The sequence below is a fragment of the Trachurus trachurus genome (genome assembly GCF_905171665.1).
Source record: "Trachurus trachurus genome assembly, chromosome: 8".
Classification (NCBI taxonomy): domain Eukaryota; kingdom Metazoa; phylum Chordata; class Actinopteri; order Carangiformes; family Carangidae; genus Trachurus; species Trachurus trachurus.
In genome coordinates, this window is record NC_139905.1 from 24,790,330 (window position 1) to 24,859,451 (window position 69,122).

Consider the following 69,122-nt stretch of genomic DNA (forward strand, 5'->3'; position numbering starts at 1 on the left):
TGCTTGTGTCATGTCATATGGGCTTTCTGCAGGACTACTTTGGCACTCTGTAGTTTTTAAATTATGGTATTAATTTTTTAACATACTTTGGTAGAAGTTATAAGAAGTAGTAAATAGTAAATTGTTTCTCACTCATTTCTGTCTTCTGATGGACGGGCTGTGTTTCCTGAGCTGACCGGCAGGGGGCGCTGTTCACGGTGCTGCCCCCGGGACGAGGCGATAAAAAGCCGCTCGGTCCCTTTTTAATCTGCGGCACCAAACCGGAAGTACTTCACTAGTCGGGGGAGGTCAAGATCAACGCTAGCGCAACAGCAAGGTAAACACGGAAAGTAGTCGGCATCAGTTTATTTTATCTGTGTTGTTCGCGGTGGACGTGTTGGTGACACAGTCCGGTGTGTGTTTGTGTGTTTGTGTGTTTCAAACCGAGGAGAAGCGGCGGAGGGTGAGACAGGGAGGAGGAGGAGGAGGAGGAAGGGAGGAAGAGGAGGAGGAGGAGGACGAGGAGGGCAAAGTCATACGTAACGGAGATTAATGGAGTAAAGGAGCAGCCGGTAGATCAGCAGCAGACTCAGGAGACAGAGAAAACCGTCCGCACAAGTCGGGGAAAGTGATTATTAGTCGCTGAGAAAAATGACATGTTGGTTAAGTTAGGAAAGTGTCGGGTTGTGTCAGCTCGGTTGTCTCCGCATCAGTGGGGTGTGCGTGTGTTGTAACAGCAGGACAACATGGCTGTAACGTTGCATGTGTTCACAGACCAGAGACACTCATCTGTTAATGGAGATAACATCTCTCCCTGTGACTTATTAGAGAAACACTAGGGGTTTAACGATAGTTGCTGTGTTAGCAAAGTGATTGATAGATTAAATTACCACAACAGGCCACACAGGTTTCTAAAAATCAATTGCGCAACTAATGTTTAAGTGTAAGGAAAAAATTACTGGATGGCAGATCTGATGAAATTATGTTTTAGTATTGGGTTTTTGTGTCAGACAGCTCTGGGAGGAGAGTTGCTGCTGATCCCATTAATGACTGGTTAATGGTTTTAACCACCAGGCAGGCAGTTGTATTGTTATCTGCAGGGACTGTGTTAAAGTTGTTTTTCCTTCTATTTTTTAATCATTGGACTCAGTTTGTCAGTTGCTAATATTTCTACTTTGCTTTTATTTATCATAGTCTATATTTATTGAGGTTTTGTATGGCAGGTTTAGACCATACAAGCTTTTTTAATAGTACAAGATAGTCTCTGACATTTTGTTGGTCAAACAGTTCATCAATTGAGAAAATAATAGAGATTTGATAATGACATGACTGTTCGTTGCTGCCCTAACTGTGATTAATTCATTTATCTGCATATATCTGATTCGTATTATTGTATCAATTTATTAATTTAACTGTAAAGAAACAAAAATGATGAAAACTGCTGCTTATAAGTCTGTAAATCTCTACGATATTAAACCATATGATAAAATACCTCAGTGATATGTCAACGTGAAGCAGGAAATGGTAACACCCAAACGGAAAACAGTACTTTGCTTATATTTCTGTTTGATGAATGGTCTATTGATTGATTGTTGAATAGGTGTTCAGCTCTAATGTTAGTCCTGGCAAGTAACTTGTGTCAGTTTTTTACACGTGCAGGGTTTAAAGTGTCTAATGTCCGGCCTTTAATATTAAATCAGATAAGTCTTGTAGCAGCTGTTGATGGATCTGTCAGTGCTATGTAAACTTGCATAATGTTGGCAAACATAAGAATCTTGTTTAAAATTTGTTTGTGCTTCAGATAAACAAATATAAATCATACAGGAAATCACACACACCCATTTTACAGTAAATGTCTGTAAACACACCTTACATAAGTGTCCTCTTAAGTGGTGCAGTAAAAGCATTGTGCAGTCTTGCTTTCACCTCAACCAGTGTTCAATGATCCTGAAATCACTATAAATTAACTTAACTCCTGTTTTGTCTCCTGTGTGTTACAGATGGCTCACAGACTGCTAGTACGTAGAATTTGGACGCTGTCAGTGAAAGAGGTTCGGTGTCACCCAGCATCCACCGCCACCATCGCTTCCTCCTCCTTTTCCACCTCCCTGCAGTCTGCCACAACCCGGGTCTCCTTCCTCTCTCCCTCACGCACTCTTCCTCGCTCCCTCCCTCACACCTCCAGCCGGGCCGTCTCCTTCAACGTCCAGGACCACGAGGACTTCACAGAGAGGGTCATCAACAGCGAACTCCCCGTGCTAATTGACTTCCACGCACAGTGAGTAGCTACTCCTGGGGGGGTTTCGATTGTTTTTTCCTCTAAAGTGTATATATAATACATAAAACAAAACATAAACATAAAAGCTCTTAAGTTTTTGCATTAGGAACATAGAACAATTAGCACTGGTCACTTAAATCTAAATTATCAAAGCACTTACTGCGATCAGACTACAGACAACCTGTTGATTGAATCATTTTTTGACTGACCGACTGACTACAACACTACAAAACACCCCTAGATAGGATAAAATAATGCCAACTAATTATGTCAAAATAAAAGCCTAAGTAGAGGTAGCCTTTTTGTTGAAATGGTTAAATAGTTGAGGCATTTGTCTTCCACCCTGTTCGCTTTAATCCCAAACTCTTTTAGTTTTCACAGTGGTCATCTTGGTGTTGAAGCTGCCGTGTGGGAGCAGTTTGGCTCTCAAACAAGTAATTATGTTCAAGCTAATCAGCATTAGTCCAAGACATGATTAAAATGTCGGCGTGGACGCTGCAGTGTGACTGTAGTTCAGCTTTTCACACCCTGCCCTTGGAAAAGACCTTGTTTTTCCAACTGTCCTGTCTCTTTAAATGACTACATCTCATATACACACTGTGTGTGTATTTTTGCACACATGTACACATCCTGCTATGGAGACTCCACTCTATAGGCATGTGAGGTTACACAACACATACTTTAGGTTAGCCAGTGGATATACTGAGTCCTGTATAGAGGTCTGCATCTCTGTAGTATCCTGATTATTTAATGGTAATTCTGTTCCAGATTCATTCTGATGTTAGTTGTCAACCTCAATGTATGTTATTCAGATGTACACAAAGTTTGACTGTAAATATTTTTTGGCATAAAGGACCAGGGAGGTTACATCTTATGCACTGTGTTTGCACGAGGAGACGTTATGTGAATAATTTGAATTACACTAAAATGAGCATAGCCAGATGTTATTTTAGATGTCAGATTGAAGGCACACGGTGGGTAAATTGGTGGTATTCAGGGTATTTTTACCCAGGTGAAGGAACTGGAAGATGAAGCTCATCACAATAAAAGTACTGACTATAAAGGACGTTGATCTCATGTGAACTAGATTGGAACAAAGTGTCCATTGAGAGGGAATAGCCATTAAAGGTAAAAACCTCCAGGGCCACGGGTCAAAACCATTTCTTTTACACAACCTGTTGTTCCTCACTTTCAAGAGAATGTATCACCTGAAGTTCATTATTCAGTATTCCAAAATAAAACTAGAAAGTGCATTTCCTGAAGCAATGCTGGAAAAGCATGAACAAGGACACGAAGAAGCTCAAAATCCTGAAATCTTCATGTGAACAAATCGAAATGTATTGAACAAAAAGACATTGTTGCAGATGTTTAAAAATTCCCCTCAAACATCTGAAAGAAGGGCAGATTAATATTCACAAGAACAGATCATGTAATAGAAAGCAAAAAAATCAAGGCTCCATTCTGTGGCTCCATCAAAGCTACAGGGTCTCTGGCAACATGTGAGACAAACCCACAGCCTTAACATCAAGAGTCACTCTCTGTAAAGACAGAGCCCTGAGCACTGACATTAAGGAGCTGTCAATCTGTGTGTGTGTGTGTTGGTGTCGGAGCTGCATGATGCTGTCAGGTGTGTGAGAAACAGAGTTGGCGAATGTGCAAGAAAACATTTTAGTTAAAATAACAAATACGGTAAGAAATCTGTTCCCCTGACACCGTCTGGTACCCAGAGTAGTAGCCATAATGTCAGGTGGTTCCTGCTGGAAGTAGTGAGGTGCGACTCTGGGACACAGAGACGCATTTATATTTCAACATCCAGAGGCAGAAATGCATAAATGAATGAATAAATAGATATTAAAGGGATAATTCAACATTTTTGGCAAATTGGCCCATTGCCATAATCCCTATAGTTTTAGGAGTACCAGTAGGTTCATTACCTTTAATTGTTGTTGCAAGCTATTTTTAGAACAGCGGAGCTGAGTCTAAAAATAGCTTGCACCGATTTGGAAAGGAAGTGTTTTCATACTACATTTACCATGAGCCTCCGCGCGCATGGTGAAATTCTTGGACCGGCGCAAGACAGACGTCTTGCCAAGAATGTTTTCATTCATCAAGAATTAAAGTCAGAGGTTCGAAGACGATCAGATACCGTCGTAGTTCCGACCATAAACGGCGATTCTGCGGCGTTATTATCGTTCAGCAAACCGAAAGTAAGGAAACGCTGGTCGGCTCGCCCAGCATTTCCACTATTAATTAAAATAACAAAATAACGATAGAGACGAAACGATATATTTATCGAAAATGGAGCCATTAACAAGTGTGGGTAGCGTAGATTCATCCACATTAATGTGAGACTTTTTTATAACCAAATACAAACTCCTCGTTGTCCCTTTAAATGATAATGATATGAAATGATAATCAGCAACATTTCCTACACCAGTGCCTCCCTTCATGCTGCAGCAGTGGTGGGACTGCTTATAGGACGTTCCAGTGAATTATAACAATAAATAATTATATAGCACTTCTCTAAACAGAGTTACAAAGTTTTTCAGCAAAACCAAAATGTCGAATGAAGTCTGTAGATGAAAGCAGTGAGCGTAGTTCAGGTGAAGTAGGCTGAGGTTTTGAAGGATTTGAAGATCATTCCCATTCATTTCAATGGGGACAAAATGTAGAAAAAAGCTAAATACTTGAAAGAGAATAGAAACCTAATAGAGTAGAGACCCTCCAGGAATAAAAACCCTCTTCATCATCTGAACCTTTGTTATTTTTGCTACTGGCCTTTTCACAGGAGGCAGTTGACCTGTCACAGCAGCACAGGGAAGCTGTGTTTACCAAATATGTGGTTCAAACAAATGATGGTAAAATTTACTGCAACATCATGGCAGAGCAATGAAATGAGCAAAACTACATCACAGTCAAATACAGACATGAAATCAATATCCGTGGTGTAGGTACACCAAGTCTGTAACCACACAGCTGCACACCAGATATATTTGGAGTTTTGGACATCCATTTTTCTGAATGAGTCAAGATGTGTTTCGAAGTTTAAATAAAAGAAAAATTACAAGTTAAACTTCTTGAGTGCCGAAGAAAGGTTTGGTCGTCTTCATGATAAATTCATGAATCAGATTGTAATCAAATTTAATACATTTTATTTATTATATTATTTTATTTTATGAATAAAAATGAATCGCATTGCTCCTCGCTTCCTCCAATACACATCCAGGGGTGGAAACATCCTTGATTAATTTCTGGGTCACAGGCTGGAGGACCAAGGAGCAGAATTAGAAAGAAGCCTCTGCGCTGTGCTGGATCACGGTCGCTGTCCCCGGCTTACTGGGACACTCGAATGTTGTGAAAGAGGCCTTCTGCTTTATATTGTTCAGCTTCCCTTTGTTTTTACACCTGTTGTTTGTAACTGTTAGAAAAAAAGTCCCAAACAAAAACATACATCATAATCATATGTTGAATAATGTTTTAAAGATGAATGAATGTAACCAGCACTTTAACCCATTTGCTCCATGTTGAAAACCCTCCCACAGCTTGTAGTCACATGCTGCTCATATGTCATGTTGTACAGAAACAGACCCTTTGACACTGGTTCTGTTTGTGTTGTTTTTTTAGGTGGTGTGGTCCCTGTAAGATCCTCGGGCCAAGGCTGGAGAAGGCTGTTGCGAAACAGAAAGGCCGCGTTGCCATGGCAAAAGTTGACATAGACGACCACACAGACCTGGCAATTGAATATGGGGTGAGATGAGCTATTTTTGTGGCATTACTGAGATTTTTTTTTTTTTTGTAGTTTACCATCATAACTTGCAGTGTGAATAGAGTGTCCATTGTTAGTTGTCATGAATTAAATTTAAAACAAATTTAGCTGCAGGAACATATGCAGCCAGAGGAGGACAATACATTTCATTGTGCTTAATTGTGTTCCTGTTGCGTAACAATCGCCAGGTCTTGATATGATCAGTCACATAATACATATGTTTGTTTGCCCTCCAGGTGTCTGCCGTTCCGACGGTAATCGCCATGCGCGGAGGCGACGTCGTCGACCAGTTTGTGGGGATCAAAGATGATGATGAGCTGGACTCATTTGTCAGCAAAGTCATTGGACAATAGACCAACTGTACCCGCCCTGCCATTCATCACCGTACCGGTGCAGTTTTGTATGATCCCGGCATTGTCGGCAGCCCTCAGCCACCATCTCGAGCCTGTTTAGCAACCGCCAACAAATAAGTCGAATCTTGCCACCAGTCCCGGCTGGCAAACTCTCAAAGTGCTCACACCCATCCCTAGACACACAACCGCTTCAGCTGTGCATTACCGCGTCTGTCTCTCTGTCTCCCTCTTTGTTTCTTTTGTCTAGTGCTGGGTGTGCGCCTCCGTTTAACCTTTTTAGTTCACGCTGTGCTCCATTTTGCAGCAGTTTCATTTCTCTCAAGTAATGTGACAGCTGCGCAGCTCTGCTCCTACCACAAAGAGCCACAGAGCTGGTGTGTAACAGTTTGCTGTAAAAGTCTGTAGAGAGGAAAACTACGCCGCTGTAATGCACTTATACTGTATGACATGAGGGATGAACATTTATAGTTTTAATGGTAAAGAGGATTTAATTTAAAATCAGATGAATGAGGTTTGACAGTGTTACCCGTAGTTCCTGCTTTAGTCCACAAGAGGGTGGCATTTCTCTGACATCGCTAAGCCACACATGGTCATTTTACACCAGTATGCCTAATAATAATGTGAGAGAGGAAGACATGTTAGCGTGTATGTGTGTATGTATGTGAGTGTGAGTGTATGTGTCTGTCTGTCTGTCTGTCTTTGGGTCCTGACTGTGAAACTGAAGTCGAGCAGGAATTGCAAATATAATGAGTTTGATTTAGTTCATTACTGAAATGAACTCAATGTACCACAAACACGATCAAGTGACGTAATAAAGGAGTGATGTGATGTTCTGTGGTTGATTTGTGTTTTGAGCTGTGGTTGTGAAAAAAAAAAAAAAAAGGGCTGGAGTTTTACTGTCCCTAATGACCCTGGTGCAGTGTTTCTGTGGAATCCATGGACTTTCCCGGCCCCGTCTGGTTAGACAGCAGGGTGAGTTTACAGAAATGAGCCGCTGGTGTGATTTCCTCCGCGTCTGTAGGAAGCACAGGAGAAGAAGTGAGCTCTCAGTCATTCCCCGTTTTATTACGTCTCTGTTTAGCACAGTCGGTGTCTTACGTTCTCCTCCTCCTGTGTAGCCGTTACTCATGTTGTCACAACCCTATCATCAGAACAGAAACAACCTCCACGCCACCTTCCACTTATTGCCTCCCTGTAAATGACCTCCCTGCCGCCACCCCCTGTAAATCAGCTGTGTTTGCTCTCTCGTCTGTCTCTCTAATCTCCATAAAGTCGAGCCTCGCACACCTGAGTTAAGATCCTCCTCCGAAACCACTTGCCCTGAGTGATGGCGTGCTGTGACCTTCCAGCACACGCTTAACTGCCCCCAGTTGACCTTTCAATTTCACTCTCACCTGCCCGCGTCTCCACCAAACACCACGCAACAACAACATAATAATAGACTTTTTGGGGCCGTCTGCTTGTTGGGAAGTTTCCATGGTTCCAACTTATTAAACCAAGAGTAATAAAGAGCTGTTATCACTGGACGTTGTAAATGTTTAACAGTGGAATAGTAGGGCAAGGCAAGTTTGCAAAGCACACCAATACAAGGAAATTAGGTGTTTTACATAAGAGAGGTAAAATACTTTTCAAGTGTTTTACCTGTGTCTTAGCAGCTGAAGCTGTGTGTGTGTGTGGACTGTAGGATTAAGGCATTTCTGTGTCATCGCCCGCAAGAGACACTCACTTGAGTAAATGAGGTCAAATGGGGCTGAGGAAGACAGGAGAGCACCTGCAGTCAGAGACTCCCTCCAGTCATCTTGTCATCATCCCCTCTTCTCTCACGACTCGCTAACCAAAAAGACATTAAGGTCCCAGTATTGCCTTCCCATCCTGGCATGCCATAACAGAGACCAGAGCTGACGGAGTCATGACACGGGCCTTCAGACTGCTTATTAAGTGCACATCATCATTTGACATGTTCCATCTGCACTATTAGTGGTCCCTGGCTCGGATTACATCATCGCAGATGAAGCCGGGGGGGGATATATAATATAATCAGGCAGAGTTGCTCAGTAGCAACCAGAGGCAGAGACCCTGGAGGGGCTTTTTTTTTTCTTCTTCTTCTTTCAATAGAGGGAATTCCACAGGCATTACATAAGCAGGTGTGAATGAGGCAAGTGATCCAGATGCACAAACAGAGTTGTTGTGTGCTGGATGAAAGACATTCCTGCATAGTTTAGGAACGTCTAGGTCTGTTGCCACAGCATCTTCATTAATAATCAGCCATTTTAACCAGCCAGGCTCTGTCTCGGTAACCACTGACTGGTCTTGAGGCCTCAGCATTCACACCCATGAATAAATCTGTGCTCCAACCCCCCTCCTTCTCCAACCCCCCTCCCTCCACCCCCCCCATGTTGTCTACTCATCCTCTTTGTCTGCCTCTCAGACGAAGAGGAAAGAGGTGACTGAAGAAATGACGACAAGCTCCAAAGGTTCAAGAGCAGCACACGTAACCCTACACCTCTTCCGCCAAAAACAATAGACCACACCTCCACCCTCGCTCCCGCTGTCTCTCTCTCTTACTCAACCACTCTTGTGACCATATAAGGCAAAAAAAGACAGGGGCAGCCAGCAGCTGCTGCTGCTGAACAAACGCTCCGAGAGGCAGAATTGCAGAATTCTTCCAGTGACTCTGAGCCGACTCCACCGCCGCCTTTCTCAGAGCCTCACAAACTGTTCATGTTTGCCCTGTGCTTGTTTGAAACTAAAGTGCCTGTCGCCAGGCCAGATGCTTTGCTCTTTTTTTTTTGCTCTGTGAGTGTGTGTTTGTACAAGATGCAAGATTGTGTTGAAACTTCTGAGTGTGTGTGGGTGAGAGAGAAAGAGAGAGAGAGAGAGAGAGAGAGAGAGAGAGAGAGAGAGAGAGGGAGCAACTCTATAACAACACCCAGATCTGGCACGGCCTGAGAGCCTTCAGTGTTTATAGTAAATACATAGCTGTATTTGTATTTGAAACACATGCTGCCCTCCACCTTGTTAGGTCTTCATGCTGTTCCAGGCAAATACCATCCCAAGACAGACAAAGCAGCCTGTGCTGTTTATACCCCTCTGTCTTCTCTCTCATGCAACACGCACATGGCTTACGACAGTATGTCGGCTTAGCGTGCAATAAGAGCTGCTGTCACATCAGCACCGGTGATGAACGAGCAAAGAGACATCTTAACAAAAGAGGGGGAAGCTTTCCGTGTTTTTTCCCCGTCTACTCCACATTCCAACGTTTTTGTGAGTCAACATGTGTCTTATCACTCCTTCCTGTGTACTGATTACTACGGAAAAGGAGGAGGATGGAGGCACAGGGAGCATGAGCATAGCGAGACCAAAGAGCAAGACGACAGAATAAACAGCCACTCACTCTCATTATTGCATTATCTTAAAAGCTGGGGCTGCTATTAATTATTCTTGGTGGTTCCGGCTTTTTACATACACACAAACAAACACTTTGCTTTATCGGGGGGGCATGCAGGAGACTGTGTGAACTGGTGTTGTACGTGGCTGGGGAAGGATGTCGAACTAAAACGCAAAGTGTGTTTGCCCAGGGATCACTTTAAAGCGTGTGTGCGTGTGTGTATGTCAGGTAAGAGGAGGTATACACGGCCAGATCTGGGTCAGACAGCAGCATAAGATACCCTTTTTCTTTCTTTTTTAGCAAATTGGACACAGGTCTGAGCCACGGTCTCCTGTATGTCCATATTGTGTTCATGCATGAGGGCACAGACGCACACATTCTCACCGTGACACTCAAGCGTGAATGCCCACACACATGAATTCACACAAGTAATTACACAGCCGGCATGGTCAGTGAGTTAACATGCCACTCTTTTAACATGCTGTCACTGAATGGCTCTCTTTCTTTCTCACTGGATGATATAATGGCTTTGCACACCCTGAATTACAGACACACCCTGTTGCTATTACAACCAACTGAAGGGAAGGAGAAAGAGAGAGAGAGTAGGTCACAGGGAAAGGGAGAGCGGGAGGTAGAGAGAGACAGAGAGGGAGGGAGATAGTGAGGTCAGAAGTGTCCATATTTGGACATTTATGCCTGCATTTTATTCCTACATGTCTTTCTTTGCCCAGTTCTCTTTGTTTTGAGTCTTATGCCATTTACCATGTGACTACTGTTCACTTTTTAGGCAGAATGTTATTTGGAGATGTGATTTTTTTTCTACTTTGCTAAATTTGCTTTGAATTCAGATTTGTTTATTTGTATTACTTTCTAAGCAAGTAGTTTCTCTCCCTCTCTTGCCCTCCCTTATTCTCCTCCTCTTGGCCCTCTCTTCTTTCTCGGCATCTGGTCCTGCTCAACTAATGGGTGACAAGGTGACCTTTGACCTCGTAGCTGAAATTTGGGATATTTCCCATCCATCCAGGACAGAGAGAGAGTGTGTGAGATTTATTGATTTTTCCAGGCAGCCCCTTGCTTGAACGTTCAATGTTTTGCTCTACATACATGTGATGTCCAGCTGCTAAACGTATAGGAAAACACACAGACACATTCCTCTCATAATGACACACAGCGAACATAAATCACACGTTCTACAGAAAATGTGATTTTCCTGTGTGTACGAACGGACGGCAGCCCTGCCCGAGGCCCCTTTATAATGTGACTGCTTGGGTTAAATTGGCGTTAAAAGCGGTATGCTGAGTGTACAGTTGTTGTCACCTACAGAGGTAGAGATGGAGAGAAAGTCATCCCACGGTAGAGCAGCATCATCTGGTTCGTATTCCTGCCTTTTATCAGACTTCACGTCCTGAGTGAAGAATGGAAGATAAAACAGTGAGAGGTCAAGATATAGCTTGTCTGAGAAGAATGATGTTTGCACTTCCTTCCTCTAAACCATTCTGTTCACAGATTTTCACAGCCCTATCAGAGGATCACCACATCAACAACATCCATCTGAAGTCAAATGTCGTCATCTGACCTGGTTTTGAAGCGAGCATTATGTAATGTCTTTGAAAAGATGAAATTATTTTTGCTGTATAATTGAACTGTCATTTTGGTGAGGTTTGCATTTGCTACATTAAGGGCAGAGACTCCACTTTTCAAACATTCATTCATTTCTTTTAGCTCTTTCAAATGGTTGTGTGTTACTTCTTAACTATTTCAACTGTTTCTGTTTCTTTTAATGAACTATTTCAGCTGTTTTATCCACTACTTCTAAAAACTTTTCAACTGTTTACTGATACAAGTCACCCCAACTGTTTCATCCACTACTTTAAGCCATATCAACACTTTGTCTATTACTTCATGCTGACTACTTAACAGGTTCTGTTACATTAAGCTAATTATATTACAGAACTTTAAGCCAACTATTTTAGCTGTAGGGTCGATTACTTTTAGCTATTTCATCAGTTTCAACAAGCTATTTCAACACCTTATCCAAAACCATTTATCTACTTTGATAAAACTTTCTTCTCACTTGCTTGTTACAGCAGACTCAATGTGTGTTTATTTATTTTCAATCAAATCATACCCAATATTTTTTCCCAAATTAGTAACTCTGGACCACAATCTCTCCCCCCTGGCAACTGCGGTTACCCCATGAAGCACAAGTACCCCTCGCTGGGAATCGCTGCTTTAAATTATATTTCAGGCTCAGCTCTTGCTGATCAAAGCTGCTGATTTTTTTTAAATCATTGTTTCCCACTGAAAAAAATGAAATATATCTAGTTTCCATTGCTAATGTTTCCCTGCTGGTTGTGGCATGCATTGGCCCTGTGCCTCCAGTTCCACTCTACAAACTGTGCTCAAATCACCCAATTTGAATCCCAGAGGAGTGTTTGAAGTAAACAGGTTCACATTGTACCGTTCCACTCCTGCGTGTATAGACTTTGGCAGTGGCACCGCACTGTAGAGCTTTTTTATCTCCATAGCCTTCACTTCACACATCTCTTTTTATTCAGTTTTCTTACACTGGCGCACCACCCATTCATCTGTTGCTTTGTATTTAACTTCACCCACGTGCGCTCTGCAGAGATCTCTCTATCTTCTTCACTGCCGACTTTTATGACTGACTGGTTAAAGAGACATGTCAACATTAATCATAGTTTCACTGATCATTTATCTACCTCTCATTAATTACGTGGTTGCCCGAAGCGGTTCCCAGGTAGTGTTAACGTGCCTGGTCATGAACCTGGTCTTACCAGACTGAATGATGGGAATCTGTGAGATTAAATCAAACAAATGATCTGTACTTTATCGCACATTGTGTTAGTTTCCTTGATTTGATCTTATGTCTGACAGGTGTACTGGTTCTGGTTTATTTACAACAACAAAACAACCACAGAGCATTGATGGGACATGCTGGAAATCCTATATATAGATTTTAAACTAAAAACGTAGACATGCGATAAACCACACAATGCTGTGTGGAGTATGGAAAATCTGTGATGATCAAATTGGCATTCACATGAATGTTTAATTCTTCATCATTGTTATACATGTATTATAAAGGGACCGTTGAATATTTAAATCCAATGGTTTGAAACAGGCCAATAGGCTGAAGCTTTGTTTTTCTTTTCTTTTCTTTTTTTAACAGTGACATGATGTTCTAAATCAGTACAGTTCAAGACCCTATAGGTCAGTGTCCACCCTGCCAAGGTGTCCTACAAAATCTTTAACAGCTGCATTGGTCCAATTTTGCTGTTGACCTCTGACCTCTTTTTGGAGGAGGAGGGAGCATATGGTGCTATAATATCATTATAAAATATATATTATAAAATAAGTTATTATAAAATCTATGAATAATATAACTTCCACTGTTGGCCAGAGGCAGGTGTAGAGGTTGTTTTTTTTTTGTCTGTGTAGTGAAAGTATTTCATGTGATACAATCAGAGGCAGCAGTACCTGTATAAAGAGCCCAGACAGACCTGCATGTGTGGGATTTCTCAGATATTTGGCAGCCTCACAGCAGGAATAGTATCAAACAGTTGGAGCCATCACTGCTACTTGTTTGCAGTGTGTGGACAGCGGTCAGACTGGACACTGTTGACACACCGGGGAGACCCTGGATGATCCAGTCCATCCCGAGAGTGACTGGTAGGCTACATATATGGTCATAAAAATCCTTAGTATGCACATACCTCTCTCATTAAACACAGCTTTATCTGTCCTCCCTCCGTGCTCTTAACTCTTTCAACTTCAGCTATGCCCCTCAGCACTCAATTTATGCACGCCTTCAGGCTAACGCGATTGGTCCAAAGTGTGCGGACTGTAAAAGCGCGGCACGCATTGGCCACAGGGGCGGATACATGAGGGCCCGGCCCCGCCTCGTCCTGGACCGCACCCCGGCGCCTGCTGTCTACGTACCGAGTGAAATTACGCGACCCAGTGAGCAGCCAGTGGAAGAGGGAGGGCAGAAGGAAGAGGGTAAAAGAAAAAAAGATAGAAAGAGTGACTGAAGTAGAGAAAGAAAGAGGGAGGAAACAAGCGCTGTAGTTTAGCCTGAACTCTGCGGAGCTGCTGTCGACTGGAAAACAAGTTTGACTCTAGGCGACGCTGACTGATCCTCTCGGTTGTTGTTAGCCACCCCTCTGAAAGGCGCCCTGCACCCCAAAAGCAGGTAATACCCTCACTTTGACCACTTTTTGTCTGCCATGCTCTCTCTCTCGCGGTGAACTCTTTCATTCAGTCTGCCCGTCACTCCAGCAAGTGCAGTGAACCAGGAAGCACGGCGGCTGGTTCACGGCTGCAACTTCAGGGTGGAGTGGGACCTCCCTAACAGATTTAACCCCGGGTCTCCGTCACTGCACAGCGTTTGGATAGATTTAGCCTATTATAATTAAAAAAAATAAAAATAAAAAAAAAACCCAGGCTTGTAAACAGTATGCGAGCAGGAGACCGTCAAATCCAGCAGCATTATTGTGGCAGCTGGCGAGGAGCTAAAAGCCATAACTGTGGAGGCAGGAAGTGAGTCGCCTGCATGAGTTGCAGAAAAAGGCCGGTGAGGAGTTTGAGCTCACGCGGGGTGGAGAGGAGGAAACGGCGGGTTCACGCGATACCAGCACCGGTTCGGTCGGGCTGGGGCTGGGGCTGGGGGTGGGGTAGCGGGTGAGGGGTTTTACCGGCGGAGAGAGTATATCATTAGTTTGTGGTTGAACTTTTCGGTTTGTGGCGGTCAAAGCCAGGACGACGTGTGTGGCCAGCCAGCAGTGTGTCTGGCTCGCGGCATGACGTCACCAGTTCACCGGTAAACCGACAAAAAATATATAAAAAAATAAAACGTAACGACGCCGAGCAGCTCGCCCTCGCTGAACCATGTCATAAGTAGCCTGTGTGTGTGTGTGTGTGTGTGTGTGTGTGTGTGTGTGTGTGTGTGTGTGTGTGTACTTTGTGCTGTTTCATGTCCCTGTTCTCCTGCTGGTGCGCCGAGGCCCCTGAGGAGGTTTCAGCTGGCCCCCGGTTAAAGATGGAGAACATTTGACTGTGATTTAGGTCACTGTAGGAACTGGTAGTATGCATCCTGATCTCAATGGGTTACTCTCCTTTCTGTGGCTGCCATTAAAACATTAACTTATTACATTATTTATCTTTGATCAAACCATGGCCTATCAATAGAGATACATTTTCTTTTTAGAATGGAGCCATGGCTACATTATGTATGAGTCAGACACAACATTTTCATTTACATTTTCAGTTTAAGCCAGCTGCATTCCTCCTAAAGCATGTTTTTGTGTTGCATTCAAATGTCTGATATGAAGGCAAATAAAGTTTTACTCCCAAGTCCAGGGTGCATAGTATGGAAATGCAGTTTTAACAATCTCAGAGCAGACTGTCAGGCCTCCAGAGATTATTCACATAGTGGATCTGGTCTTATAACTAGCCTATAATTTGCCAAGGTAGATAAGCATTGCTTGTGTGAGTTAGGCTGATTTGATCCAGAATGGTTATTGCAATACACTGGGCTGACAGCTGAAAATGACCGGGTTTTACTTCTAGGAGCTGGGCAACGTGATTTTTCCATGGCTTAAGAGATTTTATGGGGTATATCAGTATCCAAGTGAAGTACATTTTTATTTCTTCAGGCCAATGCCACAAATCTTTCTCAGAGATTTTCATAAACTCTAAATCGTAAGGCTCCCTCTAATCTTGGAGCCATGAAAATTAAGGACACATTGCGGCTAAGTTAAGATTTTCAATGTGTAAAAGCGGAGTGGAAAAATGTGGATCAGAGAGAGCTTTACACAGATGTGTGTCTTCTGATTTCTGTAAAAATCTTTTCCCATCTTATGAAATTTTGTTCACTCTGCACTCGGCCCATGAATCATCACATTCATTCTGACTAATACAAATGCAATTACAGCGACACACTTGAAGTAATCATTCCTGCTGGCTAATCTCAGACACTGTTTTATTACAATCTGACTTTAGTCACATTCTTGTGGGGCCCTAGCCAATGTATGTCATGTTGCATTTACACAAATGCTGTGCTTTTGTCAATACAGTTTATATGTTCGCTGTTTTGGCACATCATTGTGTTTGTACGTTAGGAAGCAAACAGGCTCTGTAATGTTCACACGCCCTTCCCAGTTTAGGAATGGCAGGTTGTGTGATTTCAATATTTACGAAAAAGATGTGTTAACTTTAGTCAGACTGGGCAGTAGCGCTCGCAACTTTGGCGTTTCTCCAGCCAAACCTGCTTCTCATTGTACACAGTGTTAGTGGTCTCGGAGAGAGCAGCACCTTCCTCGCACTAACTTTTAATAATCAGAACCGCACACTTACAGTGCGCTGATGCTTTCAGCCAAGAAGCCATTAAACCACAGTGTGAGCTTTACCGCATTAATTCCTTTTTTTCATACTCAGGCATACAAATGATTGCGCAAATGATAGTTCATGCTGAAATGCACTTAACACTCGCTGACGTGTGTATGTGTGTGTGCATTTCTAGTCTCATAAAGCAGGTGTGCATCTCCTTCATCGAACTGTCATTTGGTGTGGTGTTTCTGCGGATGATGCACCTACTACACCCTCTTCCTAAAGCAAACACGTGACAAACCAACATCTGTAAATATCTCAACCTGAACGGGACACACTGGGTGACATGTGGTATGTCATATCCTGTTATTTGCACATGAGTCATTTGGTTGAATAAAGTCCTGGTGATACATTGTGCAACAGCTTCTGGAGGCCAGTTCCTCTCATTTATTGCCAGTTTCAGTGCAGTTATGAAGCCCCCCCTCCGCCCCCCGCCGAGATCATTACATTCCAGCATTCGTGTGTCAGCAAATGTCCATACTCCAGGCCCCCGGAGAGAGCTATGTACTGTAGGCCAGACAAGATTAAATGCAGACATTTTAAAAGTGAGGAGGGAGCTGGTGCGCGAGGCCGTTCGTTCTTCACAACATGCCTGTGGATGTTTAGATTTCATTGAACAGACAGTTGTCCTGGACCCAGCCAGATTACTTGCAGCCCCCTTTTTTTTTTTTTTTGCCTTTTGTTACAAACGAGAGTGGAGCATAGAGAGGGCAGTGTGACACGGTTTGGCACACTACAATCCACAGCTGTCTTCTGTTATGAAAGTCCCAAGGTTCTTTTTAACAAATGTGAGGTGTTTCTAATCTTTTATCTGCGTGTATGTGTGTGTGTGTGTGGCCCTCTAACTGCATTCTTAAGCCTAATCATCCCTTTTACCTCACATTGTCAGGCTATGTTAAGAAAAATGCTCAGGCTGGAAAAGAACAATAAGAGCTGCAATGACTAGTTGGTTAATCAATCAAAAGAAAATGGATTGAAATTGATTACTGATTGTTATTGTGCTTATAAAGATGGAAATAAATCACTGCTTCCAAATCAAGAGAGGAATTGAGAGTGATTAATAAAACAAACAGTTGTGTGGTCTGAGCTGTAAAGTCATATGTTAACAAGAGCTGAAGAGGAGGCCGCCAGTTTTGTTTTCCTAATACGTTCCACTCATTTGTTTTCTAGTAATACTTGGTGCTGTGGCCCGTCGATGATTGATGGGGCAGCAAAGTCAAGTGTCATGCATATCCCAGTTTCCTCCATAGTCAGCTGAGGTTCATTCATGCAGGGAAAACATTCCAGCCGGAGCGGACTCGGAGACTGTCAAGATTCTCCATTAACCGTGGCCCGGCCGACAACGCCGTCTCTCAGCCTGTATAGTCACAGCGTCGCTCACAGAGTCACAACACTTGGCTGAATTACCGTGTCCAGAAAAAGACATAATGTCTGTTTATCTCAGACAGGCGGTATCAAACGCATGCACACATGTCGAATGTGCTGACTTTATGTTGTGGCGTGTGTCATTAATCCTGGCCTTTAATTCAGGTCACTCAAAACGGCTGTTTTCTTGAGTATCTCATCTATTTTGGTTGTGCCCAAACACATTTCTTCTGGCCGAATGCGCAGCATAATTAAGTTGCCTGAGTCTGTCTGACTGGTTGAAATGTCTGGGCTCGGGATGAATCTGCACTCGTGTCTGTTGTGGGTTTCCTATTTCCTCTCGCTGCACTTTTTATTTCTTACATTTCCTTGGTGCCTCCGTCTCCTCGTCAGACCTTTCTCATCGATCTCTTTTTCCCATCTGCCTCCTACCTCATTTCCTCCTCCTCTGCTTTTCCTCTGCTTGTGTTTTCTTTGCCATCTCCCTATCCTTCCCCCCCCCCCGCCCTCCTCCTCGCAGCATGCACCTGTAAGTTTCTCAATACAACTGAACAATACAAGGAAGTGGCTGAGCTGTGGCTTGGGCTACACATAGAAAAGGAACTTGTTCAAAATTCCTGATCTGGAAGGACGGACCTTGACCAAGCCGTTTGTGATGATTGTGGTGTAGTAGATAAAACTAGTAGATAAAACTGCTTTCTGTTTTGTCGAATAAATGATGAGGTAATGATCACAGGTTGCTGACCTATAGTCCAGGCTTCGTACGAGCACTTTTTTTTATTGATCCAACTTCCTGTTGGGTGAAGTTTAAGGATCAGTGAACACCTGGCTGTAACTCCCTTATGGAGGGGTGTGTCTGTGTCTGTGAGGTTATTCTAGTTGGCAAATCCTGTCAGAAAAATATCCAGAGGTTTGCTACTGTTATGTATTTGGCTTGTATGGAAGTAATTCGAGATAAGTAACTCAAGGTGAAACAAGTGAATTGAGGCCATGTTTTTTTTGGTTTGTTTTTTAACAGAGGCTGAGAGATGCCACGTGATGACCCTAAAACAGAAAATGGATCTAATCAGTGGTGACTGTGCTCTGTTACTGTACATGACAGAAAGTAGACTTTGTCCGCAGATGGGTGGGTGTGTGTGTGTGTGTGTGTGCGTGTGAGCTGCACATCTGACGTGGACCTGTGCAAAGAAGTGCATATACGATTGAAATTGCGCAACAACTCCAGTGTGGACTCTTTGACCATGTGCTCTGTGATGGTTCTGTCTCCTATTGGACATGTTTTACCAGCGTCAGTCCAAACAGTCCTGCACAACCATCATTCTCTCTCTCTCTCTCTTTTTGGGTCTGTGAACACATTGTTTGAGCAGATGATTGATAAAACGAGATAGCTTTGTATGGTCTGAGTTACTGACAGGGAGTGCCCCAGGTCGCGATAACAGCAGGTGATACGGCTAAAAAGAACCACATAATAATCCAGGAGGGTGAGGTGGTTGGCGGGAGCTGTCAGTGGTGATAGGAAGAATAGTGTGAGGGGGGAAAAAGGATGAATATTTTAAGGGTGCCAGAGTAAGAGGTGAGACAGTAGCGTCAGATTTTCTTAGGCGGTCTCTGCCAGAAATGAAAAGCCCACTTTGTGCCAGTGCAGCATTCCTCCGAAGAAAAACGACTGCTGACAAACAGAAATGTGTATCTTAACTCCCCTCTGCATTCTTTCACTGTCTGTTAGCGGCTTACGTAACCATCCATCTATTTATCTAGCGGTCAATACTGCTGGAGTGTTTTAGTAAAAGAGCAAACTGCTGCTGCTCAGTATCTACCCCCATTTTAACACCAGTCAATTGTGCATTCAATGGTGTAACTAATCGCTGTCTGAAAGATAGACGTGGAATTTGTTCTGTGTCCCTGAAAATTACGAGCTTATCAGAACCAACGCCCCGTTTCCAATTTATCTATAATCGTCCTTGTGATTTGACTCAGGTTTCTATAAGGTTTACGTCCTGACTCCCACTGGATGAAATGGTTGAAATGGGGCAGAAATGGTTGGATAGGTCAGTGATCCCCAGCCAGGAGGCACTTGTACCTAAAATTCAAAGATGAATAGTTGAAATAGCTTCATAAAAATAAAGGATAACGGATTTAAACATGTTTTGATTAGAGAAAACTGTGAAAACTGGTTGGCAAGTGAGCAGAGAAGGGTAAATGGGAAATGGCAAATGGTTCTGATAGCATAAAGGGATCGTTCAACATTTTGGCAAATTGGTCCATTGCCATAATCCCTATAGTTTTAGCAGTAGGTTCATTACCTTTAATTGTCGGTGCAAGCTATTTTTAGAACGGCGGAGCAGAGCCGCGAGCTGCACAGAGCTACGCTACGGAGGCTAATGGGATTTCTTGGTTTCCCTCATCAAATACACAATCCAACAACTCCAAAACGCTCTGCTGGACAAGTTGTGACCTGCACGTTCACCACGCTATGAAATAATAACGGGACGTTACGAGATGGAGTTGTTTTCGAGGCAAATGCAGAGACTGCTTGCCGAAAAACTGCACTCGACGGGAACACGCATCAATTAATGTTGAACTATCCCTTTTAAAGTAATGAATGAACCGTTTGAGTCCAGTCCAGCTTCTGCCTCTCGCAGTGGTTATGATAGTTTGAAATGCAGAGTAAACCAAACCTTCCTCCCTCAGTCACACAGAAGATCATTGTAGCATCCCTGTTATATAACGGTGTTAAATAACGTTCAGTTTAAAATCAATTCAGTTGGAAGATGAGCGGCGGTGTTGACGAGGGGATCCTGGTCGATCCGACAGAGCTGTGTGGGACTAGTAGCCTACATCAGACAAAAAGGTCGGGAGCCGCTGGTGTAGGTGATGTGCCGAGGGCTATAAGACCTAGCAAAGGCCCCTTTAGTTGTAAACGGTAGATGGCACTGGGCAGCTCGCAGTTCAAAGTGAAATTGGATCCCGGTTGCAGCAGGAATGTGAAAAGTAATGTGGAAAGTGATGTAGATCTGTCATGCAGTGCGGTTATTTTCCAGCAAGGGCTTAATTTACTTCTCACTCCTCGGAGCCGCTCTGCATGTGCTCAAGAAAAGAACGCCACCATACCTCCTCCTCCTTCTCCTTCTCCTCGAAAAAAAAAAAGCCTCACACACAACAAGTTCCACAAATGGCAAAATAGTTTTCTCAGTTTGTCATTTCCTCTTTCCTCCCTTCTCCTCTCCTTGCCCCACCCTTCCCACTTTCAGAGAAGGAGGGCGAGAGAGGGGGGCGAGAGTCGACGTGTGAGCCTATAATGAATTTTGACTGACTCAGTACCTTTCCCTGTCTGGCACCCAGTCCGTCTTTCTTGAGAGTGAAACTCTCAGAGAAGTGGGGGGATGAAGCGGTGAGGCCACGACTCGGGCGGGAACCGTCGTCCCGGAAATGCAGATGTGATCATTTGTTATAAGGGGAAATGTAAACAGACAAACAAATTAGGGCGACTAACAGCAGTGTAAAACAACATCCTCAGTGTGAGGAGGACAGCTGAGGGCGAGCGTATGGCTGGGATGTTGAGATGAGATGCAGTTGGTAGAAATGCAGCGTTATTGACTTTGCTGCTGGTCTATTATTATTCCTGTCAATGGGCAGTCAACACGGCACAGCTGCTTTATGGGTTCCCTTCAGCCGGAGCATTAAGGGTTTGACTGTACATGGTAGTGCTGTGGTAGCGGCTGTCACGACTCCTGGCTTTTTACAGTAACTCAGGGAGAGCCAGTGAGGTGGAAAGGAATGAGAGGGAGTCTGACTGATGGATGGAGGGATGGACTGGAAGTTTTTTTGTTTTTTTTTAATATAAAGACTAAGGTTGACCTGCTTTCTAAATGGCACAAATGGGATCGAAAAAGGCTCTTCCCTTTTCCATTTCGCTCCTCGTTCCCCCCTCCACATCTTTCTCAAAGTCCTGGCTCCGGCGCTGCTTCCTCTGTTTGTAACCACATTCTGGTCTCTATGAAGAAGCCGCTTTCTAAAACTGGCCCCTGTTCCCTTCCTAGTGTTATTTCTTCTATGCTGCCTCTTCCTCTCTCAAGCTGCTGCTGCTGCTGCTGCTTTGACAGGATACTGCTACCTCTGTTGTCATTTGGGAATTTTTAGAAGATAATCCTTTAATGGTATCTCAGTCAGGTTCCATAAAGTGAAGTGATTTTTGCCAAAGGTTGTTGCGGGTTGTCCCATGTATTCAGTTAATGAGTAATCCTTGTTATGAATAGCTAATGTCATCATAAATGTGCCTCAAGAGAATAGATAGTGGATGCTTTCACTTCCGAGCAGTAACAAGGAATCAAGGAAACCTTGATTGTTACAGGATTAGAGAGGACTTGGCAGGAAGGCTGCAAGAACCTGAGCCATGAGCCTCAGGTTGGGTGGGGGCGATTAGTGTTAATGCACATTGTTTCATCTCAAAGTCAAGTCAATATCCCCAATCTTACCTTAACTGTGATGGAAGGCCTCGGTCTAAAACCGTCTGGTGGGAGTTCTTTATCCCTCCTCTTCTTTCTACTTTCAATATGGATCAGCGCTCGTCAAACTAGAATAGCTGTCAGAGTCATTTTTAGTCCCGGTGCTACTCTCTGAGGACGCAGTTTGAAGTGTGTCACTGAGTTATCTGTGTCAAGCATGTGTGTCAGCATATCAGCGGACTTGAGGCTCTCTGGTGTCTTTGCGTCTGTGCCAACAATGTCTACATTAGAGCTGAAACAATAGTTGATACAATCATTAATATGTTATTACAGCCATTTTACATGCAATGGTAACACTTTTATAATAAGTAAGCATTAATAAATACTGAATTCTTCATTTATAATGCATGAATACTATTAGTATGTAGTTTATAAATACAGTTTAGTGCGTTAAACACTGTTAACTGTTTATAAACTACATACTAATGAGTATCATGTGTTTATAAATGATGAATTCGGTATTTAATGCCTAACTAATGCTTAATAGTGTGTACTTATTATAAAGTGTTACCCAAGCTATAATACCAAACATTCACTTCAGCCTGATTTCCCTTTGCCTCATGCAATGGTGAATTGAAATGTTTGTTTTGGGCAGTTAGTAGGTCAGAATAAGACATTTGATGATCACTGCTATTTTCACTACTTTTTGGAATTTGAAAGTTGTATTTATGGTCAAAATAACTGACAGATTAACTAAAAATAAAAAATAATTGCTAGTATCAGACTTACGATTGACCAGTGAAGAAATGTTCATGTGAATACTAGCCTTATTCCCCTCCAAGTAACACATCGTATAAACATGTCTATGGATATTCTCATTCATCCAGGTCATTGTTCTTTTCTGGGCAAATTGAATCGTAGGCAACTGAGTTCGTATGCAACAAGTCTCACTAGTCCGCACTAGCTAGAAATGATGAAGCAGCAACAGGGTCTGTTTTTAGGTGTGTCTGTCTGAGATGCTCTTTTCATTTTGACCTCATGTCTCCCCCACACCTCCCTGAAACATGGTAAGCAAGGGCTGAACCACTGATCATGACACTGTCGAGCTGCTAATGTGGCCAAAATGCATAATCCAAATCACAGGAGCAGCATCTCTTTCTTGATAAAGCGTAAAATGTGTTGCAACATGTCATAAATGAAGCATTGTGGTTGTACAGCGATGGCCTGACGTTTCAAATCAAATTCTGTAGGTGTGAGGGAACTTGCCTGTTTGGCAGAACTCGCACAACTTCTTCCAGCCTTATCGTGATCTTAATCAGCAGCAGCAAGGCTCTGGGTGTGTTCAGCTTGTTTTATTTCACCTCTTGTTTTTGCCAAAACAACAATGCTACAGGGATTATAATCAGCCATGGCTTGTATTCAACCCTGCATGGGGCCAACTGATCCAAAAGTACTGGAGCGAGTAATGGTCAAGCGAATTTTAAAGGAGCATGGGAACATGGTCGAGACACATGCACGGTGAGCAGGAGCGTGCACTTCTGTTGTGCATGTGTGCAGCCGTGGTAGTGCAGCCAGATCGAGGTGATGCTGATCTCCCTTGAGTGATGAAACACCTCGGGGCACACATGACCCGCTGGTGTGATGGGAATAAGGGTAAGAGGGGGGGAAACACAGGAAGGAAAGCCAGAGAATAGGTCTGAGAAAGATGTAAGGGCACGGAGGATAGAGGACAGAAATTTGTGGAATGCCTCTCGCTCGCTGTCTCTCCCTGATAAAGGGTGAGTATGGGAGGAATGCGACCCTGAAAAGGCTGGATAAACAGAAGGAGGGGGGTGGGTGGGGGGAGGTAGGACTCTGGAGAGAGAGAGGGAGAGGGAGAGAGCAGGGCGACTGAAGGCAGAGGAGGGAGTGAGGAGCCAGCTGAGAGGTGTAGCAGGACTAATTTGCTCCACGTTCTGCTGCAGGATGGGGTCGGTACACCAGAGGTGGGAGGCGGGAGGCGAGAGGGGGGGGTGAGCAGCTCTGGGGGCGGCTGACAGCGTTGATGGAGGGATGGAGGTAGGGTTGGGCGGTATGAGCAAAATCTTATATCACGGTATGAGTAATTTCATATCACGGTAACGGTATATATCACGGTATGTTTTTTTCCCCCCTGTAAATTCAATTAATGGCTTAAAATAACCATACTGTCGCATTTGATCATTTTCCTCTTTTATTTTTTAACTTGGATTTCTACAGGAAAAATGCCAGAGCAGTCTGGCTCCAGTTAGTGCAATTATATAGGCTATATATATATATATATATATAAAAAAAAAAAAGAAATCACAGAATCACAAATTAGCATTTTACAAAAATGGCTACGGTCTGTGCTGTATGGCTGTTCAAACAGGTCAAACCGGGAAAATCAAAGAAGTTACTTTAGAGTTCCTAAGTAACCTTTACAGTCTATGGTAGTACACAAAGGGCTCAAATTTCAACAACTGACGGAAAAACGGTGTGTGGGAGGGACGGAAGTGACCATAATAAACAAACAGTGTCCTAGCCTGTCCTACAGTAAAAATGGCACATGGAAAGAGGAGTAAAGCAATATGTTAAGCGGCAATATATATTTAAGCATCAAAGATGTTAACCCACATAGTTTGAAACAACGTTTAAAACACACACAGCCAGTGTCACAACTAAGCATAAAAAGCCCGCTAGCTTAATGCTAACGTATAATGTAAAACACCATAGACGGGCTAACAGAAATTAGCATCGCTTATAACTTGACTTACTCCTCTTCTGAAAAACTCTGACAAGTCAAACTTTAGGATGTGTTAGAGGTCTAATTCATCTGTCTAAACATCAGAACTATGACACATGAAACGGTAAACACAGCTGATCGATTGAAAAAAATTACGGCTGGAGTGAATTTCTTTCACTTTTCACTTTTTCGTCTTGTTGGGCGGGTCGGGCTGCCTCCGTTTCCTCGTGACTCCCACTCATGTAGTGTGTCCCAATTCAGGGGCTGCATCCTTCGGAGGGTGGATTTGAAGGCCGATTACGTCACAGCACTGCGCGAAGGCTGTCCCAATTCGTCCAAATTCGAAGGGTCCTCCAAATGCAGCCTCCAAATGCGTCCTCCTTTGCCCTGCATTCGGAGGATGCATCGCTACTATCCTTCGCGGCCTCCCGTATCCCAAGATGCTTTGCTGCACCGTTGTTGTTATTAGCAACCTAGCCGTTAGCTATCGAACGTAGCAGCTCTGTGCTGTAGCCACGGTAACCGGCTCTGCGGCCGGCTCGGAGGTGTGGCTGCCCGCTGCTGAGCTGAGCTCTGCTCAGGCTGCACAGGTGAGGAGCGGAGGTGTGTGTGACAACTTTTAATAAGAAAGCTATGAAAACACATTACTTGTGCTCTTTATTCTCTATTCACTTAATAGCCTGAAGCCCCCCCCCCCCCTGGCTGCTGTTCAATGGTTTGTTTATTAGTATATTAATGATAACTGCCCTTGTATTGATTCTACTTCTTGAAAAAAAAAAAAAAAAAGGAGGAGGAGGAGGAGGAGGAGCGGTAGAGCCGTTACAAGCGGCACTTTTAAAGGATCATAGGGCAGGATTAATGAGAACGGCCAGTGACGCGACGGCCGCTGCGCGTAACTACAGCAACCAGCGAAGCCACCGGCACGGGAGCGCGCACAGACTTTTCACTGTTTACTTTACTCTTTACAGTCTTTCCTATCTGGGGAGGGAGGGGGGTATTTTACTGTAGGTTCTCGCTCAGACAGACAGACACACACACACACACACACACACACACACACACACACACACACACACACACACACACACACACACACACACACACCTCTTCACTGTGCTGCAGCAGGGGGCTGCTTGTCTGTTCCTCTGAGCTCCTGCATGGATCTGCATATGGGCTCCTACTCCTACAGGCCGGTACCGAGAATTAACGCGCCGGGTCCGGGTGTCGGACCGCATCTGTCAGGGTCCGCGGTCCCATGAAAACCAATAAACACCGGACATATTCATGATTTCATAAAAAAGAAAAAAACGGACGCGTCGCGGACACGCCGGCCAGGACATGAAAAGTGGACGTGTCCGGGCAAAAGAGGACGTTTGTCCACCTGCCTGATAACGTTATTAAAGTTATAACGTCGGCTTTTAACCGCTAGCTGCGGCTAACGGCTAATAATAAGACAGTAGTGATGAGGGAGAGGGTGTGTAAGTTAGTGACCTGCCTGCTGCTGTGTGCGTGTGTGAAGGGAGGGGGAGAGAGAGTGGCGGCGGGGGGGGGGGGGTTAACAGGGCTTTCAGTTGTGCTGGGTCGTTTGCTGGCAGTAATGGATCCACCCTGGTTCAGAGCGATTGATATAACGGGGAGTGTCGCCACTCTGTTACTATATCAATGGCTCTGCCGCGGTTGCCCTCTTCATGTCTCCATTCCATTGATCCATTCGAAGGCAGTCGTGGACGCGCTGACGTCAGGTCCGCCGGCCAGCGCGCGAAATTCACCCCCTGAATTGCAGCGCATTTTGCAGCACAGACCCCGTTCAGGGCAATCGAGAGATACGCGGGTGGGCTCGTTCTTTTTGGTTTTGAACGCTTCCTCACCCATTATTATTTAAAAAACGTAAAACGCATGGGTATTTTCCGATATTTTCTCACAAATCCTGCCCTATGATCCTTTAAATGTTTAACGTCCGGCCGTTGTTTACGTTCGGCCGTTGTTTACGTTCGGATCAGGAAATGCTCTGAAGGCTAGACCGTCCCATTTACCGACCGTTGATGCAGCCGACGGAGGAGCCTCCGAAGCCGTTGCCTCCGGAGACCGCGTAGGCTGGGTCCTCCGAAGGCTGCAGCCCCTGAATTGAGACACAGCTATGGATGTATTATATTATGCTCCCACTTCTGCTTTCACTCTCCGCCTCCGCCATGGTTGTTATCACTCGGGTAACCGGTAAAGCTGTTTCTTCTTCGTCGTGCTGATGCAAACACGCCAAGCAGTCTGCTGCAGTGCCGGCTCCCCCGTGTGTCGAGGCGGTGTAACTACAGTGACTTCAGAGAGATGCCGCAGACATCTGCTCTTTCTCCGGTATAAACGGTATTGCAAAATCTCTACCGGTAGACATTTTATACCGTCACACGGTATAATACCGTCATACCGCCCAACCCTAGATGGAGGGGTCATGAGAAGAATGGCTCTCCCCCCACGTTCTTTCTCACAGATCAGGGTTAATGTGCTGGAACAGACACAAGCCTGTTAAATGCAACAACTTCCACTTTTCCCAAGAGGCTGTCACCTTTTCTTACTACGGTTTAGGAATGCTTCAGTGTTTACATTGTGTCTGGAGCACAGTCATAGTTGTAGTTTATTAGATGTAAGAAGAACCCATTAGGAAAGAGGTTGTAAAATTCAAAATTGCACATTTTTTAAAGGTCCAGTCAGTGTGTAATATTTGTCAAGGTTTATTGGCAAAATCTGAATATACTACCAATGAATATATTTGTATAAGTGTAAAAATCTGTTTGGTTTCCATAGCCTTATAGTTCTTCTTTTATATATAGCCTACATATAGCAAGGGTCTTGTTTGTACGGAATGGAAAATCCAGCCAACCAGAGAGCATGTTTCGACAGTTTCACGTTCATAAATAAACTATAGAATTATAAATAAATAAGTATAATAAATAAGTATAGATAAATAATAGAACCTGAATGCTACACCTCATTTTACACACTGCACTTTAAATAAATGTTGGGATGTGTGACTTCTTTGGTTGCATCAAAAGTTGATGTACTGTTTCTTAGGGAATGTAAAGTCAGTTCGAAGTTAATAAAGTCATAAAGCCAGGGAAATGTGTTGCTCATAGGATCAGTGTATTTCTGTTCTGTTAAGTACAAACGGTGTCTTATGTTGAGCATGAGAATTTGGCTCCAGGATCTCCCACTGGGCCACGGTGCAATGTGAAATTACTCACATGGACATAGAAAACAATTTAGCTAATAGTCTTCCAGACATGATGATGAAGTGTATGAGCTGAACGTGACCTTTACAGTGATTTTTATATTTTTGCTCTCTCTCTCTCTGGATGTTTGCATATGGGGCCACACAGCATACGCTTATGTGTGTATTATAAAGTATTGCGGGAACACTGCGGAGGGCTAACGACCCTGGGCTCTGCCGGGGAAAAAGGTTGTCATGCCCCTGCTGCGTCGGAATGGTAATTGAGATGGTAAAGTCTGGAGCACCAGTGTCAGCGAGGGCACACCGCGTTCAGATAACTGCCCCGGGTCACTCTGCACTCCTTGAAGTGAGGGCGCCTCGGTTCAAGCGCGCTCCTAATTTTCCTGCGTACCGGCTAAACCCGTCCAGTCACTTTCTATACGAGTTAAACTACAACACTCCCTGTCAGCACAGCAGCGTGTTATTTATGAGCTTTCAGGGGTGGAGCAGCTTGTGCAGGGTTATAGGCCCAGACAAGAGGTTGTTGTTGACTCTCATCAATGTGGTCATATTTCATAAGAAACCTCACCATGCAAATATCAAGAGTTTGTGTTGATTCATTACAAATTACGGTGGGAAATTTTTATCTTGTCAGACAGTTATCTTCTGACTCCAATCAGATACAATCAAATTGTGTATTTAACGCGGCAGATGCTTCTTTTCATTCGACTGCCCGAGGTTTCACCGACGCCCCATTTTCTCTGCCAGACTTTCTAGGACATGAGGGTCTTTATCTGCAAAGGTTCAGCAAGAATCTGACTCCAAATTTTTTTTTTCTCCTGTCATCGTCTAAACATAGTTTCTAATGCAGGAATATATATATTATTTGAGAGCAGAGAACGACCTGACTGGTCCGCTGGGACTGGAGAAGAGAATTAGCTCTAATGTCATTGACACCAAAAATAAACATGCTCAGCCAATACCACGACTAGAAAAAAAGAAGGGAACATTTAAAAAATGATGGGCCACGAAAGGAACGAATGACCCAGCCAAGCAAAACCTGAATTTATTTACAGATTGTTTTTAATGTGGTTATGTACTAAATTAGAAAAATAACCAAGAGATGGATCATCTCTCCATTAAAAACCAGAGTCATGTACTTTGTAATTCTCCGTCTCTGACTTGAATACAAAACTAGAGCTTGCTTTACTTTTTAATTTTACTCTAAGGTCAACAGTCTTTCATCAAAACCACCCACAGTCGCCTCAACCGCCCCCTCCCCCCCCGCCTGAACCTGAACAGGCGCTCCCACCGAGCAGAAGGCACATCGATAAAGACATGCTCACGGTTGTGTTTGTTGGAGCGGTCGCGCCGCAGCGGAGGCGCCTCTGCTGGGAGACTAAAAGTTGGATCTCCGTGATCCCGGACAAATGTTTCTCCTGTCACCCCCGATGGCCCAGCAGCTGGAAATCTGATCAAGTACTCGCAGCAGTCGGCTAGAGAGCAACATGGGGCCTCGTTTGACACGGTCGTGTGTTTTTTGTCGAGGCGACCCGACTTCAGCAGACTTTTCCTGTTGTACATCACTACGGTGGTGACCTTTGCATTCCTCAGAGATCGCATGCGAAGATGGAAAGAAGATAGCAAAGGTCTGCTCCTATAAACCAGGCTGTTTTTACATAACCACCATGGTTCTTGTGTGACGGATTATAGACTCAGTCTGCAATGGATTGATCCACGTTGTAATGACAATCAAAATGAATCTGTTTATATTTGGGGTTTCTGACTTCTGTCAATCATTTCTTTTAATTTCCCTGCACTAATCACAAACATGCTTTCTTCTCTGAAACAGCCACCATGTCAGACGCGGACAAGTTCCTGTACGTGGACCGCAACCTGGTCAACAACCCCCTGGCGCAGGCTGACTGGGCCACCAAGAAGCTGGTATGGGTCCCGTCAGAGCGCCTGGGCTTCGAGGCCGGCTCCGTGAAGGAAGAGCGCGGCGACGAGTGCGTGGTGGAGCTGGCAGACTCCGGCAAGAAGGTCAGGGTGAACAAGGACGACATCCAGAAGATGAACCCGCCCAAGTTCAGCAAGGTGGAGGACATGGCCGAGCTCACCTGCCTGAACGAGGCGTCCGTGCTGCACAACCTGAAGGAGAGATACTACTCTGGTCTCATTTACGTAAGTATGGAGCAGCCGTGTTTGCTGAAATGTGATGCAGCGGCGACTCCTGAGACAAACACTTCTCTTTGTTCCACTTTTGTTTAGGTGCACGTGTAGTCTCTCGCTTAATTTGATTTAAATTTTAAGTGTTAGGCCGCTGTTGCGTGTTTTAGACAAGAATGCAGCTTAATATAACTTTTCACATTTCACCTTCAGCTTTGTGTTGCTACTGTTTTCATAATATCTACTCAACAAGACGATGATCAGGGTAACTTGGTCCCATTGATGTGCTTTTAAAGCATCTTCCCCTTCAATGTTTTAAAGGACCAGTGTGTAAGATTTAGTAGCATCTAGTAGTAAAGATGCAGATTGCAACTCCTCTCCCTCCTCTCGCCTATAGGTCATGTAAAAATGTGAAAGGCCCTCTCTAGAGCCAGTGTTTGGTTTGTCCATTCTGGGCTACTGTAGAATCACACCGGTGCAGGCTAGCATGGTGGGCCCTGACAGAAGACCAGCTCCTTATGCAGGGCTCGTTTTAAGCTAATTATCAATATTGGCTTCCCCTTTAAATCTCCATTGTCTTGCCGAAAAGAATTTTCCATGGCCAGTCTCCAAACCAATTTATCTCCCTGTCAAACCTCCTAATTCTCATTAAGCACCATTGTTTAGGACAATCTATTGTGTTTAAGTCACCACCGCAAAGAAACTTAGTCCTCGCTCTGCGAGTGTTTTCCCTTCGCCCTCTTAATCTGTCTCTCTCTTGTTTGCTTTCCTTTTTTTCTCTCTCTCTGTTTGGAGATATCTCGTAAACAGGAAGTTGAAGGGAACAATGCAGCCCAGAGCATTAGAGATGTGAAGAACGGCGTTGGGGAGGAGGGAGGGGGCATTTGTTGCACAGATGGACGTGGAATGCAAAATGTGTTGTAACTGCTATTACTGCCCCTATAATTAATGCTATTTATCCCCCATGCCCTGGTCTGGGAGTGATTTGGCCCCTTTGACGCTGCGATGTGACCCGGTCATATCAACACAGCCTTTTGTCCCCTCCCTGTTTCCCTCCAGAGATCCACAGCTACAGTCGGCTTGACAGGCTCCAGGCTCCTCTGTAGTTTTTAGACTGACCCTCTCCCAGGGGGAAGCGGGTGTACAATAGAGGCAGAGATGCCTGGTACGGAGATGTTGGAGGGGCAGTACAGGAATGCAACACAGAGAGAGAGAGAGAGGGAGAGGGAGAAATCTGAAGTTGTAACAGGAGGAGAAATGTAGAGAGATTTACAGGAGTTTACAGAAAGGAAGGGTTTTAAAATTGGCCTCCGAGCAGATCTGAGATATGACTCGCCTACAGTCGCTACAGTTTGACAGAGCCAAGGTCACTCATCAGTTTAGACTTGCAGCAGGGTGGGGTTGTGATTGCATAACATAGGAGGGTAACAAATCAGTACATGGGAAACGTTCAGCTGGGTTTTGATGGGGGCAGGGAGGCCCTGTTATTGAATCAAGTACTACTTCTCCTTTTTATGGGGAGGCTATGGGGAAGCACTTATACCTCAGCATACATTAGTGTATGACATAACCACTTCATGATGCTTATCTGCTCACTAAACAGGACTCTCATTTGTGGTATTTACATGTCCGGTCTGTTGGTCTAACAACATTTAAACGTTGCCATTTCACTAGGACCTTATTACTTTGTTATTCTACATTAAAGTGAACATTTTCTAAAGTGCCACCTCTCTCTGTTCTGCAGACATACTCTGGTCTCTTCTGTGTCGTCATAAACCCCTACAAGAACCTGCCCATCTACTCAGAGGAGATTGTCGATATGTACAAGGGCAAGAAGAGGCATGAAATGCCACCTCACATTTACGCCATCACTGACACAGCTTACAGAAGCATGATGCAGGGTAAGTCACCGCCCTAAGACAGTAGCATTGTAAGACGGCATTAAGAGGGATAAGCTGGCTTACATAATGTACTTTTTATTCTTTACACAAAGTTTTCCCAAATTTATCTTAACATCCCAGGGCTTGTAATTTTTGGTCCCTTTACGACTACATTGTCAGTGGAGCCACTGTGTTCAGAGCAGCGCCACACTGAGCTATAAACCGTGAGGCTCCCAAGAGAACACGTTTTTACGCATGCATGCAGGTCATTTGCACCAGTGCCCGCTCTTAAAAATCAGATGCAGTGCATGAGAGTAGTTTGTTTATTGAGTTTGGGCCTTAAAATAGAGTCGAGATCACTGGGGACCAAAAGCTGTAGAAAACTGGAGTTGTTTCTTGTTACTTGTTTTTGCGTTTGACATGTTTTACTCACCCCGCTGGCCTCGGAAAATGTCAGACTCTCTTAACTCTAACATAAGTGGCTAAGCTCTAAATGGGATATAAATTTCAAATCTACAAAAAAGTACTCATTTATCTTATTTATTGATTCAGACTTGTGACGCTCTATTTGAATTTCTTAGGATACACTTCACATTGATTATCCTCCTAAGTGCTTGTATTACTTTTCCTAATGGAAGTTTCCCGTCTTTGGCATTTGCATGTTTTTTTTAAGACACTAACTCTTCCCTCATTATGTAATTACACTGTCTTGTGTAACCTCAATCTACAGTTGCAGCCAAAATGTAACATTACAAGCATCTAATTGGTATTTCCTGTGGGACTACTGCATTGTGCAGTGTGTGTGCAGGAATCCACCTCCTGTATGTGTTTTCTGAGCTTGACAACAGCTCCTTTTTTTGAGTCTTTTTTTTTTTTTTAGCTCTGTCATCTGACATACACGACACCTAAACTACTCCCACTCTGTCCCGTTTCTTCTTCTGTTCCCATATTTGGCTCCAAAAGTGCTCAGACCACATTGTTAGAGATGATGGGCAATTAACTGGTTGGTTAGAAACCCGGCAGCACTTCTTTCCAGTCACAGGAAGCCGGATACCGATTTCCTGTCTGTGGTGATGTACATCCTGTTGTACAGACGAAGAAGCTGTATGTGAGGTGGCGATAACAAAGGTTCACTTAGAATATACAGTAATGTTGCTCTGATTAATCGCCTTTTTGTACATTTATTTTTTTTGCAGATCGTGAAGACCAGTCCATTCTTTGCACGTGAGTTTCAGATGCATCACCATTCCTTCTGGATGAGAAACAGTCTTCTAAACCATCCCTCCCTTAAAACCCTCTGACTCTTTGTTTGTCTCGTACAGAGGAGAGTCTGGTGCTGGAAAGACGGAGAACACCAAGAAGGTCATCCAGTATCTGGCTCATGTAGCCTCCTCTCACAAGACCAAAAAAGATCAGGTCAGTCCTTCCTCTCATCGACACAGTTTACTCTTCAAACTTTCCTCCTGTTACTCTTTTACATCCTCTGCTGATACTCTTTTATCCTTTCATCTATTTTACTCTCCTCATCTCTTATTTCTCTCCATTCTCTTTAACTTTCTTATTCAAATCATCATTCTGAGATGAGACACTCTCCCTAACCCCTCCAGTGCTTTTATTTTATTTTACAGGATCAACATTTTCCTGTTCCTCTCTGCACAATTGATCAGCCACTTTTTTTTTTCTATTGTCTGTGTGCACATGATTGTGTACATGATTGTTAATCCATCGTCACATTGCTGTGTTCAGCACTGGACACATTCTGATGTGGCACAGCTGCCATCACAGGAAAAGGGGTGGCAGTTAAGATAACAGGCCTGCAGGCACAGGAAAGCAGTAGTGCATATTTAAAGGCCCCTGGCAGCCACTTGACATTTTAGACAGACCAGAGGCCTTTACATCATCCGTAATGTTTCCTGTGTGCTGCTATTACTGCACCTTCTCATCTGAAATAAAAGTGTCCTGCTCTCCTGTTATCTGAGCTGCCAGCCTTTTAGACAGATGCTGCTGAAAGCGACATGGTTGGGGGTTTGATGAAAAAAACCACATCTATCATCCCTTTTTTTGAGGTTGTTGTATTTCTCTCTTCCCATCAACAGAACAGCTTGGTCCTGTCACATGTGAGTTAACCCTCTCCCTCCATTCACCCTTCCTCCCCACCTGCTTCTGTCATCACCTTCCTCCTCCTCCTCCTCCTCCTCCTCCCCCCACCCTCACCCCTCATCCTCCCTCCTCCTCCTCCTCCTCTTTTCTCTTCGCTGGAGTGCACCGTTGTGGGAGTCACTTTGTACTAAGGGCAGAGGTGACACGTCATGCCAGCCAATAGGAAGCAGGGAGGAAGTTTGTTTGCAGATCAGTGGCAGCCGTATGTGTTCCTGTGAAAAATTCAGCCTGACAATAGTAGGATAAAGGGGGGAGGGGTGTTTGCTGAAAACCCAAAAGACAAAAAAACAGCATATTTTGCTCATTAATGCGATCATATATTTGTCTGGTTGAATTTTTCACAACTTGTATTTGCTACTTTGTGCGTGCACCCGAGTCCAAAGTTGCTTTTCTCTTTTTGCATAATTTTTTTTTTGCTTGGTCGGTGTATGTGTGTTCAAACAATGTCTGGCCCCAACAGACATCCTCATATTCTATGAACAATACATATCGTATGTTGGTCCATTGTTGTGTCCTTAGCATAAACCTGAGTTTTTTAAAGTTTTTTTAAATTATTTTTTTATTTATATCAAGATCCTCAGTGAAGGAACAGTAGATTAGATTTGCTGTGTATTTTGAAATGACTTTGATAGTCAGTCATTGATCCTGCACTACAAAAGTCCTGATACAGACCTTTGACAAACATTTCTACAGTCGAGTGTCATTGCTTTGAATTGTTAAGCCTTTAATCATTCTTAACATGTAATGACAGCCTCACTTATAAATGCCTGCAGTGGCAGCTTTTGGATTTTAAATAACATCGGCCCATTTCACTGCTGCACGATTGTGACTGATCATCGGTCAAACAGGTGAAACCGGCCCCTGGTAACCGGGCAATGCAAATTCATTTGTATAGTGCACACTGAATGCACTGAATGTGCTCAACAGGAATAAGGAGCATCATCAGAAAACAGAATATAAACTGTGCAGCACAAAGTAAAAATCACAAATGCTCAGAAAACTTGTCTCTTTATGCTAAATCCTCATGTGTAGTTTTTAATACTTAGAAATAACTTCCCAATGATATGACGCTGTATTGCACACAATGGTGCACTGTGTATGAGTAGAGACTTCACAGAAAGCCAGTACAGCTCGAGGGAAGAGGTTAAATGTTATATTTTATACTGCTGCTGAAAGGACTCTGTTTTGTGTGTGTGGGGTTCACTGGATCATTCTGCTCTGGGTAACGGGTGACGGGTCACAGGGTCTCTGGGTGTTTGCAGATTTGGGCACTAACCTGACGTTACGTGTGTGGGGTGACATGCTTGGGTGCAATGTGTGTGTTTTGTGTGCGTTGCTGTGGTGTGTATATGGTATCCCCCTTATTGTCACTTTTGTAAATGTTTTTTTTACACTCCATGATCTCTACGTAAGTACATCATGGATACATTACCAAATATCTCTGTCAGCATATTTATGTAAAAAAAAAAGAAGCAACCTAATCAGTTTCTAACGATGACAAAGCATTCTGGTAAATGAATAGCAGATCTCAGTTTGAGTTTCTTATTATGATACATCACAGTGATTTATCTGTTGTCTTGTTCGATCTGAATCCATGGCTGAGTGTGATATCCAGGTTCAATGATAGTGCAAAGAGAATGTGTACTTTATATTGTGCTTTGCTTTTCTCTTAATTTCCACCAGGGGGAGCTGGAGAAGCAGCTGCTGCAAGCTAATCCCATCCTAGAGGCCTTTGGAAACGCCAAAACAGTCAAAAACGACAACTCGTCCAGATTTGTAAGACCTGAAGCTGCGTCTTCTTCACATAAAGTGTCTGTTTAGAGTCATTTCCTGAGTGCTTTTGTTTCCTCCTCCAGGGAAAATTCATCAGGATCAACTTCGATGTCAATGGGTACATCGTTGGTGCCAATATTGAAACTTGTATCCTTGAAACTGTCTGGTTCTTTCCCTTTAGAACTAAAAAGGGGCTTGTTTTAGCTTTTTTAGTCCATTGTAGGAATTTGAACTGTCTCACTGCTACAAACCAAACAGGTCTGAGAGATCATCATAGCACTGTAGTATCAGAAAACCTTTCCTTAACCGATTGATCACTAGACCTGTTGGAGAAATCCCGTGCCATCCGCCAGGCCAAAGACGAGAGGACCTTTCATATCTTCTACTACCTGCTCACCGGAGCTGGAGACAAACTGCGCAGTAAGCAACGTGTTACATAACTGCTGTGTACTGTAAAGACAGGGTGAAGATTTCAAAAGGATTTGTGGTGTTGATTATTTGCTCTCTTCTTAAAGCTTGCAGTGATCCTTGTTGTGAAAGGATTTTAAATTAATTTTAACATCTTCTCTCAGATGAACTCCTCCTTGAAAATTACAACAACTACCGTTTCCTCTCCAACGGGAACGTCACGATTCCTGGGCAGCAGGACAAGGATCTGTTCACAGAGACCCTGGAGGCCATGAAGATCATGAGTATCCCAGAGGACGAGCAAGTCGGTAAGGCAGGCCAAGGATCACTTTTAAAACATCTTCTTTTACTTCGGTGGATCTTTGCTGTCTGTGCAGAAGTGCAACATGAAACCGTGTTTGTTTGGCTCCCGTGCAGGCATGCTGAAGGTGGTGGCCTCTGTGCTGCAGCTGGGGAACATGAGCTTCAAGAAGGAGCGGCACACGGACCAGGCCTCCATGCCCGACAACACAGGCAAGTTCAAGCCTCTTCACCTTCACATATATGATGATCCTGTTGTTGTATGTTTTAAAACTCACCATCTTCCCTCTTCTTCTCCTTTTCATTTCTCTGCTGTTCCTCTTCGCCCCATGCTACAGCTGCCCAGAAGGTGTCCCACCTCATGGGCATGAACGTCACAGACTTCACCAGAGCCATCCTGTCTCCCAGGATCAAGGTGGGCAGAGACTACGTCCAGAAGGCCCAGACCCAGGAGCAGGCAGAGTTCGCCGTGGAGGCCTTGGCTAAGGCCACATATGAGAGGATGTTCCGCTGGCTGGTCATGAGGCTCAACAAAGCCCTGGACAAGACCAAGAGACAGGGAGCCTCCTTCATCGGCATCTTGGACATCGCTGGCTTTGAGATCTTTGAGGTAAACAAACTCTATATGAGGTGCCTGCAGTACGATGTAGTAGGTAGCACACTTAGTCTGTTTGTACAAACATGTATGTGAAATCATTCCTGACATCTTTTGTTATTGTCCCTGCAGCTGAATTCATTCGAGCAGCTTTGCATCAACTACACCAACGAGAAGCTGCAGCAGCTCTTCAACCACACCATGTTCATCCTGGAGCAGGAGGAGTATCAGAGAGAGGGCATCGAGTGGAGCTTCATCGACTTTGGCCTCGACCTGCAGCCCTGCATCGACCTCATTGAGAAACCTGTGAGTTTCATTTCACTCACCTGTCGAGCCTTTATTTCTTTATTTGACAGAACATTAGGTCCAGTATATTTCTAATCAGGGCCTGCCGTTTTTGTTTTTAAACGGTTGTTTTTCAAGTTTCATGCATTAAGCTCTGTTCTGTTGCTTTGTTCCCAGGCCAGCCCCCCTGGTATTCTGGCTCTGCTGGATGAGGAGTGCTGGTTCCCCAAAGCCACAGACAAGAGCTTCGTGGAGAAGGTGCTGCAGGAGCAGGGCACACACCCCAAGTTCCATAAACCCAAGAAACTGAAGGATGAGGCCGACTTCTGCATCATCCATTATGCCGGCAAGGTAAACGTGCAGAGTCCTTTATGATGCATTGTCACTAGGCCTAATTTGTAATAACACTAATCTCACTTCTAAAGTCATGTCCAGTTACCAAACAAAAAATATACAAATCTAAAAGAAGGCATCTTGACTCCTGTCTGACTCTCAGGTGGACTACAAGGCAGACGAGTGGCTGATGAAGAACATGGACCCCTTGAACGACAACGTGGCTTCACTGCTCAACCAGTCCACTGACAAGTTTGTCTCTGAGCTCTGGAAGGACGGTGAGTTCAGACCGATGATGGCTCGATGCACTAATCCAGGGACCACAGCTTTTCTAAAGGCGGCGCTCAATGCCGGAATATATTTTCATGTTGGCTTCATGTTCCTGTTTTTTGCGTTTCATCGTGCTTTCTTTTCTCTTTTACTGTCCGGTGTGTGCACCTTTGTTTTTTACCTTCTCAAATCCCACTTGTTGTTTCCGTCCATTTCTTCCTCTGTGCGGCCCCGTTTTGTCTGTCATCTTTTTCTTTTACCGGGTCTCAGAGGTACAGAATTGTCAGAGAGCCTATTTTTATCAGCGTTTTCCTATTCTCCACTCAGACTCAGGTGATGAGGTTTCTCTTTTCATTTACGTAGCCTCTCTCCTCTTTCTCCTGCTGTCTGTTTGAACGTGCTTATTTCCACTGTGAACCGTCCTCTTCTTCTAAAATGATCTTTTCCAAAGATGCCAGTAAATTTTGTCAGTCCGCTTCATTGTCTTTAATCAGCTCTGTGTTCAGAAACAAAATCTTCTGGTCATCTGAGGACTTGTTGCTCTGTCATTGAACTCTCCTTCTCTCCCTCTTGTGTAATAGTGTTGTTTGGGGACTCCTGGTGTTGGTCATGGGTACAGCAGCAATGGGTATATACTGCATGGGTTTGGTTTGGTTGTTTTTTTTTTGTCACCGCAAAGATACATGCCCACTGCAAGCACATAAGTTTGTCACCACCCTGACACGTACATAATATTGAAGCGAACCATCACACTTAGTTTTCACTCAGAGAACCACAAACAGGCGACAAAAAACCTCGGTCACTCATTGCACTGAATAAATTTTGGTAATGGTGTGAAATCTTTCCACACTTCACTGGCTTTTTGTGACTCCTCCTCCTCCCCCCGATTTCTGCTTCCCTCCACATTCACTGTTTGTGTGGTGTATCACTGGTCCCATCTCTCCTCTCCCCTGGTGCGTGTTTACCATGAGGAAGTGGGGAGACAATGGTCATATTCATTCTTCCTTGTGACATGCATTTGGTTTGAGTTTGCCTGGTTGAATATTTAAATTATTGAATTAAACCCCACTGACCTTTTTTTTTATATAATGTCATTTCCCCCTGTTTCTCTCCCTTTTCCCCCCTTTTTCAGTGGATCGCATTGTGGGTCTGGATAAGGTCTCTGGCATGTCCGAGATGCCCGGTGCCTTTAAGACCCGTAAGGGCATGTTCCGCACAGTGGGCCAGCTCTACAAGGAGCAGCTGTCCAAGCTCATGGCCACTCTGAGAAACACAAACCCCAACTTTGTCCGCTGCATCATCCCCAACCACGAGAAGAAGGTGTGTGTTCAGGCATTTCCAACACAAGAACTGTTTTTTTGTAGCAACTCAGGAACGAAAACTTGCTTTCCAAACAAACCAACACAATAGGCCCTGCTGTGGGTGACACCGTGAGAACTGCATCATTCACAAATTCACAAAAACAAGAAACTAGGTTACTATCAAACACCCACAGTTCTCACTTTCTCTTTCTACTTCTGCATTTCTCCCTTCCATTCATTACTTACATCAAACTCAAATATCAGTCACACAGCAGTAAAATCCATCATTTTCACAATATTTTCCTGATCTTCACATATCCAAAGAGGTGGTGGGAACACAAACAGAAAAGTGGAAAAGAGACTTCATGTCCCTGAGTTTAGTTCCTCTGGTTTTTCGTAGTTCCTTACACGCTCACACCGCACGCCTCTGTGGTGAGTACAACTCTTTGTTTCTCTGTTTGACAAATTCCTGACCAGAAATGTTCCTCTTCCTCCTCTCACAGGCTGGTAAACTGGACCCCCACCTGGTTCTGGATCAGCTGAGGTGTAATGGTGTGCTGGAGGGGATCCGTATCTGCAGACAGGGTTTCCCCAACCGCATCGTCTTCCAGGAGTTCAGACAGAGGTAACGGAATTAGAGTAACACTGTTCCCGTTGAATCATCTTCTTCTTATGTAGTATTGTGTAAGAAAACACTAAATCCTATCATCTGCCCCTCCCCCAGATATGAAATCCTCACTCCCAACGCCATCCCCAAGGGCTTCATGGATGGAAAGCAGGCCTGTGTGCTCATGGTAATGAGTCCTAAAAATGTTACTTAACCTCCACAAATCTAGTCCTGTAAACTATAAACACATCGCTCTACAGTGTGATTGATTAGTATCGTTTCTTTGTGACAGATCAAGAGCCTGGAGCTGGATCCCAACCTGTACCGCATCGGCCAGAGTAAAGTTTTCTTCAGAGCAGGTGTCCTCGCTCACCTGGAGGAGGAGAGGGACATGAAGATCACAGACATCATCATCAGCTTCCAGGCCTGGTGCAGAGGCTACGTGGCCCGCAAGTAAGAAAAGAGGCAACCAATATGTTCTTTGACCGCACTGGTGTCAAGATCCTTTATTCAGAAGCTGCTGACAAAAACCATGACCTTTAATGCCGAGTCATTTCCAAAAGATCTACTCTCCTGAACTTGTTAATGTGTAGCTGAATCAAGTAAAAGGATTGATTGATTTGATCAATCAATCTGAACATGTTAGTATGAAATGTGATTGTCTGACTGTTTAAATCTTTTCTCTGCAGGGCGTTTGCCAAGAGACAGCAGCAGCTGACTGCAATGAAGGTGATCCAGAGGAACTGTGCCGCTTATCTGAAACTCAGGAACTGGCAGTGGTGGAGACTCTTCACCAAGGTGAACCTCGGTCTCCTACGACAAGTTGCTTGATGTATTTTTCGCAACATTTTCTAACGCCACTATTCCCACCACTTTGTCCTCAGGTGAAGCCTCTGCTGCAGGTCAGCAGGCAGGAGGAAGAGATGCTGGCCAAGGATGAAGAGCTGGTTAAAGTGAAGGAGAAGCATCTGTATGCCGAGCAGCAGCTCCAAGAGATGGAGGAGAAACAACAGCAGGTAACGTGAAATGTCGAATAATCTAATCGTCACTTCATCTGATATTCAGCTAATCCAATAACGATATTCCCAGATGAAGACGGCTGCTCTGAGTGTTGTTTAACCACTGCGCAATATCACAAAGTCATCTGTTTACTCTGTGTGCAGCTGAGCGCAGAGAAGATGGCCCTGCAGGAGCAGCTTCAAGCGGAGACGGAGCTCTGCGCCGAGGCCGAGGAGATGAGAGCCCGCCTGGCCGCCAGGAAGCAGGAGCTGGAGGAGATCCTCCACGACCTGGAGGCCCGCGTGGAGGAGGAGGAGGAGCGTGCGTCTCATTTGACCGGCGAGAAAAAGAAGATGCAGCAGAATATATCAGTAAGTAGAGAAAACTCACCCACTCTCCACAGCTGATTTACTGTGACATGCTGTGTAAATATTTACAGGGTACTTAACTTTTTTAACTTTTCATCTGCGCTCAGGACCTGGAGCAGCAGCTGGATGAGGAGGAGGCGGCCAGACAGAAGCTCCAGTTGGAGAAGGTCACCTTGGAGGCCAAGATGAAGAAGATCGAAGATGATGTCATGGTTCTGGACGACCAGAACAACAAACTCAACAAGGTGAGGATTGAAGGACGTACGGTCTGATCAGCTGACCACTACAGCGCTTAATTTGATTCTTTCTGCTGATTTGTTGCTAAAAACAACTCTCGAAAGTGATCACTAAACCAATTGTTGACAATGTTTGTGAAAACAGGAGAAGAAGCTGATGGAGGAGAGGATCTCTGAGTTCACCACCAATCTGGCAGAGGAGGAGGAGAAGTCCAAGAGCCTGCAGAAACTCAAGACCAAACATGAGGCCATGATCACTGACCTGGAGGGTAAGAGGAGAAAGACCACGGAGACAGAAGCATTCATGAATGAAACTTCAATCAATCAGTTTCCATCTTTTCTTTTCCTGCCTATAATTTGACATTTGCTCATTCTCTCTGTCAGACCGCCTGCGCAGGGAGGAGAAGGGGCGTCAGGAGCTGGAAAAGAACCGACGCAAACTTGAGGGCGACTTCACCGAGATACACGACCAGATTGCTGAGCTGCAGGCCCAGATCGCCGAGCTCCGCGCCCAGCTGGCCAAGAAGGAGGAGGAGCTCCAGGCAGCTCTGGCCAGGTCTGTATGGACTTCACAGCACATTGTTTAGTGTTGTCGTTTGGCTTTGTTGCACTATACTGTGTTTATTCTACGGTAGTTTTTGTTATCTTATTCAAACGGATGATAATTTTAACAATTGTAAAGACACCTCTGCTCCTGCTCCACTTACCCATTTTTCATTAACCCGTTTGTCCCTGAAGGATCGAGGAGGAGGCGGCGCAGAAGAACTTGGCCCAGAAAAAGATCCGTGAGATGGAGGCTCAGCTCTCTGAACTGCAGGAGGATTTGGAGCTGGAGAAGCAGGCCCGCACCAAGGCCGAGAAACACCGCAGGGACCTGGGAGAAGAGCTGGAGGCCCTCAAGACCGAGCTGGAGGACACTCTGGACTCCACCGCCGCCCAGCAAGAACTCAGGTAGAGATGATGGTCTTGGGATAGCACAGTCAGACGGCGGTGGTACTTTGTGTTTGGGTTCATTGTACTTCCTGACAGAAGTAGGTTAACATCTGCTCCTCCTCCTCAGGTCCAAGCGTGAGACCGAGGTGACGCATCTCAAAAAGACTCTGGACGACGAGGCCAAAGTCCACGAGCAGCAGCTGGTTGAGATGAGACAGAAACATGGTCAGGCCTTTGACGAGCTCAATGAGCAGCTGGAGCAGGCAAAGAGGGTAATTAAAATCTCTTCTCTTCTTTTTTTTTTTTTTTTCTTTTTTTTTTTTTTTTAGAGACCTGAATTATTTTTAGTTTTGTCTCCTTTTAAACGCACAGCTGCAGAAACCATTAAAGTTTGTGTCCTTCCCTGCAGAACAAAGTGTCGATGGAGAAGGCCAAGCAGGCCCTGGAGTCGGAGAGGAACGAGCTGGCCATCGAGATGCAGACGCTGATGCAGGGCAAAGGAGACTCTGAGCATCGCCGGAAGAAGGCCGAGGGCCAGGTCCAGGAGCTGCAGCTCAAACACTCGGAGAGCGAGCGGCAGAGGATCGAGCTGGCGGAGAAACTCCAGAAAGTCCAGGTACAGCTGCTGGAGAGGGTTTGTCTGATGTGACTTTGCAGGACTCTTCCTCTTAAAGTACTTCTTTATTACATCTGTTAAATGCTAAATCAAAGCCGTTTTAACTGATTATTTTATAAATCTGTGGTTTATTTGTTGTCCTCTGTCCACAGGCTGAGCTGGACAATGTAAACTGCGTGCTGAGCGACGTGGAGGGCAAATCCATCAAGGCATCCAAAGACTGCTCTGCTGTGGAGTCCCAGCTGCAGGATGTTCAGGTACGCCGATGCAGTTTCCATTTCTGTTCCTCCACCGTCGACCATCACCAAACTCCATTGCAAACATCATCCAGTGGGTCTTCCTCAAATAATTCTTCTTTACATGTCCATTGTTCATAACAGGAGCTACTCCAGGAGGAGACACGCCAGAAACTGTCTCTGGGCACTCGTCTGCGCCAGCTGGAGGACGACCAGAACAACCTGAGGGAGCAGCTGGAGGAGGAAGAATCGGCAAAGAAGAACGTGGAGAAGCAGCTGCAGACTGTGCAGGCTCAGGTAAAACACCTGATCATGTCCCTCAGACATGCTGCGAAAAACACTTTGAGAACTTGCACTGGCTTCTGTTAAAAAAACAAAAAAAACAACCTTTGACTATTTAAATAAATGTCATGGTTATTTTATGAAGCAAACGTCTACCTCAGAGTGACACCACCTGTTTCCGTACAGCTGGCTGACATGAGGAAGAGGGTGGAGCAGGACGCCGGCTGCCTGGAGAGCGCCGAGGAGGGGAAGAAGAGGCTTCAGAGGGACCTGGAGGGAGTCAACCAGCGTCTGGAGGAGAAATGTTCCGCCTTCGACAAGTTGGACAAAACCAAGACGCGTCTCCAGCAGGAGCTGGACGACCTGCTGGTGGACCAGGACCACCTCCGACAGATCGTCTCCAACCTGGAGAAGAAACAGAAGAAGTTTGACCAGGTCAGACATGCTAGCTTTTGGAATAAATTGTTGATGCTCAACGCATTTAATGAGGATTTGAGCTTAAACACTTTTTGTCCTGACTTTCTCCAGATGCTGGCAGAGGAGAAGAACATCTCCTCCCGCTTTGCAGAGGAGCGCGACCGCGCTGAAGCCGAGGCCCGCGAGAAGGAGACCCGAGCTCTGTCTCTGACCCGCGAGCTGGAGTCTCTGATGGACCTCAAGGAGGAACTGGACCGCAACAACAAACTGCTGCGGGCCGAAATGGAGGACCTGGTATCCTCTAAGGATGATGTCGGCAAGAGCGTAAGTCTGGAGGATGTGTGTACGTACGGTCGTGTGTGTGTGTTGTCGGCTCATTCAGTCGTCCTCATCACAAATCCTCCTGGATGTCGTGCAGGTCCACGAGCTGGAGAAGGGCAAACGCTCGATGGAGCAGCAGCTGGAGGAGATGAAGACTCAGCTGGAGGAGCTGGAGGACGAGCTGCAGGCCACCGAGGACGCCAAGCTCCGTCTGGAAGTCAACATGCAGGCCATGAAGGCCCAGTATGAGAGAGACCTGGCAGGACGCGACGAGATGGGCGAGGAGAAGAAGAGAGCGCTTGTCAAACAGGTACCGACGGGTTCCAGACTGAACTCACTCAAGTGCCAATTGCTTCGTACGAGTGTGTTTTTTTAAAATCCATGGTGCGTCCTTCAGGTGCGGGAGATGGAGATGGAGCTGGAGGACGAGAGGAAGCAGCGCTCTGCTGCCGTGGCTTCACGCAAGAAGCTGGAGCTGGACCTGAAGGAGCTGGAGGCCGGCATCGACATGGCCAACAAGAACCGTGACGAGGCCCTGAAACAGCTGAAGAAACTCCAAGTGAGTCGGTTGTTGAAACATCTTCAATACAACAAATCGCGTCCTGTCCAAACGTTCAAACATCAGACATGTAGTTTGTTCTCAGTTTCCTCTGACTCAGCTTTGCTCTCTTTTCTTTTTTTTTTCCTCCTCCTCAGGCCCAGATGAAGGATCTTGTCCGGGAGCTGGAGGACACTCGCATGTCCAGAGAGGAGATCCTGGCCCAGAGCAAGGAGACCGAGAAGAAGCTGAAGGGCATGGAGGCTGACATGATCCAGATGCAGGAGGTCAGCATGCGCCCCCCTCCTTCTCTTTTAAACAAAATGTCTTATTCTTTACCCTTTAAATGAATGAATATGAGCCATGAACCGACATGCACACGTCCATCAACTCGCCTTTGCTGATTCGTCCTTGTGCAGGAGCTGGCAGCTGCAGAGAGAGTGAAGAGACAGGCCCAGCAGGAGAGAGACGAGCTGCAGGATGAGATTAACAACCAGGCTACCAAGAAGTAAGACATCACACAACGTTTTGTTACAAACCTGACAGTCAGGGATGTGGAACACACATGTATGTGAAAAAACAAGCACCCAACAACTGTCATCTCTTCTGTCTCTCAGCGCTCAGGTTGCAGAGGAGAGGAGACGGCTGGAGGCTCGTATTGCTCAGCTGGAGGAGGAGCTGGAGGAGGAGCAGTGCAACACTGAGCTGACCAACGACAGGCTGAAGAAGGCCATGCTGCAGGTTTGTACGCCCATGTTCTACATTTCATCACAGTGAGCTCTGACCAGGTGACTCAAGGCTTCTTCAACATCCAGTGATGTTATGTTAACATAAACTGATTCTTTGCTGGGTTTTTTTTAAAACATTTTATTTAGTTTATTAAGGGACAGTGTGCAATGACATTAATCATTTGCAGAAAATGAAGAGATGGTTGCACCAGATTTAGCTCACAGCTAATTTCCATCTGCAGTCCCATCATATAACATATAGGAATACACAGAAGACACAGACCGCAAACTACTATACAAGGGAAAGCCTGATACAGAATGACACAGATAGACAATAGACAGCACAGAGACAATACAAAAACAGTTTCCACATTTAAAAAGACCAAATCAAGTGCAATGCCTTTAAGAAAGGTGTACCCTATTCTATATGGTCAATGGAAAGAAAAGCTAAGTCGTACATGATAGAATATACGATATAACATTTTAAAATTCCCAAGTTCCTATTTCAAAAGATTTTGAAATAATTCCATAGATTTAATTTCTTACTAAGAGACTAACTGAGCAACAAGTGCCCTGCTTTTAAGAGTGCAGGCAACTTTGGTTATCCAGTAGCCATTGTTTTAAATTATGTGTGGCATGAAGATAGCTGGAAGTGTTAAATCCAAACTGATGACCGTTTCCTGCTCTTTCAGACCGACCAGATGAACGTGGAGCTGGCGGCAGAGCGCAGCGCCTCTCAGCGTCTGGAGGGAGCTCGCTCCCAGATGGAGCGTCAGAACAAGGAGCTGAAGCTGAAGCTGCAGGAGCTGGAGGGAACGGTCAAGTCCAAATACAAGGCCAACATGGCCGCCCTGGAGGCAAAGATTGCTCAGCTGGAGGAACAGCTGGACATGGAGACCAGGTGAAGGCCCTAAAGAACACACTTACTTTATATTTTACAAACTTAAGTATAGTGAGGGAGTATCAGATATGATGTTTAAGGAGTGTTTGGAGAGGTCTCATTGTTTAGTCACCTATAGGTTTGAGTTACGAGTTCATATTGCTCCTAATACTTACCTAATACTTGATATTTTCAGTGTTGTATTGCAGTGTTGCTTGCTTTAACAGTACCTGTACCACTGTCCTACAATGTGTCATATTGTGTAGCGTCTGTAGCCTGATCAGTGTTGTTCTCTCGACTCAGGGAGAGGCAGGGTGCCACCAAGCTCGTGAGACGCACGGAGAAGAAACTGAAGGAGGTCATCCTGCAGGTGGATGACGAGAGACGCAACACAGAGCAGTACAAGGACCAGGTCAGAGGTTTTCCAACACCATGATCTCTACATTTGTTTCCGTCCATTTCAATGTTTGTGTAGATCTACATCAGGACTTTTGCAAAAGACAGGAAACTGTCTGTGTGCCACAAGTGCCAGATTATCGTGTATTATCAAGATCAGCTTTGCATCATTGTACATTATCCGTGTTCCCAGGTGGACAAGTTGAACTCCCGCATGAAGCAGCTGAAGCGTCAGCTGGAGGAGTCTGAGGAGGAGGCTCAGAGAGCCAACGCCAACCGAAGGAAACTGCAGAGGGAGCTGGAGGACGCCACAGAGTCGGCCGACGCCATGAACCGTGAAGTCACCACCCTCAAGAACAAGCTCAGGTGGGTGGAAGGGCTGTAAAGACCCCAGCAGGTTTTATTTTTGATCTAGTTTACACAGATCTCTGAAAGTACAAGAGATGCTCACTTACTGTTTTTAAATCTCCTCCGTTTTAGGCGTGGCGACCTCCCCTTCACCGTGCGCCGCACCATTCCTCGTGCCGGCCTCGAGAGCGACGAGGAGAGCGAGCCCAAGAGCGAGACCCCCGAGCCCAAGCCTGAATGAACAGCCACCGTGCCACTCGACTCCTTAGAACTGCATCAGAAATAGACAAACCCAAATACACATGAGCACACATTACTGTACCTGCTGAACAGAGAGGAACGCAAACACAAAATCTCGACAGTCTGATCTCTTTAACATTGACAATCTATGCATTCTTAACACACTTTCACACATACAGAAGCCAGTAAACTGGGACAATCACCATGCTGACAAACACACACCTTATTTTTTGGGCCAAAATTTTCTTTTGCTTCATTTTTTTTTTCTCTGGGAAAAATAAAAAAAAGAAAATGATATTTTTATAAGGAAACATTCCAGCTCTGATAGTCCTGATTTAGGATCTATTTTTCTAATTGAAGAAAGAGAAATCAAAGAAAGAAGTATACGTAAATGAAGACCGATTACTGGAAGGGGACCAAAGTAATATCTCAATCTATAGAATTGTATTTTATGCAAAAGTTTTTATAATGGTTAAGAAAGGAAGTGCTTCATGTTTATTCTGCTCATGCTCTCGCCTCCGTTTATATTGAAGGTTTATTATGCTGAAATGTATTCTATCAGTTTAGCTGCAGTTAGCACTTGTGACTACGCTTTTGGGCTTAATGATTCGATGCACACATTTCATGTGGAAAGTAAATTTTGAGGCAGATTTGAAGTAACAATTGGAAACCCATTGATGCATACTGAAGGCATTTGATTGTGACTGTGCTGAAATATCTTAATTTTGCACTGACAAGGAAAAAAAACACTTTAGCCTAGACATCATAAACCACTGCATTTGTGTGTTTTAATGGAAGCGGTGACGGAGACGCTTGGAAGTAATAGATTGTGTACATGCTCGATTAGCAGACGCACAGACTGCCAACACACACTAAGGCCTTAAATGCAGCTGAATTCTACTGGGCGGGGATGTTGGCTTTTTTTTTTCTGGACATGCATCGATTTTTTTTTTTTTTATCACTATCAGTGTTTTTGTTAATGTTCAGGGTAAAGTTGAAATGGGGTGGTGGGGTAGTTTAATACTTACAGCACACACTGTATTCTCAGGGCACAGCTTGTCGAGGGAGGAGTAGCTGAGGTGTCATAAACCAAAGGCGGATTCAGGAGGTAGGAGCGTACTTTGTTAGTCTACCCTATGTACACTATACTCTGACTGGCCTGTAGGGCTTCATATGTGGCCACGCGCTGAGTAGACGTATCAGACGAAGTTGTATTGACATACAAACCCCTCACAGGCTGTGCTCAGGGGCGGCTTTTGGCTCACACTGCTGGGAAGTGAGAGGAAGGAGTTACGTAAAGAGTAACGGTTCACAGTTAAAAGGATCACATCTTTCGCACTTAAAAGAAAAACAAAGGAAATCCAAAAAAATATGGAAAAAAAACTGCATCTCCTCAATTCTTTTGTAATGTTTGTCTGTCTGCACCTCTGATTCTCATTGTGAAATGTTGGTATTATTGCAATTAAAGAGGCTTTCTAAACTGCTACATGTGGACTACCTGTGTCTTTATTTCATACTGATGTTTATCTACAGAGGTTTAACCTCAGATGAGTAGTGGGGAGGGGGAGTAATGTCAGTTTTTATAGAAAAAATCTAACTCTTCAAGGGTCCATTTTGTTGTTATGATGCTTTGTCACCAGCAGAGGGCAGTCAGGGTTTACCAGAAGGGGCCAGTTGACCAGAATCAGGTCAGAACCGGTTTAACCATAGAGTAAAGTATAGTAAACAAGAATGGGAAAATCTGGGTGAGAACCGTTAATATAATACATCCATGGTGAGAACTCTTTGGTGTTATTTTGCCTTCTGTTATGTTTCTGTTCTAGTGCAGCCTTTAACAGATGAAATGTATATATGACTTGACATATTAGAACCAAGAACACAAACTGTAAGAAGTATTTTTGTCAATAGATGAATAGTTGTGATTTTAAAATAGTATTCTAATGCAGTCCGTGGTAAAAAGTCACAGCTACTTGAATATTTCCAATTTCTTCAAATTTATTTAAAATCAGAGAAGACTGTTGCACAATTAACTCACTGTTTGACCACTATAGTTGCAATTTAAATACTGGTACTAATGTTTTACAAACAAAACAAACAATCTTAAAATATAGGGGGTGTGACATTGATGTAAAATTGTATTTGCAAACCACTTACAGTCCGAGATTCTTCTTACTTTAAGCCTACTTTTCTTGTACTTCTCTGTTATTGAAGTAAATGCGTGACTAAAGTAATATTGATGGTATTACATAATAAGCCGTGAAGTTTAATCAGCACCGAATATGGTACATTGAAAAATGACCTTTGGTTAGAGAAGAAGTAGATTAAAAAATAAATAAAAAGGGGGTCACACTGACTATACTTTCAGTTTGTGGTTGAAGTTAAGTTTTGTGTATTGTTTAGTATTTATTTTATATTCAATTTTTGAGTGCGCACTGATTTCTAGGTAGGTGTGTGTGGTCGCTGGACGTCACCTGTCACGTACTCGCTTAAATAGGGCCCGTCCCATCGTTGCGTCACGCTCAGAGCGCTGCGCAGCCAATAGGAACACGCGTCTCTTCGGTGGGCGGGGTTTCACTGCCGTTTACGACAGGGCCCCGTCGTTGAACAGGAACCGGCCGGTTTAAGTTTTCAGAAGAGAGAAAAAACCCGGTTAGTCAGTCTTTACGGTGCTGCTGTACCGGGCTGTGGTTACCGGAGAGGCTCGGGTCTGGTGACGGAGACGTTTCTCCTGCTTGACGACGCTCCCTCGAGAGGAAAAACTTCACTGCGGTAAAAAATAGTCTCGTGCGCAGGACGAAAAAGAGAGAGGTCGTGAAGCATCCCTGTGTTTCCTGGCGCCGTGTGTTCATGTGAAGACTTCAGACTGGTGTTAATCAGTCTTCACACACTGCAGGATAATACAGGAGGCAGGAGGGGGTAAGCTACCAAGGGACACACATTAGATATCTACACTGAACCGGTTGCCAGTTTGGTGCAACATTCAAGTAAACCCTGTAAGAGCAGGTCAAGATAACAGGGGACACTTTATCTTTATGGTGTCTGTCTCTCTGAATTGGCACGTCATATTAGAGTTATTGCTTATTAGAGGTAAGCTAATATAGGTCTGCTGACTCTTTTAGGCTTTAGATGCATGTAGGTCTATGTGTAATCACTGTGTGTTTGCTAGCTGTCTAAAAAAAAACTCATATTACATCAACTACAGTACAGATGTTGGACTCAAACCCACATCTGCAAGTTATTCAGAAACTCCTGAGTTAAGGCAGTCTTGACTCCAGTGCATGCTGCTTTTTACACACATGCACACACACACACACACATAATGCACTAGTTCATCATGTGTTCACATTCATGCTCACGTGCAGACACAGGCAGCGAGATGACAAACACAAGATCCATCCTAATATGTAGCAGTGTGATCTCTGGTTAGTTAATGAATAGCTGCGTGTTTTGTCCGGTGGTCGCAAATAGGCAGCACGGTGTCCTTCAGGTGGTGTGTATATAAAGCCTGCTGTGTGTGAGTGAGTGCAGTCAGCAGCAGGACTGTGCACATCCTCTGTCAGCTGTAAGAAATACTGAACACCGACAGGCCAGTGTGTCACCTCTCATTTCTCAACTTGCTTTTGCAACATTTCAGAGTGCACAGCAGCAGAAGGAAATACTGACAAGGAGAGTGAGATCCTGCAGAGCTATGGAGCTGTCACTGGTGAGTTTTACAGATATGATAATGGGCCGTTTTTCTCTTGTTGCAATTTTCCTTACTTTAACTTGAGGTCAGGGCATCCTGGCGACATCAGTCAGACGGGCTGATAACGCCTTTATCAGCCCACTCCTCTGACCTGACTTATTGGGGTCAGTGGCAAATAAGGGTTGGCAAGATGAGCAATTCAGAAATATCTTTAAACATTGTTTTAAAAGCATGCATCGAATTTGTTAAAATGTACATTTTGTATTCATGTTGGTTTTATGTCATTTGAAATGACATTTGAACCTCTTTTTTTTTTTTTTTTTTAAACAAAAGTAAGACTGAATGACTGAAAATGTCTAATATAACCACAAAGGAATGATATTTTATCCTAAGTGTACTTCTAAAACATATACTTTCTTATGAAAAAAATTAATTGAAATAGATTTTTTTTTTTTTTAGTGTTTCAATTTTAATGCATTTTGGTAATACATATCCTAAAAACACAGCTTTTTTTTCTAAATTATGAAATTTTTTATCAAGTAACATAGTGTTGCATTGCAAAAGTGAATTACATTTATTCTACACTAGATTTATTTTCCTATATAAAGTCAGATTTTTATGAAAAAATACCAGTTACACCACTTGACACTGGGTTGCATCACGTCATCACGCCATAAGTGAAACCTTCCCTCGTCTGTCTGTAACCCCCCCCTCCCCAGGCTCATCCTGCTATCAAAGCCTTCATGTGTGGCTCCCTCAGTGGGACCTGCTCCACGCTGCTGTTCCAGCCTCTCGACCTGGTCAAGACTCGCCTGCAGACGCTGCAGAGCGGCGTGCAGCCCGGGTGAGTCAACACTTCAATACATGCACATAGTTGTCACTCACAATCGCCAGCTTATACAACATGTTTTGCGACATCCGAAAACTGATTTATTGACAGAGTTTTGCCTCGGCTAAACCCTGAAACCGATCACATGGGTCCCACATGAATGCTCTCTGCTCATCGTTCATCATTGATCACCGTCCTGACAACTTATCTGAATCTTCCTCTCTCAGTTCGGCCAGAGTGGGGATGGTGACGGTGCTCCTGAGCGTGGTGCGGACGGAGAAGCTGCTGGGACTGTGGAAAGGAGTCTCACCGGTTAGAACCCCTTTCTCTTGTCTTATACTACACACCACCACACATTTTCTCTGTCCTCCTGTCTTATTAAAATCACCTGTGTGTCGCAGAGGATTTATAGGTTTAGATTTATTTAGCACAGTTAAAAATAGGCCTACACAAGTAAAAGAAACAAATCATAATTTACAGTGCTGGAAGAGGCGAAAACTCAAAGCTTATTAGATGCCTCCACCTATAGGCTAGATAACAATGAAATATGTCATACAAAAAATAAAACAGAACGTACAAATGAACAATCAAATAGTATATAAATAATAATCATAAAAGAAAAATTAACATAGGGAAATTACACAAAGAGATAAACAAAAACAATCTAAATCTAGGATTCAGATTTCCTCCTCTCTCTTCTGACTGACTGATCCCCTCATCATCTGTTCTTCCAGTCCTTTGTTCGGACCATCCCAGGCGTGGGACTCTACTTCAGCACCTACTACTCTCTGAAGCAACACTTCTTCCAGGACGGCAGGCCCGGGGCCCTGGGGGCCGTGCTGCTGGGAGGCGGGGCCCGGACAGTGGCGGGGGTTTTTATGCTGCCGGTCACTGTCATCAAGACGCGCTTTGAAGTAAGCACAGGCAGACGTGTGGTATTTTACCCTGAATGCCTCAACACTATGACGCAAACCTACGTTACCTCTAGATAATTGTTTAGACATCTTTATTATTACTGATTGACTCTGTGATTATCTTTTAAAATTTAGTAGTTTAGTAATGCTGATTGTCTCATAATGGGGTTAGTGAAAAAACCAGACCATAGAGCGACTGTTTGCAGTTAAATCATGTTCATGTTCAATGAATATTTCATGGTATTTGAATAGTTTTCCCTCTTTAGCCACAGTTAAAATATGAACAAAAAACAATTCAGTTTAACTGGACTAATTTAAATGTGTGTGTCTCTGTGTGTCAGTGCGGCAGGTACAGTTACAGGAGTGTGATGGGGGCTCTGCGCAGTGTGTGTCAGACTGAGGGTCCTGCTGCTCTGTTCTCCGGCCTCATGGCCACTCTCCTCAGAGACGTCCCCTTCTCCGGCATCTACGTCATGTTCTACAGCCAGACCAAGGCCTCGCTGCCAAAAGGTAACCGTGACTTCAGAAAGAGACACATAGTGGCTTTACAAACATGTACATTTGAAATTCTAACGCAAGCTAAACAGGTTATTGTCTTTACATCAGTGGTCCCCAACCTTTTTTGGCTTGTGTCCCCATTTTGACATCACAAATTTCTGGCGACCCCGTCAATCAAGATGCGCCAGCTCAGATTTTTATGTTGCAATACTCAATTTATATTTGAGAAAGTGAAAGTATAGAATACAGTTGTTTAAGATTGTCTGTGGTGTTTTTAATCATAATTAAAAAAGACTAATAATTAGTTAAAAATATCTTTTTAGGCGACCCCATTTGAATTTCAGGCAACCCTACATGGGGTCCCGACCCCAAGGTTGAAAAACACTGCTTTACATCCATTTCTGTCTGTCTTCCTTCAAGAAATCAGCACGTCTCCCTCCGCCCCGCTGGCTAACTTCGGCTGTGGGATCCTGGCAGGTGTGTCGGCCTCCTTGGTCACTCAGCCTGCTGATGTGGTCAAAACACACGTCCAAGTGAATCCACAGCTGAGGACAGCAGAGGCCATCAGATACATCTATATGGTAAAAACCCCACTCTTCTTTTACTTAGTTTATCAGCTCAGAACTGTTTGATGCTTTTGTTGTCACATGGACTTCATCATGTTTTTGTGTTTTATTTCATTTAAAAATTCACCAGACTGTTTTATCAGTCACAGCTCATTTAATGACTTCATCTGACTCCTGTCCACTGTCCTCCCTCTCTCTCTCAGGAGCACGGCCTCCAGGGTTTCTTCAGAGGGGCCGTTCCTCGGTCTCTTAGGAGGACCATGATGGCCGCAATGGCGTGGACGGTGTACGAGCAGATGATGGCCCACATCGGACTCAAGTCCTGAAGGGATCGTTGATGAGCGGGGTTGTGAGAGAAGGAAGAAATTAAAGTCAAGTCACTGGGTGAAGACGTGTGAAAGTGAATGAAGTGCTTCAGTGGGGAAGTGCTCGTGAAAGCGTTGAGGGTTTTCAATGACGTTTTAATGACCTGTCAATGACTATTTGACTGTAGCGAGACACTGAGTGGGGAGCAACGAGGGCGTTAAGACTGACACACATTTCACAGGAGATGTGGAGAGTTTGCTCAGTGAAATGTTTTACTGGGTTCAGAAAGTTCAGAAATCCAACTTTCTCTGTCTGTCCGTGTATCTTTGAAGACAGTATCTTAAAACAATGCTGCAACGCTGTGATGTTCTATATTGCACTACAAGTTATTTTTGATCATAATAAGTATTTGGACTGAGATTTTCCTCGTTTTTGAAATGTGATGGGAATTCCTGTGCCTGTGTTATCTCAGAAAGACTGCAGTGATAAGGACAGTGTCCCAGATAGAGCTCAGACCTGTCGTGGCACAGATTAAAACCCGGACAGGCTGTGAAATGCTTCTCCAATAACATTATGTTATTTATATGATGATATTTTTCTATTTCTTTTGTACAAATACTCGGTACATTCATCTGCCTTAAAACGCAATGATTCTGATATTTTTGAAGATTTTTTTTTTGAAGTGTATGTTCATGCAAATGTATTAACCACTGTGAAGTATTTTACCTTTTAAAGGATGTTTAATAAAATGAAACACTGTACAGTATTTACAGAATTTTGAAGTTATTCTTCTGTGCAGCCATTTTTTAGTGTAAATGATTCAACAGAAAGCTGCCTGCTGTCTGGCTGACCTCTGAAAGACTTCTATGCAGATATGGTACGAAGAATTAAAAAGGAAAAAAAAAAAAGCTCCAGTGGACTATGCCAGTAGGGTGTCTTACTGGTGCAGCTGCGATCAGAAGCACTTCCAAGAGATAAGAAAGCCTTATTGCTCAGCATATTCCAGCAGGCCGCACGCACATAAAGGCCAAAGACTCAGCACAGAGCTGCAGGACAGATAAGCAGAAGGAGGGGGGTGGTGACATAACATCAAATAGGAAATAAGGACAAGGAGTGTAGGCCTGTCAGGGGAAGGAATGAAGCTGTTTCTGGTTGATCCATCTGAAACGGGGCAGTTAATTATTTATCAAAGACCAGTTACTTGGAGAAAATGTGTTTACTAAACTTTATAAAGGCTTCTTCCTCTTCATTTCTATTTGATTTGACACACAAAGTATTTGTCTCCTTGTATATAAACCTGTACCATGTGAGGAACATACATGACACAGACCTCATTATTGGTTTAGCTGCGCATAATGAAGCTCTGGAACAATTTGACTTTTTAACCTCATATGACAGTGGACCTCTGTCTGTACTGTGTTATAAGCATGCTGTCAAACACTGGTACATCCAATGCTGACTGAGGAATCAATCATCTAAGATCAGATTTGACAAGTGTTTTACAGCCTAGTCCAAAAGGCTGAATACAAAAATACAGAATGCCCACGTGTCTTAGTGAAGAACTAATAGATTAACCATAGAGTACTTAAGGCGACCGACCAAACAAAGTCTGAAAAGAGTGTACTGAAAACTGTTTTTCTTTATTTACTGTGTGTAGGGTTCTTTACCCTTTTCCTTTCCCCAAAACAACCCTGAATCATGCCATTCCCTCATGTCACCCATCGGCCCACTCCTTCTTTACAGCCATATTTGTAAGATCCATTGCCTCTAATGTCCTTGACTTTCATCCAAGCCCAATTTCTGGATCAACACATTCTTCATCATTACCAGTTGACCTACTTATCTGCCTTTGTCTGCCCGGTCTCCTGCCACCATCAGACATTTTCAAGTCTTGTCATGTCCTTACAGAATGACACTATCAAGCACAACTTTTTGTTCATAAAACTAAGTTTTTTGAAATCATTTCTAAACTTGTTGTGTAATTGTGTACATATCGTGATCCGTTTGCCTGGAACTCTTTATCTCTGGCAAATACAGGGTAGTTGCAACACAGGTCAGTCTTTCACTGACAAGTCAGCGTCTCAGCATTGTCTTAATATGGTCTTTCCATCTCCATTGTCTTAATATGGGATACCCATCCGACCGGCGTCTGGCCACTGGTTACCTCTGCTCCTGCCATTGAAAGGCATAGGAGAGAGCCCCACCTGGTGGTCTCACTACAGAACTGCACCCTGCATCACGTCACATTAACCAACCAATCACACGCCAGGAAATCCAGTATAAATACTACGTCATTTCCTCCCTGCGCCCTCTTTTTCACCGTTTGGTCAGATTTCTATACGGCGTTGTTTCGTGGTGAGTTTTTAATCTATTATATTTGAGCAATAACCCCCAAAATGCCGACTTGGACACAAAGTAACGATACACTGATGTATAAACACACAGTGTGAGCCGTCAAATCCATCTTTTAGTGTCTTTTTCATCTGTATTTATCACGGTATAGTCTAGGCTAACGCTCAGAGCTAACCTGTTAGCTGCTGACACGCGCTCATCTCGCGGTTCCCCCTCGCGACCAACTGCAAATACCGATCAGACTCTGCAGGTGTAGCCTTTCAAAAAGTAATACAATTACACATTTCACTAAAATGTAAATAGACGATGAAGTGGGCTGACATCATGTACGCATATGCATTTAAATGCAGTTTACACTCCGCACGGTAACCTTATTGGTACATGCCGGCGACTGTAGTGCAGTGTCCTGTAGTCACCAACTTATATTGTTTATCTGGATAGAAATGTCTTACTGTAATTTTACTACATTTAGTACAAATGGAAACGAGCTCCTCAGCTAAATCTGGCGTATTTACAACAAATTATTGTATGTTCATGAATATGCAGATTCGCATTTACAAATGAATGGAATCACAGTGAAATTAACCTCCTGTGGTACTGAATGCTGTTTGTCATCTTTTCTCCAGCTCTCCCATCTACTCGTAACGCAGGGAAAGCGGTCACGATGTCCGGAGGTCTGGATGTCCTTCAAATGAAGGAGGAGGATGTGCTGAAGTTCCTCGCAGCTGCAACCCATCTGGGAGGCACCAACTTGGACTTCCAGATGGAGCAGTACGTCTACAAAAGAAAAAGCGACGGTGAGTCTCCCTGACAGTGGTGTGATCACTCATAAGTTGAACCAAAGTAATCATGAACTAAGCTCAATTTCTGTGCTGTCGGCTCTTCCATAAATCCTCAGGTGTGTACATTGTTAACCTGAAGAAGACCTGGGAGAAGCTGCTGCTTGCAGCCAGGGCCATTGTTGCCATTGAGAACCCAGCTGATGTCTGTGTCATCTCCTCCAGGAACACTGGACAGGTAACGTTACACACACGGGTCAAAACACAGTCCTGTCTGAACCAGATGCTGCTTGTGCAGTGGGTCTTGGTTCATAAAGATGATACGCACTCTGTTAAAGCCGGGCACTGATGTCGGTGTTCAGGTGTCGGAAGTGTGCAAAAGAAATTTGGCCGGGTTTTCGCTAACACCATGAGGACGCCTGTCCCATGACTGGGGTTTGATAGTGACCTGAGCCACAGATGAAATGTATTCATGTTGTAAAGAATCAAATAAAAATCACAATCGACCTGAGATCTTGAGTGGAACTTCTTGTTTTCTCTCCGTCCGCTCCAGAGAGCTGTGCTGAAGTTCGCCTCTGCCACCGGTGCCACCACCTTCCACGGTCGTTTCACCCCTGGTACATTCACCAATCAGATCCAGGCAGCTTTCAGGGAGCCCCGTCTCCTGATTGTGACAGACCCTCGCGCTGACCATCAGCCACTGACTGAGGCTTCCTACGTCAACATCCCCACCATTGCCCTGTGCAACACCGACTCCCCACTGAGATACGTGGACATCGCCATCCCCTGCAACAACAAGGTGGGGACCGACTGAAGAAAATATTATAGGTTGACCGATCTACTTCCTGCTTAATTGTTTTGCACACCGTTAGAGCCCGGCGCGGTCCTGTCTGTGCTGTGCGGGGTGTAGGACGTGTGCTAGATCGTATGCATGGCCTCTCACCTTCTCTCTCTGAACCACACAGGGGGGGACAGGTAGAGGTCCTGCTACAGCAGTTGATTTTTAATAGTTATGCCTTTGTGAATGTGAAACTATATTGTAATACAGTGACATCTGGTGGGCTATTTACTCAGTTTCTGATCTGTATCCGTTTTGCAGGGTCACCACTCTGTGGGTCTGATGTGGTGGATGCTGGCCAGGGAGGTCCTCAGGATGAGGGGAACCATCTCCAGGGAGCACCCATGGGAGGTCATGCCCGATCTGTACTTCTACAGGGACCCTGAGGAGGTAAGACCACTGACGCGTGCATTGTCACACATGCAGTTGTATGTGTTGGTTGGGGGGGGCTCCCATATTGAATGCTCATGTTTTCACTACAGATTGAGAAGGAGGAGATGGCCGCTGCTGAGAAGGCTGTTGGAGGAAAGGAGGAGTTCCAGGGTGAATGGAGCGCCCCCGCAGCCGAGTTCACTCAGCCTGAGGTCGCTGACTGGTCCGAGGGCGTTGCTGTGCCCTCTGTGCCCATCCAGCAGTTCCCAGCTGGTAGGATGACTAGTTTTTCTTATCGATTGAGCTTTGTATAGCTGCATTTGGTTTGCTTCTGACACTGAACTACTCTACTTTTCTCTTTTTTTTTTTTTTTTTAATAGCCACAACCGCAGCCGCCGCAGCAGCAGCAGCACCTGTCAAGACAGGTGAGTAGTATATTCTAGTGAATGTATATGAAATGTGTGATGGTGTATTATTGCAATGCTCAATTCTTAATGCTCTTCTCCTCCTACAGAGGACTGGAGCACTCAGCCCGCCACCGAGGACTGGTCCACTGCCCCTACTGCCCAGGCTTCTGACTGGGGTGGCACCACTTCTGACTGGTCTTAAATCATCAAGTCTGGCAACAATAAAGTGTTTTTTTACACTTCGACTGTTAATGAGTTGCTTAATTTGCTTTATTTGGTCCCTGTTGCTTCCTCCAACTTGACATCAAATGCAGCGTGTGTGTGAAAGCCAGTGCAGCGTCTGACAATATTGAATACTAACTGAATATAGTGGATATCGCATGTTGGCATTTTACTCAAAGGGTAAATAAGTCAGTTTAGCACAGGTAAGCAGGCTGACATTCCATATTGGACAGTACAGAGGTATGACCTCGGTAACTAATGTCACACTGTGATCTGAGCTCAAATGTTATGTAGGCCTCTAAAATTGTAGTTTAGGTACATGTAATGCTAGCACAGTTATGGCTGAAGTGATGGTAGGGAGTCGTACTGTTCCAAACTGAGGGTAATGTGCATGTCGTTGCAGTGGCAATACTAGAGACAAGTAAACAATGCACAGTGATTGTTGTGCGTTGCACTACTTAAAAAAAAAAAAAAAAAAAAAATCTAATCCGGTGTGAGATGTATGGATTATTTTTCACTAGGGGAGAGTTGGAGACGGGTAATGTTACACACAGTAAAAACACAATCTTGTCTGAACCAAAGATGATAATGCACTCTGTTAAAACCGGGCACTGATTGTCGGTGTTCAGGTGTCGGAAGTGTGCAAGAGAAATTGGGCCGGGTTTTCGCTAACACCATGAGGACGGCTGTCCCATGACTGGGGTTTGATAGTGACCTGAGCCACAGATTAAATTTATTCATTTTGTAAAGAATCAAATAAATCAGAATCAACCTGAGATCTTGAGTGTAACTTGTTTTCAGAGTTGCAGAGAAATCTCTGCTTGAAAAAGGTACTGTGGACCGAAACATTGCCTCTTTTTATAATAAAGTTTTTTCCTTTGTAGAAAGTAAATTCAAAACATCTATTACACAAAGACTTCTTGGCTAGTTGTGAGTACACAGGATAGTGGGAAGGATTTTAACTGTAAACTAAAATTCTCACCATTATTTTCAGATACAAAACTGAAAGTGAAAAAAGAAACTTTTATGAGAAGTGGTGAAAATGGCTGGACAGTGTCATGCAATATTTAAATCATCTTCACTTTGCTTTCTCTTGTGTCTAGTAGATGCTTGGATATTATTAAGTTAATAACAGGGATGGAGGCATACTCTATGTACATTATATCTGAGTTACGCCTTGAGGCTCAGATATTACTTTAAATTTAATGGAGTTAAGGATTCGGTGGTGAAATATTAGTGGTCAAAGTGACAGAGTGAATGTGACATTTGTCTGGACTCAGAGATAATGAGATAGTTTAGATTTTGGTTCAAGCTCAAGGTGACCTCACATACTTGTGACCGTGATATATAAGGAACAGCCAGAGGGAGTTTCACTACATCTGGCACATACAACTAACTGATAAGGCACAATGAACTGATAAGAATTAGGTGACCAAAAGGTCAAGGTCACAGTGACCTCACAAAAGACATTACAAACCCCATTCATGTGCTTATTTCACATAAATGTCCAACAGTGTAAAATAATCACAGTTTTGTAGCCAAAGGGTCAAAGGTCAACTTCACGGTGGCATCGTTATGTTCTGAAAATACACTTCTGACCATCTTTCAGTGCCCTAACTCAGGAAGAGACTGTGAAATGTATTTCCTGCAACTGTGGTCAGTGTAATAAACTGACCTTTTATTTTCTAACTAAACCACAAAACAATGCAGTGACGTCTCAACTCCACCAGAAACTGTAAAGGACATATTGAAATAGAAATACACTATTAAACAGCAAACAAGTCTTTTTTTAGGAAGTCCAATAAATCAATCAAATGTGTTGAACAACATCATATTGTATGATTACACATATCATGACATGAAATGCCTGCACTTAATTTTCTTTATCTGTCAATCTGCACCAATTGCAAATAAGTAAAATGTGGCAAATGCAAAATACCATCACAGTGAGCAAAAACAGGGAAGAAGCACAATAAAAGAACAAAGGATCTATGGCTGGGGTCAGTGATTTTCAAACATGGGCCTTTTTTTCTAGCATTGTCAAACAAAGGGACAACACAGATTCATTCACAGGTGTGGTGGAAAGGACTCCTTTATTCATGTGTCTTATCATCCCCCCTAAGTGTACACATCTGGTAAAAACAAGCTATGTAAATCTGATCAGGGGGTTAGTCACGCGTAATTATGGCTTTCTTCATTCATGGGTGAGTTAACATATGGGAACAAAAAGGTCAATATGTCCGTTTGTGTTTGATGAATATATTTTGATATATTTTATCATGGCTGGGTGTTAAAATGCAGCATTTTTAACGGGATTGACGTGAGCCGTGTATTTATATTATTATCTACAATGCGTTTATGAAAAATATGGATCCGCCTATACACGTGTCTAACAAAAGTGACCCGATTTTACAGTGAAAACAAAACAAAACGCACCCCACCAGAAGCGTCCATGTCTTTAATAATAAGACGTACGTGCACCTGTTGTGCTTTAGGGCGGATGAGGAATAAAATGTGTCGGGGTCATATAGATTTTGTGAGCCATCACGGACAGTATGCTGTGTCTGTCTGACCGTGTGTGTTGTAAACAGAGGAGCCGTGTCCCGCCTGTGCAGAACAATCATCTCCTCCATATTCGCGCTCGTCAGTCAGGTGGGCGTGTTCCGGCGCCGCCATTGGTCGGACGCTGTTCCCCTTCCTCCCCGGCTTCCGCTTTCTTTTCATACGCACGCCCAGCCACTGAATAATGATAATAATGATCAAGATGGCTACTACAGAATACTCCTTGCGGTAGCTAACCACCAATTTCATGGAAGCTCTCAAAACTGCGATTTCTCACAGTTTAAGTCCCCCGCGGGTGACGGGGCCACGCCACGGATCGTACTATATGGATTGAAACGGGCGGGGAGGAGATAAAAGTGTCCGTGTTGTCTGCAGCAGCACTCGGTCTAAAGGAAGCTAGCGAGCGGAGCTACCAGCTAGCCGTACTTGTCGACCATCTCCAGGTTTAGCTCCCCAGTCAGTCAGTCAGCGGCGGAGGAGCGTGGCGCTGCTGCTGCCCGTGTTTGCGTGCGCGGCGGACGGACGGAGAGCGTCGTCAAATGGCCGAGCCCAGGAAAGTGCCGTTCGTCACCATCTCATCCTTCAGCACCTCGCCGCCGACCCCCGAGTCCAGCAAGAAGCGCCGTCGCGAAGATGAGGCCGTCGTCGACATCACTTTTGGGAAAGATGGAGGTGGAAGTAGTGCCGCCGCCGCCGCCGCGGTGGGGTCAGGAGGAGGTGGTGGCGGAGGAGGAGGAGGAGGAGGAGGAGGAGGAGGAGGTCTGTTCGGTAACGCGAAAGGAGGCGACGCCGAGACCGGGGAGACGAAGCCCACCGTCCGCCTCAACCTCCCGCTGACCGAGCCCAATGAACGAGGGTCCGCCGAGTTCAACTACGGCGAGCTGGTCAACTCAACTCTTTCTACTACTCAGGTTAGGACAGAGGAGACACAGTAGCAGCGGTGGTAGCAGGGCACCATGATAAGAGCCGGAGGGGCCTAACCTGGCACCGGCTCAGCGGAGGGGGCGACGCTGCTGCTGGCGGTGTCACACTGGCCGGTGTTGTTACTCAGCCGGCAGCAGAGTCAACGGTGCTAATAAGGCACTTAACGTTAAGCATACAACTATTGCGACTAGGTTTTTATGTTTGATAACCTTGGGATTCATTAAGACACGCAAGGATTCGCGTTGGAGGTGAAAAGTTATTCATTGCATTTCCTTCCGACTGGAGGCGTGTGTGTGTGTGTGTGACAGACAATGGTTGTAGCAGATCCGGTGATAACCTGCTTTGTAGTCGCTAGTGAGAGTGAAACTACAGGAGCACTAGATCTTCCTCCTCCTCTTCTTCCTGTTTAACACCGCGTTGCTGTCATAAGGGATGGATAGAGATAGATAGAGATAATGATATCCATGTTTACAACTTGCAGCATCAGCTGAGCTGGTTGAGTGGGGGGTTATAGGCTTAGGCTTACTGACAGTAGAAGACTGTCAGTTCAGTGGGGGTTTAATCACCCTGTATGAAGGACTGTAGCTGATGTGTTGTGTTATTTGATTTTCAGGCACTTAAGTTAAATAGTTGAGAGTTAGTTAGTTTAAGTTGTAAGTATAACTTAAATGTTGATGTGAAAACTTTTTTTTTTACAAATTACAATCTTGTTCTTACTATTTATTCCAGTCTTACCTTAATGCAAAATAATGCACACGCCTGTCAAGCTCAACTCGTTAGTTTGCAATGCAGATGTTTCCTTTTCTAAATTTCCTGTTTCATTAACCCTCAACAACACTAGGGAATTTTCTCACATGTCGAATCACTCCGCTCAGACCCACAGGAGACATTTTACAACTGTTTTCTCAGTCTGAGAAAACCTGACTGATGAGTTTCGTAGCTCTTTGTAAGAAAGACATTTCCTCTGTGAAGAAAAAACATCTTCTTGTTTCTGTTTCACCTCTGATCCACTTTTCTTGTTTACGTCAGGTAAAGCATGCAGGTTCCACAGTCCCCAAAGGACTCGCTCCTCCCCTGGACCCCAGCGACCCCTTTGCGGACGATGAGAGGGAGAGACGGGAGGTGGAAGCGCTGGCAAAGAAGTTTGAGAACAAATATGTAAGTGTTGTTTCTGAATGTATTGTTACAGCTGCAACTGTCTGGATGTCGCGCCCGCCAGATATATATTTGTTTTCACGGTTTTTGATCTCTGTGTTTTTCTTGCTGTTGCAGGGCGGCGGTGGTGGTGGAGGTGGTGGAGGTGGAGGTGGAGGTGGCTCGAAGAAGAAGAAAAAGGACAGAATGCAGGATCTCATTGATATCGGATACGGCTACGATGAGACCGACCCCTTCATCGACAATTCAGAGGCTGTGAGTTCTCTTTTTTCAAGCACACACATGTTAATTTAACGGTTTAATGGTCAGTCCTAGGTTAATTTATTAAAATGTGAAATTATTTTACAACATTTGTGCCCCTTCAAACATTTAGAGGTTTGTTTGTTTTGGTAAAAATCCATTATTTGCTTTGTCCACATGCTGTTTATCCTATAACCAATGTTGAACAATCACACAATGTATCGCAGCTCAGTAATCGTACTTCTCTCCTGACCTCAGTATGATGAACTGGTACCAGCCTCTCTCACCACAAAACACGGAGGCTTCTACATCAACACGGGCACTCTGCAGTTCAGGGCGGCGTCTGACTCCGAGGGAGAGAACGCAGGCACTGAGGATAATCACTTCAAAGTAGGTTCTTGCTGCTCTGCACTTATCGGGAACAAAATCACTTAATACATACATATTCAAGTGCTTCAGTGTTTAAAGTGTCTCTTTAAATGAAAACTCCTGTTTGTACACGGCATTAATCACCTTCATTTTTGCACCCATTTGTAGAAGATGAAAGATGGTGAAGAGCGTGCGATAAAAAAACGGCGGAAAAAGCAAGACGGAGTTCTGGAGGAGAAGAAACCGAAGAAGAATAAAGTACCAAAGTCGGGGTGAGGTTATAATATGTTTTCAGTGTTAAATCAGAGACTCATTTCTCCAATATTATGAGGTATGAATTACAAAAAAAAGTAATTTCCTCTTTTCTAAAGTCTGTGTGGTAACTCGGTTAAAGGTATGATTCCATGCTTCTGTTATTGGAAGTCAGTCAGATATGTCATGATTTCCCATCTGCACCCCCAGCCGCTCTTGTTTGTCACAAAAGGAGGAAATTCATGACAGATGACTTCCTGTGCTGGGTGATTAAATATTTTTCTTCTTCTCGCCTCCTCTGCTCTGGCAGAGTTTCAGCCCTGAATGTTCATCGACCAGAAAAGAAGAAGAGGAAGAAGCTGATGAAGGACTCTATCCACCTGGCCAACATGCTGCGCCGCTTCACCAGGGAGAAGGAGGAGATGCGCAAGAAGAATATGGTCACCGCCGGTGTGCCGCGGCCCGCCGCCAAAGTGCCCAACGCCAACAGCGCGCTCCTCAACGCCCACCCCAAGGCCGCTGGCGGCAACGACTGCAGCATAACCGACCTGAGCGCCGACCCGGCGGTGATGTCGCTGCTCGGCGCGGCCAATAACGACATCCTGCAGGACATGATGGGCGACCTGGACTTTGGGATGCTGGACTCCCCTCAGCCCTCCAGTCCCACGCAGGGGGAGAACGGCTCCTTTGGGATGGGACACAAAGCAGGCGGCAGCAGAGCGGCGCAGGGCAGCATGATGACCCCTCCCCCTCTGCCAACTGGACTCCCAGCCCCGCTCACCAAGCGCATCGAAGACCTGAGAGCGGTACGGACTTCATTGGATCAGTGCAGTTTAAATAACTATCTACAATGTAGTGTTTGGCACATGCTTTGATCTTAGTTAAAGGGATAGTCCAACATTTTGGCAAATTGGCCCATGGCAAATGCAGAGACTGGTTGCCGAAAAACTGCCCCCGACAGGAACACGCATCAGCGGTTTTGCATGAATTTACCTCGAAAACAACTCAGTCTCGTAACGTTCCGTTATTATCTCATAGCGTGGTGAATGTGCAGCTCACAACTTGTCCACGAGAGCGTTTTGAAGTTGTTGGATTGTGTAGTTGATGAGTTTGATGAGGTAAACCAAGAAATCACATTAGCCTCCGTAGCGTAGCTCTGAGCAGCTCACGGCTCTGCTCCGCCGTTCTAAAAATAGCTTGCACCGACAATTGAAGGTAACTGTACTCCTAAAACTATAGGGATTATAGCAATGGGCCAATTTGCCAAAATGTTGAACTATCCCTTTAAACATTTTTCTTCATTTTTCTGATGAAATGTTTCTAACCGGGCCGGATAAGATGAGACAAAATTGCACAAAATTAGTATTAAACAGAAATGCAGTTAGAACAGGGATAAACAGTGTAAAACAACTCAGCAACCTTCTGAAGCCATAAAATAACTAAAATGATTTGCAAACAATAACTTCCCGAGACTAAGACACTAACATCTCATCATTTTCCAACACATCAGAAGAGCGAGCGTCCACTTTCTGAAGCAGTAAATTTAAGACGCCTTTCTGTGTAATTTTAGATTTAAGTGTCCAGGCAGAGGAAACATAAAATGCATAAAATCTGCATTACCAAGTGGAGTGCAGACTCAAGGAGCTGTTAAAATGAATCCAGTGAACGTCAGCGGCACCGCTCAACACATTTTAGCTGAATACATTTCCATAGATAATGCGGCTGTTAACCCAGGTGTGACTTTACAGATAAGTGCGCCAGCGTTCGGCTCGGGTCACAGATTCAAATCTATATTCTCCCTCTTATTATGTCTGTGTAAGCTGAGGCGCGACACTCCTGTCAGAGCAGGATTAACAGACTCCAGATGATAACACTTGTCTCTTGTCACAGGCCTCCCGTCTGTTCGACGAAGAGGGCCGGAAGAAGTTCTTCACACTGGACATGAACAACATCCTGCTGGAGTGAGTGACGTTCACATGTCCGCTGTTTCAGACGGGAAGTAAAACAACAAATATGAACCCGTGTACATCTCCCTCTGTGTTTGTGTGTTTCAGTATTGAGTTGCAGGTTCAGGAGCAGCCGACAGAGGTGCGTTCAGCCGTCTACTCCCACCTGGAGGCCTTTGTGCCCTGCAATAAAGAAGCTCTGCTCAAACGCCTTAAGAAGCTCAGTCTCAACATACAGGTGAGTGGGAGTACAAGAGAAAAGAGCCAGTGCCACCTCATTTCAGACTGCCGTTTGCTGCTGTTTGATCATTACTAAGCGGTTTTGGAAGGATACCGGACGTGCTTTATAAAAAGCGTCCTGTGTGGGGTTTGTTAGACTAGAGTCGTCACGCTAAAATGGCAGAGGAGTTTTCATTTTGTCAGCGGAGAGGCTGCGAGCTGGCAGGTGTGTCTAAATGTAAAAATGTGAGAGCTCAAAGTGTTGTTATCATAGCTGTTGTGTCTGCTGGCTGTGTGCCCGTTATCTGCTTCTATATTTAGCGTGACTGTGCTGGCCTCTGTGTGTCTGCGAGTGTGCGATTTCTGACTGTGCTTATCCCCTGTCTCCCAGGATGACCGTCTCCGAACGCCCCTGCTGAAGCTGAAGCTGGCAGTGTGCAGCGTGATGCCGGAGCAGATTGCTCGGTACAACATGGACTGTATAGCTAAAGTGGCGAAGTAAGGACACGTCCTGTAGCTCTTAATTTTGAATCTCCACCGTATCCCCCTGCCTTCAAACGTATTGTCCTCCACATTGTTTAAAATCGAGGTGTGATGTTTTCTCCGTGTGCTCGCAGGCAGCAGTCCGAGGAGGGAGAGAAGAACGGATCAGAGGACGACGACGACGAGAAACCAGGGAAGAGGGTGATGGGGCCTCGAAAGAAGTTTGTCTGGGACGACAAACTCAGGTCGGTGTCTCAGAGGAAGCTCACGAACGATCAAAACTGTCACAGTCTCTTTCCCTCTGTGTTGATTAGTAGTTTATATTTCTATATGTTTTCCAGGACACTGCTGTGTAACCTGGTGCGGGTGAAGCTGGGCTGCTATGAGCTGGAGGGCAAGAACTCGCTGTCTCTGGAGGACTACCTCAAAGCCTTCATGGAGACGGAAGTGAAGCCTCTCTGGCCTAAGGGCTGGATGCAGGCCAGGTGTGTGTGTGTTTACCTGCTATCACAAGAAGACAGTGTTTGCACAGAGTCGAAATGCAACATAGCAGCAAAGCTCATAGATTATGTTATGTCTCATTGAGCTTCTCTTTAAACACGGGGATGATGGAAACTTCCAATATAGTCATGGAATCTTTTAGCCGACACCATGCTTGTTTTATATGACACAATAATGACTAAATGTTAATCCCATAATGTTAAAGAAACCAATTAAATATCCTATACCAGACAGGAGTTATTACTGGACAGTGCCAGAATATTACACAACATGCAAAATGTGATATAATGATAGTGAGCCACATAAAGAAGAAACAGGTTGTGGTTCTGGAATATGTTTATTAGTGTGTAACATGAGTGTTTCTGTCCACAGGATATTGTTCAAAGAGAGCATCATGGCTCATGGACACCTCACCGGCTACACGTGAGTCATGCAGCCTATTGTTGACCAGAATTCTTATGACTGAGACTGTGTTATTTTATCATGTTCTCACTCACTCATTTTGTCTGTTCACTCCAGAGCGAAGAAGAAGATGGTTACGACTCCCAAGGCCAAGCCAAAGGTCAGACTTTTAATTAGTTGTACCTTAGAAGTGGTTCACTAAACGTGCTCGCTCGTCTGTTTCACTCTGTTTAGTTTTTGGTATCTGTGTTATTATTTGGCTCCTTATCATGGACACTTAAAGGGATAGTTTAACATTTTGGCCAATTGGCCCATTGCCATAATCCCTATAGTTTTAGGAGTAGGTTCGTTACTTTTAATTGTCGGTGCAAGCTATTTTTAGAATGGCGTAGTGGAACGTTATGAGACGGAGTTGTTTTCGAGGTAAATTCATGCAAAGCGCTGATGCACGTTCCCGTCGGGGACAGTTTTTTGGCAAGCAGTCTCTTCATTTTCCTTGAAAAAGTTTGTTATTATCTCATAACGTGGTGAATGTGCTGGTCACAACATGTCCACGAGAGCGTTTTGGAGTTGTTGGATTGTGTATTTGATGAGTTTGCTGAAGGAAACCCAAGAAATCCCATTAGCCTCCATAGCGTAGCTCTGAGCAGCTCACAGCTTTGCTCATCTCCGCCGTTCTTAGAATAGCTTGCACCAACAATTAAAGGTAACAATTAGGACTAAGGAATAAGACTATAGAGATTATGGCAATTAGC

At 44.4% G+C, this 69,122-nt stretch overlaps 5 protein-coding genes across 8 annotated transcripts in view; all 5 read left to right on the plus strand.

Annotated features, from left to right (window-relative positions):
- Positions 1–237: 237 nt before the first annotated feature.
- On the plus strand, positions 238–7,195 carry txn2 (thioredoxin 2). 2 transcript variants are annotated; one of them, XM_083976646.1, is made up of 4 exons: positions 238–316; positions 1,980–2,257; positions 5,882–6,005; positions 6,260–7,195. In XM_083976646.1, exons 2-4 carry the CDS (start codon positions 1,980–1,982, stop codon positions 6,374–6,376), a joined length of 519 nt encoding a protein of 172 aa, XP_083832772.1. In that variant the 5' UTR covers positions 238–316; the 3' UTR covers positions 6,377–7,195. The 2 variants fall into 2 exon arrangements, with proteins under 2 accessions (XP_083832772.1, XP_083832773.1); XM_083976647.1 differs by having other exon boundaries at positions 309–392.
- Positions 7,196–13,710: 6,515 nt separating this feature from the next.
- LOC310989573 (myosin-9-like) lies at positions 13,711–47,838 on the plus strand. Of its 2 annotated transcripts, XM_083976672.1 has the most exons (41): positions 13,711–13,980; positions 29,780–30,111; positions 31,841–31,997; positions 33,173–33,200; positions 33,299–33,392; positions 34,073–34,093; positions 35,820–35,912; positions 35,993–36,056; positions 36,231–36,329; positions 36,482–36,625; positions 36,735–36,830; positions 36,956–37,227; positions 37,345–37,518; positions 37,675–37,848; positions 37,994–38,108; positions 39,233–39,420; positions 39,905–40,026; positions 40,126–40,195; positions 40,301–40,461; positions 40,698–40,806; positions 40,893–41,024; positions 41,172–41,378; positions 41,483–41,620; positions 41,757–41,880; positions 41,996–42,167; positions 42,350–42,562; positions 42,672–42,816; positions 42,954–43,160; positions 43,313–43,417; positions 43,541–43,693; positions 43,865–44,113; positions 44,207–44,419; positions 44,514–44,726; positions 44,814–44,975; positions 45,113–45,241; positions 45,374–45,462; positions 45,572–45,695; positions 46,375–46,583; positions 46,866–46,974; positions 47,152–47,324; positions 47,439–47,838. In XM_083976672.1, exons 2-41 carry the CDS (start codon positions 29,785–29,787, stop codon positions 47,545–47,547), a joined length of 5,883 nt encoding a protein of 1,960 aa, XP_083832798.1. In that variant the 5' UTR covers positions 13,711–13,980; positions 29,780–29,784; the 3' UTR covers positions 47,548–47,838. The 2 variants fall into 2 exon arrangements, with proteins under 2 accessions (XP_083832798.1, XP_083832799.1); XM_083976673.1 differs by lacking the exon at positions 34,073–34,093.
- Positions 47,839–50,202: 2,364 nt separating this feature from the next.
- slc25a38a (solute carrier family 25 member 38a) lies at positions 50,203–55,110 on the plus strand. Of its 2 annotated transcripts, none has more exons than XM_083977605.1 (8): positions 50,203–50,462; positions 51,181–51,249; positions 51,951–52,075; positions 52,288–52,372; positions 52,795–52,974; positions 53,316–53,484; positions 53,893–54,053; positions 54,242–55,110. In XM_083977605.1, the coding sequence occupies exons 2-8, from the start codon at positions 51,235–51,237 to the stop codon at positions 54,362–54,364; spliced, it is 858 nt and encodes a 285-aa protein (XP_083833731.1). In that variant the 5' UTR covers positions 50,203–50,462; positions 51,181–51,234; the 3' UTR covers positions 54,365–55,110. The 2 variants fall into 2 exon arrangements, with proteins under 2 accessions (XP_083833731.1, XP_083833732.1); XM_083977606.1 differs by having other exon boundaries at positions 50,239–50,315.
- A 1,516-nt stretch (positions 55,111–56,626) lies between these two features.
- rpsa (ribosomal protein SA) lies at positions 56,627–59,344 on the plus strand. Its single transcript, XM_083977679.1, has 8 exons — positions 56,627–56,699; positions 57,323–57,493; positions 57,595–57,713; positions 58,029–58,274; positions 58,575–58,703; positions 58,796–58,958; positions 59,066–59,110; positions 59,200–59,344. Exons 2-8 carry the CDS (start codon positions 57,361–57,363, stop codon positions 59,292–59,294), a joined length of 930 nt encoding a protein of 309 aa, XP_083833805.1. The 5' UTR covers positions 56,627–56,699; positions 57,323–57,360; the 3' UTR covers positions 59,295–59,344.
- Positions 59,345–62,088: 2,744 nt separating this feature from the next.
- Positions 62,089–69,122, plus strand: part of LOC310990691 (ubinuclein-2-like) — a 12,466-nt gene continuing 5,432 nt past the window's right edge. Inside the window, exons 1-13 of the mRNA XM_083978169.1 lie at positions 62,089–62,787; positions 63,830–63,958; positions 64,109–64,210; positions 64,454–64,585; positions 64,733–64,836; positions 65,127–65,622; positions 66,707–66,777; positions 66,871–67,000; positions 67,373–67,479; positions 67,599–67,709; positions 67,806–67,949; positions 68,338–68,388; positions 68,485–68,527. Coding sequence (XP_083834295.1) covers positions 62,416–62,787; positions 63,830–63,958; positions 64,109–64,210; positions 64,454–64,585; positions 64,733–64,836; positions 65,127–65,622; positions 66,707–66,777; positions 66,871–67,000; positions 67,373–67,479; positions 67,599–67,709; positions 67,806–67,949; positions 68,338–68,388; positions 68,485–68,527 — 1,992 coding nt within the window. The 5' untranslated portion in view covers positions 62,089–62,415. The remainder of the gene's footprint in view (positions 62,788–63,829; positions 63,959–64,108; positions 64,211–64,453; positions 64,586–64,732; positions 64,837–65,126; positions 65,623–66,706; positions 66,778–66,870; positions 67,001–67,372; positions 67,480–67,598; positions 67,710–67,805; positions 67,950–68,337; positions 68,389–68,484; positions 68,528–69,122) is intronic.

Coding starts and splice junctions, on each gene's coding strand:
- LOC310989573 (XM_083976672.1), top strand. CDS start 29,785: ATGTCAGACGCGGACAAGTTCCTGTACGTGGACCGCAACCTGGTCAAC. Junction 39,421..39,904: donor TCCCCAACCACGAGAAGAAG/GTGTGTGTTCAG, acceptor CTCCTCTCACAG/GCTGGTAAACTGGACCCCCA. Junction 40,027..40,125: donor TTCCAGGAGTTCAGACAGAG/GTAACGGAATTA, acceptor CCCCTCCCCCAG/ATATGAAATCCTCACTCCCA.
- rpsa (XM_083977679.1), top strand. CDS start 57,361: ATGTCCGGAGGTCTGGATGTCCTTCAAATGAAGGAGGAGGATGTGCTG. Junction 58,704..58,795: donor TCTACAGGGACCCTGAGGAG/GTAAGACCACTG, acceptor TTTTCACTACAG/ATTGAGAAGGAGGAGATGGC. Junction 58,959..59,065: donor CATCCAGCAGTTCCCAGCTG/GTAGGATGACTA, acceptor TTTTTTTAATAG/CCACAACCGCAGCCGCCGCA.
- slc25a38a (XM_083977605.1), top strand. Junction 52,076..52,287: donor CAGAGCGGCGTGCAGCCCGG/GTGAGTCAACAC, acceptor TTCCTCTCTCAG/TTCGGCCAGAGTGGGGATGG. Junction 52,975..53,315: donor TCATCAAGACGCGCTTTGAA/GTAAGCACAGGC, acceptor TCTGTGTGTCAG/TGCGGCAGGTACAGTTACAG.
- txn2 (XM_083976646.1), top strand. CDS start 1,980: ATGGCTCACAGACTGCTAGTACGTAGAATTTGGACGCTGTCAGTGAAA. Junction 2,258..5,881: donor CTAATTGACTTCCACGCACA/GTGAGTAGCTAC, acceptor TTGTTTTTTTAG/GTGGTGTGGTCCCTGTAAGA. Junction 6,006..6,259: donor ACCTGGCAATTGAATATGGG/GTGAGATGAGCT, acceptor TTTGCCCTCCAG/GTGTCTGCCGTTCCGACGGT.